This window comes from Glycine soja, chromosome 7, assembly GCF_004193775.1.
Source record: "Glycine soja cultivar W05 chromosome 7, ASM419377v2, whole genome shotgun sequence".
In the NCBI taxonomy this organism is placed as follows: Eukaryota; Viridiplantae; Streptophyta; class Magnoliopsida; order Fabales; family Fabaceae; genus Glycine; species Glycine soja.
In genome coordinates, this window is record NC_041008.1 from 32,657,829 (window position 1) to 32,714,867 (window position 57,039).

General features: G+C 37.5%; 1 protein-coding gene across 1 annotated transcript; it reads right to left on the reverse strand.

Annotated features, from left to right (window-relative positions):
* Nucleotides 1-8,818: 8,818 nt before the first annotated feature.
* Nucleotides 8,819-19,126, reverse strand: LOC114420598 (probable pectinesterase 29). Its single transcript, XM_028386453.1, has 7 exons — nucleotides 18,978-19,126; nucleotides 18,768-18,902; nucleotides 12,804-12,923; nucleotides 12,092-12,251; nucleotides 10,744-10,950; nucleotides 9,837-10,084; nucleotides 8,819-9,147 (listed from the first exon to the last, which is right to left on the reverse strand). Exons 1-7 carry the CDS (start codon nucleotides 19,124-19,126, stop codon nucleotides 8,985-8,987), a joined length of 1,182 nt encoding a protein of 393 aa, XP_028242254.1. The 3' UTR covers nucleotides 8,819-8,984.
* Nucleotides 19,127-57,039: the final 37,913 nt, after the last annotated feature.

Below are 57,039 nucleotides of genomic sequence, written 5' to 3' on the forward strand. Positions count from 1 at the left end.
ATACCTCTTTCTTTATTTTCATATTGATTATTCCTAAAAACAATTATGACAAACCTAAGGTGTCCCACATGAGAACCTAGGTTTGCATTGAAACAAAAAATAAGAACAAACCTACCTAATGAGTCCCTATGTACACAAATCATGAAGATGTTTGGTGCATGAGTGATTTTACAAAAGAGTGTTGCACCACTCAACACATTCATTATACCACCTATCATAGGGATTTAGTGCCTAATAATACATATTTTAGGCACCAACAAAGCACGAGGATTTAAGCTCTTGTGAACCAAACCCTCATCAAACAACTTCTTTACTTGAGGAATAACCTCAAGCTCAAGAGGTATGGCGGTGCTAAGGGATGTTTCCCTTGATAGGAGAAGGTAGAAAGATTGTTTAAAAAGGAGTGCTATTTTAATATCATATTTTGTTGCAAAATGATTTTCCTTGTTAACAATCTTCTTGGAGGAATCCTTTTCCTCCTTTTCCTTCCCCTTGGCCTTTGAACACAAGGCCTTACTATCCTTCTTTTTCTTTTGTTTTTCTAGTTTTTCTTCCTCATCCCTCTTATCTTTCATAGTTAGTTGATCTTTGGCCACCTGTGAAGGTGTTTGAGGATGCAACACAAATTTAGTGCCAAGATGGGTGAGGGTAATTTCATTAGTTAGGCCATTGTAAATGATCTTCCTATCAAATTGCCATGGCCTTCCTAAAAGAATATGTCCTGCCTCCATGGGAACTATATCACAATTAACTTCATCCTTATATGTCCCAATGGAGAAAGGTACCTTCACTTGTTGGTTAACTATCATTTCCCTTTGCTCATTGAGCCATTGAAGTTTATAAGGTTTTGGATAAGGAATGATAGTGAGGTTCAACTTGGAAACTAATCTTGTGCTACAACAATTGCAACACGATCCACTATCCATAATGAGAGAACAAGTTTTATCTAAAATTTTGCATCTTGTATGAAAGATGTTCTCTCTTTGGGATTGAGATAGATCACAAGATTGACCTCCAAGGAGCCTTCTAACCATTAAGAGGTCACCTTCTTCATGGGGGTAGACTTCCTCACTAGACTTTTCACCCCTTACTTCATCTTCACTTCCACTAGAGGAAGGGGAAGAAGTAGTCTCCTCTTGACTACTATAAATGTCTTGACCCCTCATAATCATGGTTTTCTTTGTGGGCCATTGAGAGGCAATGTGACCTCTCCCAAGACATTTGAAGCATTTAATGTTGCTAGTCCTTTTTTGGAAACTAGTCTTAGGGGTGTATTTCTCTAAGGTCTTACCCTTATCTTCCTTGGGTTTTGAAGGTGCAGCCCCTAAAATTCCTTGGGCATGGTCCTTCCTTGAATAAGAGTGAGAGCCATAAGATTTTGAAGAAGGTTTTCTTTTAAGTTGTTGCTCCACTCTTATACAAAGTTGGACTAGCTCATCTAGGTCCCTATATGGAAGGAGTTCAACCTTATCCCTCACTTCCATATTAAGCCCACTAAGGAACCTAGCTATGCTTGTTCTTTCCTCCTCCCTAAGTCCAGCTCTTAAAAGGAGTAGTTCCATTTGTTGTCTATATTCTTCAACACTCATACTCCCTTGTCTAAGCCTTTGGAGCTTGTCCATAAGCTCCCTTTCATAGTAGGAGGGAATGTGCCTCTTCCTAAGGGCACTCTTAAGATCATTCCAATACTCTACTGGAGGATTCCCATGAATCATTTGTTCCCTAACAAGGGAAGTCCACCAATAGAGGGCATACCCTTGAAAGCTAAGGGTAGCCAATGGAACTTTTCTCTTTTCGCTAATATGATGGCAAGCAAAGAGTTGTTCAACCTTCATTTCCTAATCTAAGTAAGCCCCAACATTATCTTTTCCATGGAAATATGGGAGGCTAATGTTAACCTCTTGAGGCTTTCTATCCTTTTCTCTTCTTTGGGAGTGATGTTTAGTATGTGAACTATGACGCCCTCTATAATAGTTGCTAAGTTCTTCACTTAAACTCTTGCAAGAGTCATGACTACTATAGGAGACATGTTTTTCTCTTTTCATTTCTTTCATTATTTTTCTTCTTTCTTCCTCTCTTATTTTCTCTCTTTCATCTTGACTTATTTCTTCCACTCTTTTTTTACATTTTTCTTTTCTCTCTTGTTTTTCTTTCCACAACTTAAGGGATCTCAACTCATCTAATATCTTATACAAGGGGTCCTTAGGAGTAGAACCCTCACCATTAACACTAGATGAAGAATGAAGACTCATGTTGGTTCCTAAGTTATGGTTCTTTCTTGTTGGGGGTTTGAAAAAAAGGTAAAAGAAACTATGGTTGAAACTAGCCAAAATAAACACTAAAAGAGGTGTGAAAGATAAGGTAAAAACTAATTGGTAAAAGGCAATCTATCTAGGCGGTATAAAATTGGAGGGTAAAGGAAATAAGCTATGAAAGTAAGCAAGAAATTAAAGTGCAAGAAATGCAAACTAGGCGGATCCTAAGAGTGTTTGGATTACCTCATTTAAGGTTCCCAACAAAACACTTACTATCCTAAGGGGAAATTGCCTAAAATTATTACACACAAATGGAAGTAGGGTGACCTATTGGAGGCTCCCAACTTACTTCCAATGAAAGGCCTTTTTGTTACAAAATTTGAAAGCAAAACAAATTGCCAATTACAAAATTACAAAGAAAAAAGTCCTCAATTGTGGTGGCTATTCTCTCTTTATTGTTTCACTCAATTTGGAGTGCTTCTTAGTCCAATAGCTCTTAAGGTGGTTGGCCCCTTGCTTCTTGACTCAAATTCTTCAAGATATGGCACCAATCCTTCTTTCCAATTCCCTATATGGCAACTCACAAGCAAGGAAACAAAGAGACAAGCAATAACCAAAGACCAAAAAAAATGAATTGAAAGCTAAACCAATAGAGTTTTAACAAGACAAATTTTCAAGGATTATTCAACAATTAAAACAATGAAAAGTACAAAAAAGCAAGCTAGGACTCAAAGAGAAACCTAGAATGGCTCTAGAGTAGAGTAGAAAAACTAAAAAAAAAAGACTCAAGAAACCTCTAGTTTTGGCACTTGTTTTCACAATAATTTTCAATTGAAATTTCAGAACTAGGATTGGTATAAAATAGGCACCAATTATAGAACAACTTTTGAGCCAAAACAACAAGCACACTTTCCTTTCACTTTTTATTTTCCTGGACACTAAGAGTTATTGGGTTTGGGTTTAATGTTCTGCTTTACAACAATAGTTTCACTTATTATAACATTTTGTGTTTATTACCATTGTATCTCTTTTGGTTTGTCATTGATAAAATGGTTTTTCTAAAATGTTAGCATGTCTAACTTACACTGACATAAGTATAATGATTATAAGTTATATAAGTTATGGTATAATGTCTTCGATTTGGATCAATTATCAACAACCCTCTTATTCTTATCTTTTACTACCTTAGCGTATAATGTTTTAGGTTTTAATGAATTATTGACAATTCTCTTATTCTTAACGCAAACTTCCTTAGTATATAATATATTCTTTCCAAATAAAAAATATGATTCCACATCTAACTTAAAAGACAATTGAAATGAGTTAAAGGCACTACACATATTATTATCAATTAAATTCTTAAAAGTACTACATGGATGATAATAGAGAATGTGCACATGTGCAAATATAAAGGACGCCCCTATGCATAGGTAGAATACTAGTATTTATTTAATGTAAAGGAGTATTTTAGGGAAATTACATTTTTTATCTCATTGGAATTGTTGTCACGTCTCAATTTTTTTTTTGGTCTTTTTTGGTTTTTTGACCTGTCTCTCTCACGAAATAGTTTCTAGCCTCTGAATTTCTCTCTCTGCGTCTCCTGTGAGTCTTTCTGCTTTTGCTACAGGGTTTCATCTCCATTTCCAAACCGGGTTAACTGGTTCAATTTTTTCTGTTTTCGTTCTAAATTTTGAAGTTGCGGCTCGATCTTCAATCAAGGAAGGAGCAAAGAAAGAAAAAAAAAAAGATGCAGCAAGATCAACTCAAGAAGGTTGTTTCTTTGTCCATGATTGCCCCTTTTGTCTACAAAGTCTGTTACGGTGTTGTGAGATGACATGGCACACGGAGGTGTTGAAAAAATTGAAATTTGGAAACTTCCGGCTATGCCTCGACGACGTTGTTCATGCCTCTAGCCGCACGCGTGAGCGCAAGCGAGGTAAGTAGTTATTAACCATCGTTGTTCCGATAAGTGCTGTTTGGTTTAAGGGAAGATTAATTAATTAATTAATTGAAAGGTGGTGGTGATGAATAAGTTTAGATGGAGATGCATTGGCCAAAGGTGCCGACAGTTTTCTATATTGCTATGCTTTCATGTTTGCGGTGATTTTTTTGAGGACTTATAGGTCAAAAGAGAGCAACGTTGGATTTAGTTTATAAGTGTTTTGGTTTGAATTTGAGTTGTTGCAGTTATTTTGAAGAGACAACAATGGTAGTGACTAATTGTATTTTTTCACTTCTTTTGTTTGAATATTTTAGGAATAATTTGATATGGTGAATGGTGAATTTACATGTTTAATTTTAAATCTCATACATGTACTGTTGTGCAAACCAGAAAAGAAGCACCTTGTTGACCAAGGGAAACATATAGATGATATGCAAATGCTATATATCAAGCATCTTGTGTGGCTTACTTGATTAATATGCTGGCAGCTGTTTGGTCTATAGGGGACACCTTAGTTGGTTTATGACCACAGAAACGAAGAAGAAGAAGGAGGATATAGTTCTTGAGTTGTTCGACCATTCATATAATGATATAAAAGATAGTTGTTACAAGAAGTTACAACCACCAAAGCAATACAAACATGTCCATCATCAAGCAAATACAATAACATAGATTAATTTGTATTGCTTTAAAGTGCGATTGGAAATTTACCTTGCATGCTACATAGCATATGCAATAAAGAATTTATCATCTAATTCATCTTTTTGAGTAGAAAAAAAGTAAGTGTGAATGATATAATTAGAAAAAATAAATTGAAAAATATAAAATAAAATAAGTGTGAATGATTTAATTAGAAAAAAAAAAGTTGTAAAAGTGTGAATGATATAATCAGAAAGAAAATTCCAAATTGCAAAATAAAATAATTATAGATTAAGCCTAACTAGACATTGGTAACCTATATTTAAAACTTGGATTTCTTCTGCCTAATTTAATTTCAAGTTGCTCCCGCTTAGAGCGTCATGTATGTATGAGAATTGAGGAGCTACATAAATGCATATAGTACATTCACGCATTTATGTAATAGAATTGAGATATTAAACAACAAATGTACTTTGCCCATCAAAAGAAGTCTTTTCTAACTATTAAATGAAAATTAAGAAAAAAATTAGTATTGTCAAATTTAAAAAAAAATGAATTCATGCATTTATCTTAATATTTAGAAGGACTACATTTGTTTTTTTTTTTCAGAAATCATAAGAACTACTAACAAGTAGCAGGACAATTTATCAGAACATAACTATTTTTTTTTTTTGTTATTCATAAGAACATGACTAAATTATATCTAACTATACGTTGTTTTTGCGTTCTCCCCATTTTAGTCGAAAAAGAGTTTAAAGTTATTTTTGCCAAAGTAAAATACTAAATTTTTCTTACTGTTATGTACTTACATATATATATATATATATATATATATATATATATATATATATATATATATATATATATATATATATAAAGGAATAGTCCAACAAAATTACACTTCTGCTCTCACTTGGTTGATTGACACATATTATTTTTTTTGTTTTTTGTTTTTTGTCTTTTCAGATTTCTTTACTAAAATAATATTCATAGACACTGACCGCAACTCCACGCGTCCTCCTTAAATATAATAATAAATACATTAATTTTAATAGTATAAGAAATTTTATAAAAATTTTATATAAAAGTTAATTCAAATGTTTGATTTATGTAAAAATCTTTTTTATCATTAGTTAATCATATTTTTTTTTCAATATAATTTATAAAATAATTATTATAAAATTTAATAAATTTAATATATATGATAATTTTGTGATTAACTAACAATATATTATGTATACATATTATTCATTTATTAAATTATAGTTGGAGATAGTAAAATTATTAAAGTTTATAAGTCATTTTTATTCATTTTTAAAAAGTATACAAATATATAAAAGAGTATAGTTTGCTAAAACCTTGTAATACCACAGGATGATCTTCTTATCCAAACCCAAACACAAAAATAAAATAATAGCTACAACAATTTTAGTAGTATAAACGTTTTTATAAGAATGTTAATTCAAAAGTTTGATTTCTGTAAAAGTTTTTGTATCATTAATCAATCATAATTTTTTTTCAATATAACTTATAAAATAATTATTATAAAAAATGATAAATTTATCATATATGATAATTTTATGATTAGATAATAATATAATTTGTGCACATGTTATTCGTTCATTAAATTTGGAGAGGGTAAAATTATCAAAATAAAATTTTATATGAAAATTAATTCAAAAGTTTGATTATCGTAAAAGTTTTTGTACCATTTATCAATCATAAATTTTTTTCAATATAACTAATAAAATAATTATTATAAAAAAATTATCATATATGATAATTTTGTAGTTAAATAACAATAAAATTTGTCACATGTTATTCATTTATTAAATTATAGTTATTTTAGTTTCTGTTATTCTTTGTATTAATGATATCATAATTTATTTGAAGTAATTTCTCATCATTAAAAATATTTTTTTTATAATTTAATCTAAATAGTATAAATATAAAAGAGTAGTATATATATATATATATATATATATATATATAATTTATAAAAGAATATAGTTTGATGAGACCTTCTAATACCACGAGCTTATATTTTCTTTTGCTATACATTTAGTAGTAGGGATTAGTTTTTTAGGCTTAAATATATTTTTTAAAATTTGATAATTATTTTTTTATTCCTTCAAAACATAATGTTTTTATCAAATAACAATATAATTTGTTCACATGTTATTCATTTATTAAATTATAGTTGGAGAGAATAAAATTATCAAAGTGAAATTTTATATGAAAGTTAATTCAAAAGTTTGATTTCTGCAAAAGTTTTTGTATCATTAACAATCATAAATTATTTTTAGTATAACTTATAAAATAATTATTATAAAAAATAATAAATTAACTATATATGATAATTTTGTGGTTAAATAACAATATAATTTATGCACATGTTATTCATCTATTAAATTTTAGTTGAAAAGGGCAAAATTATCGATAAATTGTTGGTCTAATTATATGGCTCCAGTCATCCTATATTATTGTCATGTCGCTTACAAAAGGACAAAATAAAAATTTTAAAAACAAGGGAGAACAGTATGAGAGATGCACAGGACAAAGACAAAATATGAAGATGTTTATTTTTTTAAGTAAGAGATAGAATCCAACTCCTTTTATTTATCAAAAAGTAGTTTGAAAAAATAAATACAAATGATTTTTTTTTATACTTTTTCTTACTATTTTTATATTTTTTGATATATTTTACTTTTTAATTTAAGTAGAATTTCAGTACTATAACCAAAAAAAAAAAAAAAAAAAACATATGCACATGTAACCAACTAGTTATATAATAAAGCCTACCACATTATTTAAACCCATAACCCAGGAGCTAAAAGCAACATAAAAAATACACTCAAAACCCCTTTAACCCCAAATTAAAAATAAACCATGTTAAATAACTATACAGAAGATGAATCAAAAGCTAATAAAAAATGCCTTATAAGCATTACCCAAAATCCCAAACTTTGAAGAAGGTTCTAGTGAGAGAAGACCAACTCGTGAACATAGCCAATTTGCAAGGTGAAAAGATAAAGATTTAAAGTTTGAAAGAATTTAAAGGAGATTTTCTACTATCAGTAATGGAATTTAAATAGGCAGGGATTAAAGAAGGAATTATTGATATTTCCATTTTTCATTCCCTATAATTGTGGGTGTTATTAAAGTTCATCATTAATGTAATATGAACATTCATATGAAAAACGAAAAGCCGCCCAATTATTCAGGAGAAGAGTACACCTTGTTCCAATTTCGCATGCATGTATACACATACCTGTTAAGTGCTTAAATTAGTTACTACTTTTATAGCTATTTTTCAATGTCAATTATGCAACCAGTTTAGGCAGGAAAAATCTACTACAAACTTCCTTCCTTTTATATATTAAGATTATTCTAAAAGGCACTAAAATCTCTTAACAAATCTCAGGTTTCAGATTTTTTCATCATATTTTAAGATTTCCAACTTATGACATATGTCAAGGGTTTGATTCAAATTAGCATTTTCGTTTATCATTCTTGTCATAAAAGTTTGTCGGGGTATTTGTTTATATTTATCTCTTCCACATTACATGTGATGTTTTACTTATATATGCTCATATTAAAATCATACACTCAAATTTTTATGCTTTTCATTTACCCTCCTTATTTGGATTATATTGGAGCTTCAACTTGTTGTTATCAGATCCTGTTATCGGGGAAAAAGAACCAGGTATAATAAAAATTAAATTAAAGAAAAAAATCTATAAAGGAAAAGTAGTTTTTTTTTTTTAATAATCAAACCAAATAGTATTTTTAAGAGTTATGGGATCAACCTAGTTGGGAACATAATTCTTATTTTTTATGCGAAGCATGCCTCCTTTGCATAAAAAAAAAAATCATATATAATTGGATATCTAAATTAAAAGGATTTGAAGTCACATAACTTTTGTGATTCAAATACAGATTACGGAATTCATAGATTAAAAGTTATCTAAAGTAATTCAAAAAAAAATAAAAATAGTGTCTATAGCTCCCTTCTGATTGTTATGTAAACCCTGGTTTTGGAAAATTCTGAAATAGGTGGAACATGAAGAGTTCTCATTTCAGCAACATTAAAAGAAACAATCATGTACGTAAACTGATGGTTGCTTATGGTCCCTTCTGAAAGTGATTTAGAGCTGCGTCAGTGTATTTAGCCAACCTTCGGTGTCAATGAAGCTAGTAGTTGCCAACTTGCTAACTGTTGATGAATCCAATTTCTTTAACCAACTTACTCGCTTGGAAGTGTCAGAACCAGGTCCAGAATTGCCATACTCTGCGAATGTTATGTGATCCCTGTAAAAGTTATGGAATTATAGATGAAAACCCAAAAACCCAAAGCAAGCAAAATAAACGAAATAATCAAAAAATGAAACACAAAAAGTTGTATATTCACAATAATTTTTATTTTAAAAGATGGCCATAACAACACACTCAAAAAAATTATATGTATTTATTTTCTTAGTTTTGATAATTTAAATTAAAGCATTTTATTTTTTATATTAGGAAATATCTAAAGCTTTTATTTAGTATTCAATTAATCTATCTTTCATCATGTCAGCCCACTTTGGACTTAAAGTAATACATTCAATTACGACTCTATTTCTAAGTTATAAATTATACCACAGTCCACATAATTCTTAGTTAAGAAATACGAATATTGAATCATTTGTGTCAATAACTTTTAATAAATTATACATTTCAATTCAAACCTAGATTGCTTTTACAATTCAAGTATTTCAAGTAACATTGTTCGAAAAATGGTTTACGGCCTCAATTACGCTTGTAACTTCACAATTTTGTGGCTTTTTCAGTCAAAATTGTGACTTTTAGTGTTTCTGGCCACAATTTAAAACCTTATTTGTTGCTAGGTTAAGTTCTATGGATCTAACTAGCATTACTTTAATTAAATTGATCATGCATGAGTGATTTTTTTTTTTTTTTAATCTATGTGGACAAAATGAGATTTAGAAGAAGGATCTTACTCGTGCCCAGCGAAATCCCATGGCTGCCAACCTAATGGTTGGATAATGTTAGAGATTTTAGTATCATAGAAAAGAACTCTAGCATAACCTCTCCATGGTCTTCCCAAGTAAGTTGTACCATTTCCAACGATATTGCAATGCTTAAAAACAAACCCATTTGCATCGTTTGGATTTGTTCTCCCTTGTGCCGTGATAAAACCAATAATGCCAGGACCAAGATTAGCACCAATAGCGGATATGGTACAGTCCTGCAAAAATAAAGAAATAAATTAGATACTCAAAATTATCTTTTCATTTTTTATATTCAAAACAATTATTGCACACTTTAATATGCACATATTCTTGTGCATTTTGGATTGGGATGCATCCTTTTGTATCCAATATACCTTAATATTATTATTGTACACGTATATGTGCTAATAAAATGGTGAATGTGGTTTTGTAATTATAATCAATATCTCGCAATGTTTAATTCCCTTCATCTTATTTTGTTTGACATTTTTGTAAAAATAAATCCCATTTTAATTAATACCAATGAAGCATTTAATATTTTATTCTTATTATAATTATGGAGTAAAAAAATAAAAAAGAAGTATACATGAAAGATAATGTAAATTTTGTAATTATTATAAAAGACAAGGGATATATTAAGAAATTAAATGATAATTTTATGAAATCTAAAACATTTATTAGATTTATTAATTTTTGTGTAAAAAAGGTAGTTTGACCAAACAAAATGAGATGGAGGGGGTTAAATTGTAAATGATAGAAAGCCATTTATGTATATAATGTAGTTTGGGAGTGTTTACAATTCGATATTGTCATCTTATAAAACTCGATGCCATGCATATACAAATAATAACCATGAACAAGAGAGAAATCAACAGCTTAAGATCATTATTAGTACCTCATATAAAGATTGGCCAGTGCCGAAGATAAAATCCATAGCACCTTGAATTGTACAAGACTTGAAGTAATGTCTTCCTTGTCCATCCCACAAAGTGTCTTGCAAACCAAAGAAGCCAACGTCATAGAAGTACGACCTGTCGCCAAATATCATTGCAGCTACCGCAGCTTCCATTGAGTTAGCATTTCTGTTATTATTGTATGTATTCTGCTCCAGATCATAATTAAAGCTAAATTAGATATTTGTTAAAAAATCAATTCTTTTTTTGTTCGAAGCTATAAAAACCCAGTACAGTGCCCAAACAAATCAAAACACAAAATAGCATATCATTATAAGTGAATTAATACGTAGCAAGACATATAAATGGCCAAAAGAAAAAAAATATCAAGAATGAATTAAATTTTATATATTTTTTAGGAAAAAAAAATCTTCTCTTTCTTACCGCTATCTTTTTCCTGATTCTTAGATCCTAATTCATTTTAATAGCAAGTAAATAATAATTTTTTAACAAAAAATCAGGAAGAAGAAAACAGAAAGAAATGGAAAGAATATCAACCTGATTTCTTATGTATTTTATTTTATAATTCTTATTGTATTGACTATGCCTACGAATGATGTGTTAGGTTTGTGTCTATTCAAGAGTTACTCACAAAGTCACAATAATACACTAGGTATAAATTAAATTGTTATAAGGGAAGATGACTAACTAGTTTGACCACTTATAAAAAAACAAAAAAATAGTTTACCACTCGAAATTTATTGTTTTTTCAGATTAAAAAAAACTGACGACTTTTAATTAGTTGAATTAAAAGTAAATTTATAAATTTATAAATAATAATTCTTTGAAATGTAGGATTTCTTTATATTTTCTAACGAATTGTGAAGATTTCTTATGACAACATTTGAGTATGGGCAAAATTTAAATAATATGTAACAAGTAAAATAAAATTTACCCTCTGTACACAGGCTTATGCACTATCTTATAGATTATTAGCTACAGCTACTAAAAATAGGATTTTACATGTATTCTCAGAAAAATGGAGAATAAAAATTAACAAGGGTTTTTAAAACTTCTTAGACCAAAGAACTTTTCATCATTTACATTTAACCGGATCAATCAAGATTTTCTTTGCAACAAATGGCATAAATTCATATATAGGTAGCAACGAGTTAGCATAAATAAATAGCATAAAACTATTCATTACAGTTCAGTTCATGGAAAAATGAATGGGAGAGTAGAATATGAATGGCCAAAGTATAAAGAAAACCTTTTTTTTTTCAGGAATGAATTGAAATATTAAAAAAAACTTCAAAAGAATGAAATAAATAAAGCAATTTGTATTCTCACCCTAAAGCTAATGGACTTGACGACGACATTGTCGGCCATGGTTGTGAACGTAGGACTCTCTGCACTTGAATCATGGTCATGCCACTCAACAAAAGTGTTCTTTTGTCCCTCTCCTTTTAGTACGATGAAAGGCTTGTCAGAAGTGATCTTCACCTTTTCCCTTTCAACATTATAGAACACATATTAGTATTTGAGGATTCAAATTAATATTGGAATCAAATTGGTAGACATTGCATTACATTTCATAACGTAATTTCAGTCATTGAAGAAATTTTTTTAATATTATATGTACATACATAACAAATCGCACATGTATTGAAATATGATCGGTGACCAAACATGAGCCAAATCCTAAATTACAACTAATTAAACTATTTCATATCCCGTCTAAAAAAAAATTCTTATCCAAGTCAAATTTTAATTATATCTTTGTTCGGGACAGTTTTAAAAATCTGTAATTAACAACAAAAAATAAGTAAATAAGATGTATACTGACATTTTAAAATGTAGTTAATTTGAATATCAAGCAATGTTTCTAAATGTTCTCAATGGTTGAAAATGTAAAATCTTTTAAATTTGGTGGAAATTACATGATCAAAATATGGCATAATGGAGGAAATTTGAATATATGTTGTGTATATGTAATACATATAAATTAAATCCTGAATTAATTTCATTGAACATAATGGAGGAAATTGGTTCTAATTTTTACCTGTAGGTGCCTGCCATCACATAGATATAAACCCAATTCTTGTTGTAGGAAGCGACTGAATCAATGGCAGATTGTATCGTAGAGAAGTGTCCATTCCCCAATCGGTCCACAATAATTGTCCTGGAAGAATAATGGACTGTTTTCTTAGTAGTTTGTTTGTTGTAATCATGGTGGTGGTGGTGATGCCGAACAAAATGATGGCGGTGATTGACATGCGCTAACACTACTCCTAAAGTCGCCAAAAGAAAGAAAAATGTAAAATGATACCAACCAAGAGACATGATGAGATAAAACACAAGATTCTGAGACTTGAGAAATTCAACTTTTGTGTGCAAATGAAGATTTGGATTTAAAGAGACAAATTCTTTATGGAGGTAAGAATAAGCAAGGAAACTGAAAGGTTTTAATTACATTAAAGGGAAGATTTCCACTCAGCCAAAAAAAAATATGTACACATATTAAAAGAAATATTCTTCTTGTATATGATATGGTCGTATAAGGAAGTTTCTTCAATGCTTTGTGATTCTAAAAAATCATACAAATTTTGCTTGCCTCTGTAGTCAGAGGAATCATAGTTTGAAGATCAAGAGAATCATTATTATATATAAAAATATGATTTGATTTCTATGTTCATCAAATTTTTTGTATTGACTTTTGTATTTGTCAATTCTTCTTTCTTAGTGTTATGTAACGGCTTCCTTTTTTGTAAATATTTTTTCCTTTTACGGCTTCTCAATTAGTTAATCTTAATTAATAAAAAAATTAGTTATTCTTAATTAATAAAGTAGAGCCCATATCAATCTAAATTCTGAAGAGAGAAAGTATATTTTACCACATCATCTTCTTCCAAGGAAATGTTTGTTTCAAGGAATTATGTTGCATTCTCGGAAATATAAATATAGAAATATTTATTCTCATGTTTGTTAGAAAATTATCGACAAATATTCTCACATATCTTTCATTATGAGGAAAGTTGCATTCTCAAGTCTACATATTTTTTATTCCCATTTTTACTTTTATTTTTTGTTTGGTATTTTAAATTTTTTAAAATATTTCTAGGAATGTTAAAAATTAACCAAACACATTTGTATATATGCCAAAGAATAATATTCTGGACTACAATATTCTTTGGGATGTGGGAATGTTAACTAATTTTGTGATACAAACCCCCTAAGAGTACTTGGGATTTTTCGTAAAAAAAGAGTACTTGAGATTTTTTTAGGTTATATTAGTTTTTTGTTTTCAAATTTTTTCATAAATTCAATTTGATTTGATTTTTTTGGTTCAATTTGATCCTCTAATTTTTAAAATAGACTAAATTTAGTCCTATCATCTAAATTTAGTTAATTGTATCAAGGAATCAAATGTTATGACCGATTAAAATTATTACTTATTGATTTTAAACCGTTACAAAATGCATATTTTCTAAGATAGTGAGTTTAATTTAAAAGATAGGACCAAATTGAATCGATTTTAAAAGTTAGATGATTGAATTGGATAACAAAAAAAATCAATTTAGGCTATATTCAAAAAATCAAGGACTAGATCAAACCTAAATAATAAATTGGATAACAAAAAAAAATGAATTTAACCTTTTTATATATATAAAAAATTCAATTTAGGCTATATTCAATAAATCATTTCAATTAGTTTCTAATTTTTTAATTAGGTGATAAATTTGTTTTACTGATTGATAAATAGATTTTTTAGTAGCTTTTAATATGTTTTAAAGCACTACTTAAAGTAATATTTTTTAAAAAAATATAACTTCTAACTTTTTATATTAAATTATATTTTATTATTCTTTTGTCCTTAAAATATTTATTAGATTTTATTTTTAATATTTTCTATATAAGATAAGATTTTATTATATTGATAATAATAAATTATAGGTTTATTTTATTTTATTTTTTGTTATTATATTTTACATTTTTTTATATTACTTTTTTTAATCATTGTACTTTTATAGTATTCTGTTTATTATTTCAACTTTATATTTCACAAAATTTAAAATAATAAATGTTAGATTTATCTTATTTTTTAATTATTTTATATTAGATGATTTATTTTAACTATGCTAAGTAATATAATGAAAGTATAATATCATCCACTTAAGTGTATTTTTATTTTATTTTAAACTTTTAAAAATTATTTTAAGATATAATATCTTTTTAGGGCAAAAACCATGAAATATATTAAAGAGAAAAAAAGGAGAAAAAAAAAACAGCAAACATGAGAGAATCAAGCCAGCACCCATGAAAAGAAAAGCATATAAAACAACAAGCATGAGATATATGCCCCATCTACAAGATGCCTCAACTATAGAAAGCAAGAAATGCATTCCCCTCTAGATAAAAATAGGACAAGAAAATCATGGAAGTCCTCTTTCGCTGAGTGGTAGGAAGAACCACTTCAATGTTGTTTGATGTGGTTGCAGAGTTGTGTATGTTTGTTGCCATATTTATTTCATAATTTTCCTATTGTCCCTAAAACTTAGCTAGGATTTTAGGATCCTTTTGAACACCCTTTGTAAAAGACGATTCAGGGACATCCCTCCTCCCTATTTTTTTCCTGCTATTGATTTTGAGACTTTGGAGGGAACTATTTCATCACAAGATGTCTTCTTTTTATTTTTCAGTTTCTTTTTCTAAGACTTGGAGAGGACCTCTGTGAAATTATTGACAAGTTCGATAGGAACATCTTGCATATTATCTAGACAAAAGTTCCCATTTTGCTCCTCTTCAGTTCGGTCAATCCATAAAGAGGAATAAATCTGAATGTCATTGTTGATTTGATCTATCTTCTCTGCTTCCTACTCTGAGGATAAAGCCTCTGATTCCAAAAGCTCTTTGTTGGACATATTCATCATCTTCTTGCGAGCTTGTAGTGTCGGTGATCTCTGCAACATTTCATATAGAAAACACGCGCAAGTCCATATGTTACATCATATGAACCACACTGATTGCATAACAATGGCAACTTTTCATACCCAATAGAGAGAAAAAAAAAAGCGAAACATTCCCGCTCCACCAATATCTCACTAGGAAGGGGACCTGACAAATCCACATCCACCAATATCTTAGCATAATGTTGAGTTTTAATCCAAATATAAATAGGATGTTGTTAGCAGTTAGTTAGACTATTAGAGGATAGTTAATTTTGTTAGTTTTTGTTATTCCAATTGTAACTTTGAGAAAAAAGACACTATGAGAGGTGCATATGTGTAAATGAAAAGTGAGCAAAATATACAAGTTTTCATTGAAACTTATTCTCTTGTTCATATTTGTGAGTGTTTGAAAGAGCTTCTTCTCCAACGCATAATTCCCAAACACTTTATTCCTAGTGGATTCATCCAAAGTAATAGGAGTCCTAACCGCTGCCACTATTTCAAACAGGATTTTCATTCTCCGGTATTCTAGTAGTAAGTGGTAGATGTGAACCCATGTTTGCGCATGTGCTTGCTTAATCCTGTTGGGGTAAAAATCATGGCTCCATTGAGACAGTTGTAATATGCCAGGCTAGAAATTCCAGGTGTTTGCCATTCAAACAAATCTTAAATCTTCAGGAGATGTGAAACTGAAATCAAAATACCCTCTCCCTAATAAAGGAATTAATTACTTTCCATCGACCAATGGGTTGCCAGAGCTTCAAAAGCTTATCTCGGATCACTACTAAAGAATGTGTTATTTAGAACCGTCTTAGAAAGTGCGGCGGTGACATGTTTGTAATAAACAGCAAGACAACGACCAATTGTTGGCATAAAAAATATATATTGTATGTGTGTTGGTGGTGAATAGAATTTGTTTTAACTATGTCTATGTTGAAGAGATTGTAGTGAATCATTTTGATTTTAAGATCAGCATACTTAGGGTGTTTACGATGACCAATTGTTTGCAGAGCAATGCTATTATTGTATGCTAATAATACTCAGTCAGAGATAGAGACAAACTAATTAAGTTACCAGTCCTGCTGTTATATTCCATTCGTCAGTTTAATCTGAAAATTTCCCATACACGTTAATTTTCTTATTTTATGCTCTAACTCTATAGAGGAATAGTTTAAGAGTGAATGGATCCTCTCTTTTGAAATTTTAACATGACCTCGATGGAGCTCTGTCAGATTTGTTAATGTTGATGAAGAGAGAGATACACAAAATCTCCAAATGGCCTAATCATGTCAAAACCTAACAAAACATTCCCAGTGTAATACTATAAACATCTACCATACAAAACTCATTTAAATAAATAGATAATATTAATTACATTGATTCTCGCATTTCATATTTCTTGTTCCTTCTCAAAAACAACTTACGAGTAACATGTTATAATGTACTCTCAACATCAAAGCTCAATCCATCTCTTGAATTATTTCAGATTTCAGAACCATGAAGACACGGTTTCTGTCTTCTCCAGATTTAACCTATAACTCACCCGTTATTGTTGTCAATAACATGGTACAACCTGTTGTCTTCAACAGATGCTCATTTTGATTTTTGTTAAGATTTTAATAGGAGTAAGAATACTAGGTCACTGTTCTCCACCATAACCTCACGCATAATGGCATACTGATATCTGACGCATAACCTCTACTGCACAACCAATCTGACATAGCAAACCAAAGAGGCACTAAAACTTACAAATATATCCTGAGTGTAAAACAATAATATAGCAAATGTCTTCATCCATCTTTAGAAACCCTTATAATCCGACCCTATCCTCAGTCAAGGCCACAACTTTCAAAGCACAAAGTTGTCTGAAAAAGTCTTACTACATGATGTTAAATTGCTCCATATAATTTCTAATAGACACATTCGTTTCAAACAGAAAATTATGAAGAAAGAAACATGGGATACAAAACACAAATCTAAAACCAAGTGTCATAACTGATAAGTTACCTGGTAGAAACTGTATGAATCATTTTCCTTCACATCTCCAATAACACCACTTGAGTGCCTTTGAATATCGTTTTTTTTCCTTATATGAAGAAGATAAATTCATTTCCTGCTCTATTAATTCTTTCTCCACTTCCAACTTTTGATCAAAACAGACTCCGACAGTTCACTTATCCAACGCCATAACTAAAAAGTAATCCAACTGCCCAATAATAGAAATTAAAAAACCCTTCCAACCATCAAAGCATTCAAATATAGTGATTGGCCTGATCCCAAAATGAAATAGCCCAAGGGTTGCAATTCATAAATACACCCAAGAATCAAATTTCTATCTCAGTTCTCTCCTCATTTTGTCTTAGACTTTTAGTTTCTCACAATTTCTGGTTTTTGAAATAATTAATTAGCCTCATTGCTTTTAGCTAGCCTCAAGGATCTCTAATGAACAGACTGAACATTCACAAAGTATCACTGCTCCTCTAACAAAAGACAACATTACCTCTCAACCTACTCCAATACCTATGATTCCTATCAAATATCAAGTATCAACAACTGTTAAAAACTTACGAGTTACTATTGAGGAGACAAGAAAGTAGGTAGAAGGTTCCCTTAGCTATATAACTCCTACTTCCCTTAAACAATCGAGTATTTTCACAATCCAACAGTTAGGCTAGACCGCATTTTCTTTCCTCCTAACATCATCAACCACTTCAATTGTCTATCAAAACAGTGCCCGATATCTGTCTTATTGTAATGATGTGACAACATTTAGTTAAATGTATTCTAGTCAACCTTCTTTTATCGTAGCTTCCGTCAGCCTATTAAAACCATCATAGATTCTTAAAACCTAGACAGTAGACAACAAACATGGGAACTGTGTTGAATATGAAAATGGGAATGGAGAACTTATTGGTTTCTGATTTTGATTCCTACTCCCCTGCCTTGGCCTTCTTTTTTTCCCAAACAGTGACAATCATATTTATTTATTGGCAAAAATGATTCTAGTACCAATTGATCTCTTCAATTTCTATGGTATTATCCTCTTAAATTAGTGCAACTAAGTAGTGCATCTGTACCTTTTCTTAAAAAACTCCATCATGACACCCTTAAGTTCAGAAACTTGAGGTTTCACCTTTGCAAGCTTGGTTATCTCTTCAGGATGATCAACACAATACTGCATATGTTCCCTCAACTTTGGCGTGTGCAAATAGCTTAACACATTAGCTAAACTAACAATTTAAATCCACTAGCTTAAACTTTACAAGCTTAGAACAGAAACTTAGTACCCAAATTCCTTGTTAAGGCTATTTGCAAGAGTTGTGGCAGCCTTTCCACCACCATATTTTGACACAAATTCATCTTTGACACGCTCTAGAAAAGCCTTGGGTAATGATTTTCCAATTGATTCATGTGCAACAACACAATGTAGAAGCATATATGATATGAAGTTTTAATGATGCCAAAGATGAGCGCGATTTAAGTCAAGAATTCAGAAATGCAAGAAGAACGATGTACTTAGGATCTTTGAAAGAATTCCTTAATTAATACTGCATAGGTTTGGCTAAAGGAAATATTTTACAAAAGTTTTTTTTAAGAAAAATTATCTTTTCAAAAATATGATATTTCCTCTCTGGTAATCGATTACCAGAAGATGTAATCGATTACCAGTGGCTAAATTAATTTCTGAAACAATTTGCAAAATTTGAATTTGAATTTTGAATTTTGAATTTCTGAAACAAGGTGTGTAATCGATTACCAGAAGTTTAAAGTGTTTATAACAGCTTTTAGAAATTTGAATTTAAATTTTAAAAGCTTGTAATTGATTACATCATTTGTGTAATCGATTACCAAACACAAAAAATTCAAATTTCAAGTCTGAAGAGTCACAACTCTTCAAAAACTAACTGTGTAATCCATTACCACATTTATGTAATCGATTACCAGTAAGGAATTTTCAAAAATAACTCCCAAGAGTCACAACTGTTCTACAAGTTTTTGAATGGTCATCAAAGACCTATAAATAGGTGACTTGGGATACGAAATTCCTTAGAGTTTTTTTGAACAACATTGTCTTATCCTCTCAAAAGAAAATTGTCTTATCACTCTCAAAATATTCCTTGGCCAAAACACTTGTAAATTCAATAAGGAATCTTGATCGATCTTCAATTGTAATATCTTTCTCTTAAAGAGAAAAAATTCTTCTTCTTATTCAAAGAGATATGTTTAAGAGACTGAGGGTCTCTTAAGTTGTAAGGATAGCTGAACACAAGGGAAGGGTGTCTCTGTGTGGTTCAGAGTTTGTAAAAAGCTTTTTACAAGATAGTGAAAATCTTAAGCGGGTTGCTTGGGGACTGGACGTAGGCAAAGGACGTGGTCAAACCAGTATAAAATCTGAGTTTGCATTCTCTCTTCCCTTAAACTTCTTTTATTTATTGCTATTTATCTTTTGCTTTAAAGAAGTTTATTTTTGAATTGTCTTTTGAGTAATTCATATTAAGGGTGCATTGTTAATTCAAAAAGAGAGTTAAATTTTAATTGGGAATAATTTTTGTATCTTAATTCAACCCCCCTTCTTAAGATAATTGAGGCCACTTGTCCAACACACAATATGCTGCAAAATTGCAAAACTTTGATATTTTAGAATACTGTGAAACTAAAAAAAAAATCAAGGTTTACCTCTACAAAAGCAGTATGAGTTGATAAAATTAGAACTTAAAAGAAAACCAATAAAAACAGAAATGCAGAAACCTAGTCATCAATCTTGGATAGTGGCACTTTGCAACAATCCCAAAAGAGCTATAGCAAGATAACAGATACCTGAATGACCATAATTCTGAAGATTCTAGGTACAAATAAAATATTTTTACAACATATATACATGTTCAAAATTGAAAATTTATGTAAATTTTAATATATTCATAATAATTGACATATAAACACGATCATGTTAAGCTAAATAAAAACAAAATTCAAGAAAAAGAAATTAGCCTAGGGTTTAAGCAAAGTAGTAAATTCATAATATAAAATAGGGAGAGAACAAAACAAATACAAAGGGGTGAGCATCGCCACATTAGAAAAACAGAGGCAAACCAATGGCAGGACATATGTGTGAGAGGAAAAATAGAGGAATGGCTTAAAGTGCTTGGCTAGATTTATGTCCATGAGCATTGGATTGAGGGAATTGAATGAAAATAGAGAAGGATATGAGTGATAAAAGGACAAAATATCAAACTAGGTTTTGAACCCATTACACTACTGATGAAAAAATTAGGGAAATCACAAAATAATCCTCCAAAAATAGGTACAACAACACATAAAATTGGAGGAGGAAAATAGGTTTTAGCCGATGATTCACAATTGCATGGATAAGCTCACTGTGTTATTTTCTTCTTTCTTTCTATTTTTATTTACCACCCAAGTTTTTGCACATCGCTATCAAAGATGATGCTTGAATCTTAAATAATGAGACATAAAGAAACCCGACTATATTTCTTCATTAGCAGTGGATCATGTTAGTATAGGTTTTATTTTTCATTAAAATATTTGAATATCATGACACAGGGTGAATATGAACCTCCATTCTCCAAAGGAAAAATTAACATCAAAGAAGTGACACCTCTTCTTAATTTCCTCAAGAAAACCATGCATTAATGCGTACTCCTATCGACACTAACATTAAGTGAACATAAATCTTCCTTCACAAAAGAAGAAAGGAAGAAGATACAATGGGTTCAATATTCTAAACTCTTCCCCCACAAGAGATTATTTGTGCCTCAAGAGAACAATGGTGTTTATCTATCAACTTTGTCTAATACCCTCTTTTTAATCAAATGACCAAAATGACTGTGCATCTGAGGTTGGATGTTGATTGCCATTATGGGGCCTTGCAATAGATGACTTCCCTAAGCCTTCCATAGTACTTTTTACATGCCATTCATTTCTACAAATTAGCAAATTTCAAGTTATTCAACTACCAGTAAAAAAATAATTTTATATTCAGAAAAAAATATTATAAATTAGGGCAACCTTTAATATAAGTTGCAATCATATAAGCCCCCCACACAGAAAGCACCTATTTCATGTTACTTCAACTGTGATCCCTGTTCAATTAGCCTATTCATGATTTTTCCCCCTGAAGAAACACATGTTGGTGTGCTGGTCATGACACATAGTTTTGTTGTCTATGTAGGTAGCCAATCAACTTCATCCTAGTTTTGTAGTCTATGTAGGTAGCCAATCAACTTCATTCATCACATCACAATATATTTTGTTCCCCCACTTTATTAAAGTATCTACTATATACTGTAATAAGTCACCAGAAACTATTATCAACATGTGTGTGTGCGTGCACGTATGCTTATACTTTTCCTGGTTGTATTTTGTAAATCATGCAAGCTTTGATGATGTCGAGAAGAAATCACATGTTTGTCATCATTAAAAAGGGGGAGAATGTGAATGTATGTATACATGATTTTGATGATGTCAAAAGAAGAATCAAACAAGGCTCATTTGCTTCAAGATTAGTACAAGATTGTTTCAACAAACAAAGCCTTGATTCAAGATTTCTTCAAGATCAAGCCTTGCCTCAAAACGAAAGGTTTCAAGTCATCCAAGGCACATGTAATCGATTACCATTACATGTAATCAATTACCAATACATGTAATCGATTACCAATGGTTTGAAAGTGTGTAATCGATTACACATCATATGTAATCGATTACAAGAGACTCTGAACGTTGGGAATTCAAATTTTAAATAAAGAGTCACAATTGTTCAAGAAAAATAATTGTGTGATCGATTACACTAATGCTGTAATTGATTACTAGAGAGGATTTTCAAGTAATATCACCAACAGTCACATCTTATCATTTGGATTTTGAATGGCCATCAAAGGCCTATATATATGTGTGACTTGGGACGAAATTGGAGAGAGTTTTATTGGTCCAGAATGTCTTATCCTCTCAAAAGAAAATGAGAGAGATTCCAAGATAACTTCATTGCTCTCGCAAAAGAAACTCTTGGGCAAACACCTGCAAATCCATTAAGAGTTCATCCATGGACATCAATTGTAATATCCTTCTCTTCAAGAGAGAATTCTTCTTTCTTTCTTCTCATTCAAAGAGATTGTTTAAGGGATCGAGGGTCTCTTAAGTTGTAAGTAATGTTGAACACAAGGGAAGGGTTGTCCCTGTGTGGTTTAGACTTTGTAAACGGATTTTTATAAAGGGAGTGGAAAATCTCAAGTGGGTTGTTTGAGTACTGGACGTAGGCATGAAATTTGCCAAAACCAGTATAAAACTGTGTTTGCATTATCTTTTCCCTTATCTTATTTATTTTGTTGCAATCAATTGTGTCTTGCATGTTTAAAGAACATTATTAAATTGATTGCTGCTTCTTCTGCATTTTGAGTCTATCTCTTTTAGAAGGGGGTTAAAAGTTTGTTAGTGGAAAATTAATTCACCCCTTTGTAAGTTATTAAGGCCACATGTCTAACATATTTGAGTATTGATTGATAACAAACTTGTCCTTCTTTCTGTAAGGAGACATTAAACCAGTCTGTTTAGAAATGCCCTAGGACAATATGCACTGCTTTAAATTAGTGAGACTTCAGACTCCTAAAATTATATTTTGAACCACTAAGTTCAGAATTTCAGCCTCTTACTAACCTATACTTCAGAGCCTCAATCATGTGCACTTGAATGATAAGGTTGTGAATGCAGAGGAACGAGAGAACTTCTGTTGTTATCATTTGAAATTGGCCCAAGGTTCCTACCCATGTACTGCCTTTGATACCGTTTTGGAATGGAGAATCCAAAATGTTTTCAATAACACTAATAAAAATAATTAAGAATATCCTACAGTTGCATGCAGTTATAAAAGTTATTAAGAAATACATAGGTACCTTTTGGCATGTGGACAAAACAGAATACAATGTTAAACTACAACTAATATATAACTTCCAACATTAACTTATACAAGGTTGATGCTTTTTGGCATTATTCTAGACGTTGACTACCTCACATTTCACTAATTGTTTTAACATCAAATTGATCAAATGTTGTATGTATTTAAAGAAAAAAAACTTCAATATGTCATTGTGCAAACTGCAAAGACAATAATTGACATGTTTAGCCCCTCTCTTCAAAAAACTAAATAGGAATTGGTAATGGCATTCAATAGGCTTAGCGAAGTCAGTTGAATTGTTCTCAGTTATTGTCCACAATTGACAGATCAAGTTAAGTATCCATAATAATGAACTTGGAACATCATTCAATTTCAACAAAAGATGAACCAAACTCCTTTTTATGTTTTACTTAGGCAACCAAATGGTTGGGACATCTAAAATTGAAAAGAAGAGGAATTTGTTACATAATTACAATCAACAAAAAAAACAATGGGTGCCATCATCGTAACCTGCGCCATCACTATCATCAATAGTGTCACCAACACCAGTAGAAACCCATGCATTGCTACATCAATACACAATCTTAGATAAGAATATACACATTTCAATGTATTCAAAATTACTGCTTAAGTTTCTCACCTACATATCGCCTCTTATTGGTTGTAGGTACTACTATTTTAGTGGCATAGTGATGGAAGCTTGCTTGACAAATGAGTTAGACAAAGAAACAAGAAAATAAAATTCAGCACAACATAAGGAATCTTATGTGACAAGTTTCATGACTAGACATGACTTTTATGACAAAACTACAATGAGTGAACATATCACTCTAGATTTTTGAGGTTTTCTTCTACTTTGATGTTTTTGTAAGAATTTTATGGTTTAGGTTTCGGCCACAAAAATATCAAGACAAAACTCAAAGGAACCTAAACTCAACACAATTCATGGTTCAAGAACAAGAACAAGAACAAGAAATTTGAACCATAGAAAATCAAATCTAGCTTCTATAGCAAGTTTAATTGATGGAAATTCTAAAGAATCATGTTAACAACATTCAACAAAAGACATATGAGAAAATACATGGAGAAAAAAAATGAAGAAACAACAATGGAGAAGGTAAAGCTGAAAATTAATGGAGGTTTAAGGAGCACCTACTTGAAGCTCTTGTGCTCTGATACCACTTGATGGAAGCTTGCTTGAGAAGCTTCTATGGAGACTGGATCTTTGAGCTTCAATGATGTCCTTTAATGGTGATTTTCAGCCATGGAGTTGCAGCGGAAGTAAAGGAGAAGAGGCACTATCCACTAGGGAATAAGCCATGGAAGAAGAAGCTTCACCACCAAGAGAGTGTCTTAGATAAGAAGCTTAGAGAGGAAGCTTCAATGGAGGAAGAAAATGAGAGAGAGAGAGAGAGAGAAAGTGGCATGGGATTGAAGGAAAGATAGGGAGAGAAGTTGAACTTTGAAATGTGTCTCACAAGACTTTCATTCATCAAAGTTACCACAAGTGTTACACATGCTTCTATTTATAGCCTAGGTAGCTTCCTTAAGAACCTAGTGTTACACCCCTCCAATAGCTAAGCTCACCCCATGACAAAATACATGAAGGAAGAAAGCTTCCTTGAGAAGCTTCCTTGGGAAGCAAGTGTTACACCCCTCCAATAGCTAAGCTCACCCCCAAGGGAACACACACCCCTTCAATAGCTAAGCTCACACTCCCCCTAAAAAAAATACATGAAAAAAAAGTCTTTACTACAAACACTACTCAAAATGCCCTGTAATACAAGGCTAAAACCCTATACTTCTAGGGTACCCTTAACTTATAGGGTAAGGTGCCCTTAATTTGTACAAACCCAAAATGGCCAAAATACAAGGCCCAAAAGAAGGAAAAACTATTCTAATATGTACAAAAATAAGTGGGCTCATACTTAGCCCATGCGCCCAAAATCTACCCTAAGACTCATGAGAATCCTAGGTCCTTCTCCTACATCTCTGGCCCAATCTTCTTGGAGTCTTCTATCCAATGCCCTTGGGGGATAGGATCGCATCACATAGGAAGTTAAGAAGCGTTTATCTTCTTGTTGCTTAAGTGAAGATAAATTCATACAATTTGAAGCTACCATCACCACACTCATAGTTATTGTTACAAGCATCTTTCAAGGTATGTATGTTGTTGTCCCACTTAATTGAACATTATATTTTTGTTAATATATCAATATTGTTTATTATTGAAATTATATGCATTATAAGTGAACCTTAGTTTCCTATTTGAGATTCAATATAGTGATTAATACGGACAGTTTGGATTAATCGTTGTATTGAATCTTGAATTGTCCGTTTGGACAATTTGGGAACACTCATTTTTTTACTTCATTCACAGTCATAGGTAAAGTATGTTGTGTTATATTTGATGAAATTTTGGTTTTGTGCATATTTATTTGTTCTTTGGGTGCATACTTGATCGTGTCCATTTGATGTGATCACTTTCATTTCATGTAATTGGAGACCAATGCGAAATGCTGCCGAAATTTCATCAAATATATCATAACGTACTTAACTTGTACGCATGAATGAATATAAAAAGGGAGTTCCTGAATGGGATATGGTCTTACCTTAATATGGAAAAAGTGATATTTTCATTCATACGGGATAACATAGCCGGTATCACACACTACAAAACATGGATCGAAGTTGGATTAAAGCATCGCACATAAGTGACGACTATCAGAAGGGCTTTAAAGTTTCTTGTATTTTGTGCAAGAAAATGGACCAGCATTAGGTGGAAAATATTTCTGTCCTTTTGTTAAATGTGTGAATGGGAGACATCAGTCATTGAATGAAATTAGAGCACATCTTATATGTGACGGCTTCAATCCGACTTACACAAATTGGATACAACATGGTGAATTGCCACACATGTCAACAGCCCCTGACACTGAGACGAATGATGTACAAACAATAGATCGTATGGAAAACATGATACAAAATCTTGGGCAAGAGGGTTTTCGGTAAGTTCATGCAACTTATTATGACAAATTACAAATAGATTCAAAGATGCCATTGTATTTGGGATGCACAATGTTCACTCAGTTATCAGCGGTGTTAGGTTTGGTCAACTTGAAGGCCAGATTTGGGTGGAGAGACAAAAACTTCACTGAGTTGCTTGTGTTGTTGAAAACTATGCTTCCTAAGGATAACATGTTACCAAAGAGTCACTATGAGGCAAAGAAAATATTATGTCCCGTGGGTAGAGTACCAGAAAATTCATGCATGCCCTAATGGTTGTATTCTATACAGAAATTAGTTTGCGGAAATGCATAATTGCCCAACATGTGGGGTATCATGCTACCAACTGAACAATGGCCAATGTAGTTATGATGTAGGCACAAACAACAGTCTTCCAGCAAAGGTTTGTTGGTATCTTCCAATAATACCAAGGTTTAAGATATTGTTTGCTAATGCAGACGATGCAAAATACCTTCGATGGCATGCAGATTGCAGAATAATTGATGGGTTGCTCCGACATCCAGTTGATTCTCCATAATGGAAGAAAATTGATCACTTGTATCTGAAATTTGGAGAGCATCCAAGAAACCTAAGGCTTGGTCTTGCTTCAAATGGAATGAATCCTTTTGGAAACTTGAGCACCAGCTATAGTTCATGGCCTGTTTTGCTAATGATTTACAGCCTTCCTCCTTGGTCATGCACGAAGCAAAAATACATTATGTTGTCTATGAAGATAGCGGGTCCAAGACAATTAGAAAATGATATTGATGTCTATCTGACTCCCTTGATTGAAGACTTGAGAAAATTATGGGTTGACGGGGTTGATGTGTATGATCAGAGTGTTCAACAAACTTTCAGGTTATGTGCAATGATATTTTGTACAATTAATGACTTTTCGGCTTATGGGAATTTGAGTGGATATAGTGTGAAAGGACACCATGCATGTCCTATTTGTGAGAAAAACACGAGTTACATCCAACTTAAACATGGAAAGAAAACAATATATACAAGGCACCGAAGATATTTTAAATCTTATCACCCGTATCGGCAATTGAAGAAAGCATTTAATAGACAGAATGAGATTGAAAGTGCCCCTAAACCCTTAGCTAGACACGAAATTTATGATTGGGTGAAAGACATCGTAACTATCTTTAATAAGACACAAAAAAAGGATGCATCTGGGAATAACATTTGGAAGAAAAGGTCAATATTCTTTCATCTTCCTTACTGGTGCGATCTACATGTACGGCATTGTCTAGACGTTATGGATGTCGAGAAAAATGTATGTGATAGTTTGATTGACACCCTTCTTAACATTAAGGGCAAGACAAAGGATGGTTTCAAATGTCATCAAGATTTGGTTGACATGAGCATGCGAGACCAGCTACATCCAGTTTCATAAGGTGATCGAACGTATTTGCCCTCAGCATGTCACACAATGTCAATGACAGAGAAGAAATTTTTTTGTCATTGTCTAAAAAATTTGAAAGTCCCACAAGGATACTCTTCAAATATTAAGAGCCTCGTGTCAGTTAAGGATTTGAAATTGATTGGCCTAAAATCTCATGATTGTCACGTGTTAATACAACAACTGTTGCCAGTGGCCATTTGTGGTATCTTGCCTGGAAAAGTTAGGTTTGCCATAACTCGCTTGTGTTTTTTCTTTAATGCTATCTGTAGCAAGGTTACTAACCCTCAATAGTTGGATAATTTGAAGAATGAGGCTTCCATCATCCTTTGTGAATTGGAGATCTATTTTTTGCCGTCATTTTTTGACATCATGATTCACTTAATAGTTCATCTAGTGCGGGAGATTCGGTTTTGTAGGCCTGTCTTTTTACGTTGGATGTATCCGGTTGAGCGGTACATAAAGGTGTCGAAAGAATATACAAAGAATCAATATCGACCAGAAGCAAGCATTGTTGAAAGATACGTTGCTAAAGAAGCTATTAAATTTTTTTTAGAGTATATAAATACCGCTACACCAGTCGGGGTTCCTCAAAGTCGTCATGACTCCACGATTAAAGGTAGAGGTACACAAGGATTCAATGTTGTAACCATGGGTCTCCATCAACTATCACAAGCTCATCTATACATATTAAAAAACACAACAGGGGTCATCCCGTACATAGATGCTCACAAAAGACATGTCATAGATACTCATCCAAAAATGAACAAGATGAGGTTGTTGCAAGGGCACAATAGAACTTTCATCAATTGGTTTAGAGAAACAATCTTCGCATATGACAGTTCTTTGAAGACATTAAGATTGTTAGTTGTTGGTCCAAATCTAAATGTTCCAACTTGGAAGGGATATGATATCAATCACTATTATTTCTACACAAAGTCACATGATGCCAATAGTAGTGTGCAGAATAGTGGGATTAGTGTTGACGGTCATTCAGATCACTTTTGTAGTGCTTTTGATAACAATCTGATTCAAGCGTCCATGCCCTACTATGGAGTCATTACAAATATTTGGGAGCTTGATTACAGTGAATTTAGAGTGCATGTTTTCAAGTGTTTGTGGGTTAATGGAAATGCCGGAGTACGTCAAGACAAAATAGGATTTACTTTGGTAAACCTTCAAAAGGTTGGTTATAATGATGATCCATTCATCATGGCAGTGCAAGCTAGACAGGTGTTTTATGTCCAAGATCCATGCGACTCAAGATGGTCAGTGGTTCTACAAGGGAGAACAACTTGTATCGATGACCATATTGATGGTTCAACACTTGATGTCAGCGAGATGCCAGCTTTCTCTCAACAAATGCCTTTCATAAATGAGGAAGATTAGGAGGATGATGTACATGCAAATCATGATGATCATGATGAAGGTTTATGGGAGAATATTCTTACGTAACTGCATATGAACAAAGTAATGCATATAACATATCTCATAATTGTAATACATTTATGGATTTGGGTATTTTCAAGTTAATGCTTATATGTTGTTTATATAACTGATTATGTCTTAACTCAATTTGTTTGACTTGTGCAGACTCATGGCAACACCCCCAAGGTCCCTTCCACATTCAGATATTCCTTTGGATGCTATGTCTAGGAGGACTAGACAATCCACCCGACTAAGAAGGTTGACTGTCCAAATTTTGGATCAGCCACGACCAATGATTAATGTCAATCCTACCACTGGGAGAGGATCAGGCCCTCGATAAAGAAAAGTTCCATAGTTATTTGGGGGCTGTAGCGCGAGAAAAGAATCCTATTCTCCACTCCAATTAGAATGATGTACCAGAATCTTTAAAGAACCTAGTATGGGATGACATTTTGGTAAGTTCATATTTAAGTTGACATTTGTATTCGATTTTGTTTAATTAATTTCAAAATATGATTATTCAATAATTGTTACATAACAATTTCGATTTGGAGGGAAAATTTGACATCCTTGAAGGTGATAATGCTGAAAAGAAGGTGATGTCAACATTTACTACTAGATGGAGGCAATTTAAGTCCTCCCCGACAAAAAAATATGTTTATGTTGACAATGACAATCAACAAAAAGATGATCCTTCTGTTAAGTATGGTATTGATGTAGCAACTTGGGCCGAATTTGCAAAAAGCCGCCAAACCCCTAGCTGGCAGCTTTATTTAAGTAGTTTTGTATTTAAAAATGTGTCATACCCTAATTTCGTCCGGTGATTATTATTTGATGATATATAACCTTTGATTGGCCGCTTCGAGATACTTGGTACCCTTTGTTGCACAAAATGTGAAGTCCCGAGACATGCCGAAAATCAAAAGGAAGCAGGCTTACACGATCCGTGAAAATTCCGTAATGTGACGGAAATCGAAAGAAGGTGTTTTTCGCAATTCGTGAGTTTTCATAACTTCTTCGAAAGCTAAAAAAGAGTAAATACATAATCCGTAAGGATTCGTAACCTTGCGGAAGGAAAATAAGTATCGTTACGAAATTCGTAAAGTTTCGTAACGTTACGGAAAAAGAATTACCAAAAAAGGTAAAGGGGGGTGCATTTAGTAAAAAGGGGGGTACAAATAGCAATCAGGCCCACTTGGGCCTTCCAGATTCTTCCTCCAGAAGGCTGTTGCTTCTGGAGGAAGCAACCTTGCTCGCCTGGGCGAGCTGGGTGGCAAGCTCCTCCCCTATTTTGCTATAAATAGGGGGAGGAGTGAAGAGAGAAGGGGTTCAGCCTTCTTGGCACTTCGTATTCTCTTAAATTTGCTGAGGAAAATTGTTTCCGTGAAGAAAATCCAAGCCGAGGCGCTTCCGTAACGTTTCCGTAACGTTTCCGTGAGTAATTACGCGAAGATTCTCGACCGTTCTTCAACATTCATCGTTCGTTCTTCGTTTTCTTCAATCTTCAACGGGTAAGTACCTCAAACCGAGCTTTTCAATTCATTCTATGTACCCGTGGTGGTCCACATTTTGTTTCATGTATTTTTATTCTCGTTTTCATTCGCTTTCTATACCCCCTTTTGACGTGCTTCATTCATTTATTAAGTCATTTCTCGCCTAATCTAAAAATAAAATAAATTTCCACCGATCATTTGAATTGTATCATCCGTTAATTTCGGTTAAAATGAATTCCGACCGTTCGGTCGTGCCGTAACCACGTTGGAAATCAAAAAAGAGGTAAAATAATAATATAATAATAAAAAATATCTTTTAGTAAAATGAAGCGGAAAAATCAATCGGACGTTTTCTCTTTGGGATTTCTCATTCTTAATTGAATTGACTAATAACTAAAGCGAAACTAAGGCTAAAATCAATTCGCCAAGTCAAGCTCGTCCACCAAAAAATCACTAAAAAGGGGATTTGAAAGTTTTATCTCATCCTTTTCTTACCAAGTTAAATGGATCATTTTTAAAGGCCTAACACCTTTAAGTGATCACCTTTCAAGTAAAAGAATCGCTTGATTCACCTTTAAAAAAAGAACTACGTAGGTCTGATTTCCTCTTTGATGGAGGGTACGTAGGAGCAAGAGCACCGCTTTTGTCGACCTCAAAAAATAAAAAGAAATAAAGTTAAGGTAACACAATTTCCACAATTCTAAAAAATAGGTTGTTGTCCTTTGAGACAAACGTGAGAGGTGCTAATACCTTCCTCAAGCGTAAATACAACTCCCGAACTTAGAATTTTCATTTTGACCGGTTTCCTTCGGTTTTTCCGAGGTTTTCCACAAATAAACGTTGGTGGCGACTCCTTGCATCTTTCCTCCTTTGGAAAGTGCACCCGTGAGCCTCGCCTTCGCTCGCCCGCGAAAGGGCACGTTGCGACAGTTGGCGACTCCATTGGGGACTTTTTTTTGTGAGTTAGGCCTATTTTAAGGAATTGTGGAATTGTGAAACTTTTTGTGTGCATTTGTTGAACTGTGTAAAATGTAAATAACTGTTGTCTATTTCACATTCTTTACACTGCACTCTAAGCACCCACGGGTTTGAGTAAAAAAGGGGGGCCCTACACCCGGGTTCATGGGAATTTAAGGAGTGGAGGTGAATCTATCATCATGCTAGGTCTTCGACTTGCTTGATAATAGTGAAACCTCGTCTAGAGCTTTCTCTCTTTATAATGTGTTGTCGCTGGTATTCCATACCGCCACAATATTATTATCTTGAGTGATGATACCTCTAGAAAACAACCGTGTGAGTTATGAATCGTTGGGGGTAGTGATTAGAGACCCCTAGATATTGTCCTATAGGTTCCCAATTAGGGGCATGGAGCAAACACGCTCTGTGCCATTTGTTCTCATGCTTTTTTCTGCGAATAGAACGTTTTGCTAGTGATATTTTGTTTCTCTAGAGTAATACATCACTTTTTAATACACACGTTGAGGCGCCATAATGCCTAAAACGTAGTATTAAAAAGATGGATCTTTTTGGTCTCATATATGTAAATTACCCCTTGGTTGTGTTTTCTTTCCGTTTCATGCATGCGTATCTGCATCATACCGTCACACATGCGTTGTATGTGGGTCTCGTCTTTTGTCGTGGGAAGTCGGAAGATCCATATCGTCTTCTTAACTGCACACATGGGGAGCTGCGCCCCCAAAGGTGCAAGTAAGGAGAGATGATTTTCCGGGCTCTCGTGTCTGTAAATGCATTCATATCATGCATCGCATAAGCATCTCTTCATGGCATCATAATGAACATATTGTTCCTACATTTGTTCGTTATCATATTCCAGCATCACATTTAGCATGAGTCATTGCATCATCATGCATATGCGTTCAACAAAATTTTTTGATCTACAAATTGCATACTAATTGTTTTCATGTTTGCTCATGCGTGACCCTTGCGTTTTCCCCTGCAAGACAAAAACAAAAAAGAAAGCACAAAAATTCACGTTGCATTATTAGTTGCATATATTCGGTACCATGAGCCAACCATGTTGGGATCATAAACCCATTTCACTTAAAAACAAAATGATTGAACATGGTACCTAATGCATGGTTAACTAAGAAAGGATGTTTCTTTGGGCATCTCGATCTCATAATTACATTTTTCATGCATAGCATGCATATTCCCAAGTCTTTCATGCCTATGAAATGTTGATGAAGTATTGGCGATCAAAATTGCCATTCCCTGGGTTATGGGGTTGAACCAAGCTCGTGCTTTTACGAAAAGGTTCATCGAGTCAAGTTGAAGCATGGAAGTAACCATCTTGCAAAAATTGGGGCAAAAGATGGATCATGTTACATCATTGCTTCGTCTACTGCCAAACACGTTTAGGATTGTTGATATCCTTGTTACTTCCAGCTTCACCTTGATAAAGATGTCATGGACCATGTTGAAAATCTAAATTGATTCAACCCCATGTCCTGTGTAAAAATTTGCAATACTTCAACTATGCATCATTTGCATACATCCATGCTTTTCATTGGTTGCATTGCTTATTACATTCTTTCCTTGAAAAATAAAATAAAAAAAGGGAGAACTTAATCATTGTTATAAAAAAGAAAAAGAACCTGCTTTACGACGCCCTTACCGAACCTGTGCTAGAGCTAGAGTAATGGGTGAAGTAGAGGAGATACAAGAGAAGATGAAGGCCGACATGGAGGCCATGAAAGAGCGAATGGCCACGATGATGACCATGATGAGCATGAAGAAGATAATGGAAGCCAATGCAGTTGCAATTGCCGCTACCAGTGTTATTGCTAAGGTGAACCTGATGTCCCCATCCGGCATCAACCAAATGAATCATCCAACCTTAGATATGGTAGGCAAAGATTTGGGAAGTAGGGGCGGCCCCTATTATGCGCAAAACAAGCATGCCTTCCCACCATATGGCTTGCCTCCCAACTATACGCCACCCAATGTGGCGTACACTCCCAATAAGAATGTCAATAACTCCACTCCTATACCCATTGAGAGCCAACAACCCCAAACTGATCATGCACATGTCTCTCAACCCATGGGTGAGACACATGAAATGCCCCACCACAATCTAGCCGACTTCGAGCCTTGCCTCGGATATGCCACGGAAGGGCAAGCAGTTGGTGGTATACCCCTACAAACCCTTTGGAAGGCCCTCAGTATCACCCCCAGCTACACCTCTTGCATTCCACAACAAGTAAAAACCCTCGTGCTATGGCAGAAATGGAAAAGTTGGATCATTTAGAGGAAAGGCTCAGGGCCATTGAAGGAGGTGAAGATTATGCCTTTGCTAACCTAAAAGAGTTGTTCCTAGAACCCAATATCATCACCCCTCCCAAGTTCAAGGTGCTTAACTTTGACAAGTACAAGGGGACTACTTGCGCCAAGAACCATCTAAAGATGTATTATCGGAAGATGGGGGCATGCGCAAAAGATGAGGAACTGCTGATACGTTCCTTCCAAGAAAATCTTACTGGGGTAGCTGTTACCTGGTACACTAACCTGGAACCTTCTCGAGTCAACTCTTGGAAGGACCTAATGGTTGCCTTCATTAGGCAGTATCAGTACAATTTTGATATGGTTCCGGATAGGATGCAACAATAGAACATGTGCAAAAAGGGGCACAGATCTTTCAAAGAATACGCCCAAAGGTGGAGAGACCTGGCAGCTCAAGTGGCACCTCAATGACGGAGAAAAAATGATAATGATAGTAGACACATTACCAGTATTCTACTATGAAAGATGGTGGACTACACACCTTCAAGCTTTGATGATATGGTCTTCACCGACGAAAGGATCAAAGTGAGTCTAAAAAGAGGCAAATCTGATCATCATACTTTGATAAATGCCAAAAAAACTAGGGCAAATGAAGAGGGTGAGAATGAGGGACAAGCCCATGCTGTGACTGCCATTCCTATACAGCCAAGTTTCCCACCAACCCAACAATGTCATTACTCAGCCAATAACAAACCTTCTCCTTACCCACTGCCCAGTTATCCACAAAGGCAATCCCTAAATCAACCACAAAGTCTGTCTACCGCACTTCCAATGACGAACACCACCTTTAGCACAAACCAAAAACACCAACCAAGAAATGAATTTTGCAGCGAGAAAGCCTGTAGAATTCACCCCAATTCCAGTGTCCTATGCTGACTTGCTCCCATATCTACTTGATAATTCAATGGTAGCCATAACTCCAACCAAGGTTCATCAACCTCCATTTCTCCGAGAATACGACTCGAACGCAATGTGTGCTTGTCATGGAGAAGCCCCGTGGCATTCCTTTGAGCATTGTAGGGGCCTGAAGCGTAAGGTGCAAGGTCTAATTGATGCGGGCTGGCTGAAATTTGAGGAGAATCACGTGTAAATCCTGACATTGACAAGAGATGCCACACATGGGGCAATTTTGAAAGCTATTGTTAGATGTCTCTAATGACTCATCAGGATTTTCAAGTTTGTACCATTATTGTAAACCACAGTTACAATGTTAAATGAAATGGATGAAGTTGATATCTTTGTCCCTCATCCTCTCACAAACGCATCTTTGCTTATTCAACTTTCACCGGAATGTGGGTGCAAGCCATTGGTCTGTTTGCTCAAGCGACCTGTGCCCCTTAGTTTGGACTTCCAAGACCGTTCAATTAGAGATTACTCATCTTGCACGTTGTTGGGGGCGCCGTAAAACAACGAGTAAAGTTCAAAACAAATAAATTTCAAAATAAAAATAAAAAAGTGTTCAAAAAGAAAAAAAGCATTTGATTGACTGTGTTTTCAAGACGTTCATGTGACCTCATTTTATCATCCTAGAAAGTTTGTCTTTTTAGAGAGAAGTGAGTTATCAAGAATAGGATGTTGGACAAATGGCCTCAGTTACCTTAAGAAAAAAAGGGGTTGAATTAAGATACAAAGACTATTCCCCAATTAAACTTTCACTCTCTTCGGATTAATAATGCACCCTTAACATGAATACTCAAAAGACAATTCAAAATAAACTTCTTTAAAGCAAAAGATAGATAGCAATAAATAAAAGAAGTTTAAGGGAAGAGGGGAATGCAAACTTGATTTATACTGGTTCGGCCACTTCCCGTGCCTACGTCCAGTCCTCAAGCAACCCACTTGAGATTTTCCACTCTCTTTGTAAAACTCCTTTTACAAAGTCTGAACCACACAGGGACAACTCTTCCCTTGTGTTCAAGAATCCTCTACAACAAGAGACCCACGGTCTCTTAATCCCTTTTCAGAAATAAGAAGAAGAGAAAAAGAGATCTCTCTTAAAAGATATAGATTGTACAATGAAGATCAATCAAAATTCCTTATTGAATATGCAAGTGGTTGACCAAGGAATCTTTTTGAGAGGATAAAACATTTCAGTTCAGAAAAACTCTTAATCTTTTGAGAGGATAAAATTTTTGGGCAATGAAAACTCCCTTTAAGTTCGTGTTTCCAAGTCACCTTTGATGGCCATTCATAAACCATTTGAATAGATGTGACTCTTGGGAATTATATGCTGAAAATCCCCTCTGGTAATCGATTACAAGACTTGTGTAATCGATTACAGGCTTTAAAATTTGAATTAAAACGTTCAATAAACTGTGGGTAATCAATTACCATCCATGCGTAATCAATTACACATTATAAATTTTGAATTCAAATTTCTAGTGACTATGATAAACATTTTCAGCCACTGGTAATCGATTACCAGAGAGAAAATCTCAATTTGAAATGATAGAATTCTTTGGTCAAACCTTTTGTTTGTTTTCAATTTGGAAACTTCTTCCTAATGATTCTAGAGATCAACTTGATCATATATCTTGATTTTCTTGGATTCTTGTCTTGAATAAAACTTAGAAGCACTTGATCCTTTAGCATCATCAAGACATCAAAACATCTTGCTTCTACATAGGAGTCATTTGACTTAATCCATCAACTGAAAAATCCTTCAACTATTTCTCGTCCTTGGAAAATTCTTTTTGCAAGAATCAATTGCTTCTTTCATTCTTCCTCACTACGAGGTTGTGAAGACAAGACAACAATTGGTACCTCAAATCCTTACACTGGGGTAATGAAAGGTACCATGCAAAAACCTCAAGCGAGCCTAGGGGTAGATTAGAAGTTCTCACCCGATAGGTTCGCGGTCAATATTACCAAATTTCACAACAAAGGTTGCATGCGTCTGCATCCCTAAAAATCATGTTAACTGCATAGATTTCCTACATCTCGTGTCCAATCTTTTTGGATGACCTGCCCTCTCGATGAGTCGATCTCTTGCTTTCTCATAAAGGTGGACCCTTGGGTACTAGTACCTATCACCTTTAGAGGACTATATGTCCTCGCCTGTAGAGGGCTGCACGCCCTCGCCTTTAGAGGGCTACGCGTCCTCATTTTCAGTGTGCTCCATATCCACACCTTAAGAGAATATAAGGTCCTTTGCCCTTAGATGCTTAACCGAGACTTGCGCTCCCGGTTAAGGGGCCAGTAGTTTCCTTTTATCAGTTCCTGGGCCACCCCCTGATATTAGAGGGCGACCAACTGTGCGAGCACATCCAGAGAGGGAGACTATCACGCATCTACTATGCATACCGGGGCAAGATTTCACCCGTGCCGCTGCAAAAAGATGAGTGCGGATCATGCGCACCAACATGACCAATCTTACATGGATATGGATGACGTTGCTATTTAGCAACATTCTGCCCAGCGACCACGATGCCAATCTCCGCCTGCAGATGTATCGGTTGGTCTGTGCCGTCATGACATAGGTAAGTATGCACATGGCTCAATTGATTTCTGATGTCATCTATTGTTTGCAGGGATCACGCCCACAAAGACACCCAGTGGACCCGGAGAAGTCCAACAGGGCCATGGGGTTTCCAGCTCTGGTTACGGGCCTCTGTAGTCCTACATGGTGCCCTTTCCCCCCGACAAGGTCACGCCATCATGACATAGGTAAGTATGCACATGGCTCAATTGATTTCTGATGTCATCTATTGTTTGCAGGGATCGCGCCCACAAGATGCCCAGTGGACCCGAAGAAGTCCAACAAGGCCCTGGGGTTTCCCGCTCTGGTCACGGGCCTCTATAGTCCTACAGGGTGCCCGTTCCCCTCGGCAAGGTCACGTCATCATGACATAGGTAAGTATGCACATCGCTCAACTGATTTATGATTTCATCTATTGTTTGCAGGGATCGCGCCTGCAAGACACCCAGTGGACCCGAAGAAGTCCAACAGGGTCTTGGAGTTGTCAAGCTCTAATTACGAGTCTCTGTCAGTTCTACAGAGTGCCTGTCACCTCCAGCAAGGTCATCAGGCCCCCTAGTAATCGAGTTTTCATCAAGAAGTACTGCGTCCCCAGGCAGACGCAGGGCGAAACACCACAACAGCCTGGGGATGGCCGGCAGCGGGCAACAGACGCACCGCCATCACCTCTAGAGTTCATCTCAGCTCATCCACAAAAAGGTTAGAGCGTTGCTTACGACCCATGGCCAACCAATAGGCGACCAAGTCTAAAGCCAAAGGTAAGCAAAGTACTAGGTCCGTGACGGACAAGCCATCACGCGTCCAGCTCAAGACGTTAAAGAAGCGCTACTAGGAGGCAACCTAGTACCTTTTAAATCTCTACTTGTTATCTGGTCACCTTTGTTTCTCAAGTCATAGCAGGACACACCTAGTTGCTCATGATCCTAGGAATTTAAATGAAACAAGCACAAGCTCGGAAGGTAGTCATACCTCACAAAATATATATATATAGATATATATATATATATATGTGTGTGTGTGTGTGTGTGTGTGTGTGTATGTTTAGGTAGAAAGATACCTTGGATATGCATGCATGTAGCAAAAAATTTCACAAAATATATATATGTATGTTTAGGTAGCAAGATACCTTGGATATGCATGTATATAGCAAAAATATCTCACAAAACATATATATATATATATATGTTTAGGTAGCAAGATACCTGGGACACGCATGTATATGGCAAAATACTTTACAAAAATATACATATGTTTAGGTAGCAAAATACCTCATGGAAAAAAAGAGAGCAAAAAGAGAGCGAGCAAGAAAAGGATAAGAAGAAAATAAAAATAAAAATAAAAATAATAATAAAAAGTTGTCTAGCTAAAAAACAACATGCTTGTGAAAAGAGATAATTTCCAACTTTTCTTTGAAAGATTTTACTGATCTTAACCAGTTTTTGAAAAAAAATGTGTACACATTTGAAGGGTAAATGCTGTGAAAAGTTTTTCGAACACCCAAGATAGACTCGGATGAATGCACAAATTGATAGAAGAACATATTTTGGAAACACTGGGTTGACTTAAAATAAGGAAAATGAATCTTGAGCCCTAGTGTCACATGACCATAAAAACTTGATCCTTGAGCGTCCACGTAGATGCGTGCATGACCAGTTTTGCATAAAATTTCCTAATCATCTTTGTTGCATGTGTATCATGGAAATAATGTGGGACGTCCCCTTTATCCCCGAACCGCTGGCCAAACCCTGACATATATCGTGACCAGCCGTTCTACAAGCCTTGAGCCAAAATCCCAACTTATCATAAACCTTGACCCAGGGTGAGAATGTCAATCCTTGCCCTCGGAAGAAAACACAAAGAGAAGGAAAATTCCCAATCCAAGAAAGGGAGAAGACACAAAAAAGAAAAAAGAAAATTCCCAATCAAAGAGTGGGAGAAAGCAAAAAAAGAGAAAAGAAAAATTCTCGATCAAGGATCGGAAGAAAACAGAAGAAACATGCAGAAAGGTCTTTAGACTAGACAATATCTGAACAATACAGAATTGTCACCAAATAAACTAAAAAAAAAACAAGAGAAAGGAAACCACAACCTAAAGTGGTCCTCTCCCTTTGATTGCCAACCAAAATCCTGTGCGCTAGCGACTTTCTCGCCCCGCACTAAACAAAAACAGAAAAAGGAGAAGGCAAAAACACTCAAAGCCAAGTTCCCCACCTAAAAACCATTCCCGAAAAAAGTCCTATTGATCCATGATCACACGTGTAATCTTTGATTTGATAGGAAATGATTTGCAAAATCAAGTCATGACATATCTATGGTTCGGAATTAGGATAAAACACTTACCTGTGTGAGATTGATACACTTTGAGTGATTTTCTCCTATCTTTGTTGGACCCAGTGTTTCCTCTAAATGGTCGTTTAGAAACGAAGTGCTAACATCCAAAATCTCATTTATGGTTATGAGGAAATTTCATCAGCATACTCTCCTTCCCCGATAGACACATTGTTTTTCATCCAAAAAGCATATGTTGCTCTGATCAGTTGGAAGTTTTGTCTCTTTACTAAAGCATGTTCGCATTTTGGTAAAGAAAACACCGAGACTATTTTTAGTCTCACAGTTATCAAGAACTACGTAGGTCTGAGTTCCTCATCACAAATTGAGGATACGTAGGAGCAAAAGTCCTGCTTTTGTTGACCACCCCACTTTTTGTTACCGTGACCCAAGAGTCCGGTGGCATGCGGAGCCACATGACCGTGGGATCCCCAGATTCATGTTCTTTTTATGTTTCATCCTTTATCATTTACATGTTATTTTATTTCTATGACTTGAGGGACTAATGTTTGTTTTGTTGTTGCGATTGTCATTTGTTTTGTGCATATATTTTGTTTGGACTATTGCGTTAGTGCTTACTTCGTTGTTGTCAATAGTGTTTGTTGAAATTTCGGAACCGTGTAGAGTTTTTCATTTAGGAACGTTGTCCTAAAAATAAAATGAACCAAAAATCATGATGAAAAGAAAGAAGTGTTGTGAATAAAATGCCTGCGTATATAAAGAAAAAGGAAAATGTGCATAGAAGGGTTTTTATAAAAAAAAAATACGTGTAGAGAAATTCTTGTGTGTGTGAACAACGAGTGTATATAAAGAAACTTTTGTATGAACCATAGGTGTGCGTTGGAGAAAAACGAAAAAGATCTTTGAATGTAAATAGGGTTTGACCGTGTGACGTAAAGAGAGAGAGTTCCAATGCGTATACAGAAAAAGTTTGTCATGTATAAGAGTGTAGATATACAAAGAAAGATTTCTTCATAGAGGACCATAGGTGTATAATTTTGTTAATATATAAAAATGAAACAAAAAGGAAAAAGAAAGAAAGACCGCGAAGGTCGACATGTTATAGTTAAGAAGTATAAATCATTCGTAAAGAGCAAACATATCTTCTGGAAACAAGGGACTGATGCTAAGAGTTTATTTTCCGGAATAAACCGAGATAAGAATGGATGAATTCATTAAACTAATGAAAGAACATAACTTGGAAACGTTGGGTCTGTTTGTGTAAATTCCCAACCGTAGTATCACAATGCCATAAACGGGATGCTTGAGTGCCCACCTGGCTGTAGCCATGACTAATTTTGCACGTTGTTTTCAAATCATCATTGTCACGCGTGCCTTATGGAATAATATGGAAGTTCGGCCCGAAATCGACACCTTGACACCAAAATTTGTTTCGCCCCAGATATCAAGATTGGGTTCCCACAATAAAAGACCTCATTGAAACACAACCTTAGACCTTTTTGAACCTTGGCCTATAAAAAAGAATCCTCATTCCTTCCCCGAAGCAAAGGACAGCGGAATCTCCTCAAGGGAGAGCGAATAGAATGCTAAAACCCGATTTCCCAAACAAAGGGATGGGGAAGGAGAAGTGAAAAGAAAGAAAAGGAATAAATGGAAAGAAAGAAAAAGAAAAAGATGAAAATAAAGAAAAGAACAATAAAAAAGAAAAGGAAGGATTCCCGATCGAAGGTCGAAGGGAAGTGAAAATGGAAAAGAGTGGAGGCAAACAGAATAATTTGGGTCAATGAAAGAAAGGGAATGGAAAATCTTCAGACCAGATAAATTCTCGGCAAGGTAAGTGACTGCCGGCAAAGGAAAACCCATTTTTGGTGTCTCTTCCTTTCAGATTGCCATTCTCGACTGGCAATATCCCACCCCACATGAACAAAGAGGAAAAGACTGAAACACCCAGCTTCCTCTCCAAAAAACACTACCCTCGAGAAAATCCTATTGGTCCGTGATCGTACGTTTGATCTTTGATTCGATAGGAAGTCGTGTGCAAAATAGAGTCATGGTGCAGTTATGGTTTGGGAATAGGATAAAACACTTGCCTGTGTGAGTTTTATACACTATGAGTGATTTATTTTCAGCTTAGCCCGATGTTTCCCCTGCATGTTCATTCAAAAGCTTAAAGTTGACATCCTGCCCTTCATTCTTGGTTACAAGGAAGATTACCCTTGGCACAAGTATATTGTATCTCTAAGATATGGTGCTCTCGCGAATGATTTATTTTTCTTTGCAAAAAGCATGTTTGCCTTTCAGGTGGAAAAACCCGGTGGACCGTTCGGTCCTGCCAACCACTTTTATTCAGAGACCCATGAATGTCATTGCCTAGCGCTGTTCATGTGTCCTTCACCTTCGAGTCTGGAGCCCCGCGAATGTCATTGCCTAGCGCTGTTCGCCTATTCTCCATTCTCCACTTTTTTCGGAGCCCCATGAATGTCATTGCCTAGCGCTGTTCATGTGTCCTCCACCTTCGAGTCTGGAGCCCAGCGAATGTCATTGCCTAGCGCTGTTCGCCAATTCTCCATTCTCCCCTTTTTTCGAAGCCCCATGAATGTCATTGCCTAGCGCTGTTCATGTGTCCTCCACCTTCGAGTCTGGAGCCCCGCAAATGTCATTGCCTAGCGCTGTTCGCCAATTCTCCATTCTCCACTTTTTTTTCGGAGCCCCATGTGATGCAATCCTACCCCGCAAAGGCATTGGATAGAAAACTCCAAGTAGATTGGGCCAAAGATGCAAGAGAAGGCCCTAGGGTTCTTATGAGCCTTAGGGTAGATTTCAGGCCCATGGGCTAAGTATGAGCCCACTTATCTTTGTAAATATTAGATTAAGGTTTCATTATTTTTGGGCCTTGTATTTAGGGCTCCATAATGTAGGTAGGGTACCCTAGAAATATAGGATTTTTCAGCCCTTGTATTTTAGGGCACGTAGACTAGTTTTTGTATTAGGGGTAGTTTTGTAATTTCACATGCACTAAGTGGATATTTGATGTGTGTGGTTGGAAATAAATTTAATTGAATTGGTAGAAGCCCAATCCAATTAAATTTTAGAGGGGGAGGTGAGCGTTTGCTTACTACACCCCATTGCCACATCATATAGTCACACTTTGTGCATGTCCTTCATGCTTTTCATGCCTCATGACACCTAAGCACACTTAGTGGAGAATCTTGGAATTGATCTTGGATTAGTGGGCTGAACCATAACTAAAATTCACTAATCATAATTAGTGAAATTTTGGCTCCAAAGTTTGGCTCCACAAATTCAATTTCAAATTCAAGTGAAATTTGAATTTCCCTCCAATTTTGTGTGACACTTAGGCTATAAATAGAGGTCATGTGTGTGCATTTTTTTCAACTTTGATGATTTGAATATTAAAATTCAGATTTCAAAGCTCATTTAGAGCACAAAATTTCGTACTCTTCTCTCCCTCTCCCTTCATTCATCTCCTTCTTCACTGTTTTTCGGAGCCCCATGAATGTCATTGCCTAGCGCTGTTCATGTGTCCTCCACCTTTGAGTCTGCAGCCCCGCGAATGTCATTGCCTAGCGCTGTTCACCAATTCTCCATTCTTCAGTTTTATTGGGAGACCCATGAATGTCATTGCCTAGCGTTGTTCATGTGTCCTTCACCTTCAGGTCTGGAGCCCCGCGAATGTCATTGCCTAGCGTTGTTCGCCAATTCCCCATTCTCCACTTTTTTTCGGAGCCCCATGAATGTCATTGTCTAGCGTTGTTCATGCATCATCCACCAACGAGTCTGGAGCCCCGTGAATGTCATTGCCTAGTGCTGTTCGCCAATTCTCCATTCTCCACTGTTTTTCGGAGCCCCATGAATGTCATTGCCTAGCACTGTTCATGTGTCCTCCACCTTCGAGTCTGCAGCCCCGCGAATGCCATTGCCTAGCGCTGTTCGCCAATTCTCCATTCTTCAGTTTTATTCAGAGACCCATGAATGTCATTGCCTAGCGCTGTTCATGTGTCCTTCACCTTCAGGTCTGGAGCCCCGCGAATGTCATTGCCTAGCGCTGTTCGCCAATTCCCCATTCTCCACTTTTTTTCGAAGCCCCACGAATGTCATTGCCAAGCGCTGTTCATCCATCCTCAACCAACGAGTCTGGAGCCCCACGAATGTCATTGCCTAGCGCTGTTCGCCAATTCTCCATTCTCCACTATTTTTCGGAGCCCCATGAATGTCATTGCCTAGCACTGTTCATGTGTACTCTACCTTTGAGTCTGCAGCCCCGCGAATGTCATTACCTAGCGCTGTTCGCCAATTCTCCATTCTTAAGTTTTATTCGGAGACCCATGAATGTCATTGCCTAGCACTGTTCATGTGTCCTTCACCTTCGAGTCTGGAGCCCCGCGAATGTCATTGCCAAACGCTGTTCGCCAATTCTCCATTCTCCACTTTTTTTCGGAGCCCCATGAATGTCATTGCCTAGCGCTGTTCATGCATCCTCCACCAACGAGTCTGGAGCCCAGCGAATGTCATTGCTTAGCGCTGTTCGCCAATTCTCCATTCTCCACTATTTTTCGGAGCCCCATGAATGTCATTGCCTAGCGCTGCTCATGTGTCATCCACCTTCGAGTCTGAAGCCCCGCGAATGTCATTGCCTAGCGCTGTTCGCCAATTCTCCATTCTCCACTTTTTTTCGGAGCCCCATGAATGTCATTGTGTAGCGCTGTTCATGAATCATCCACCAACGAGTCTGGAGCCCCGTGAATGTCATTTCCTAGTGCTGTTCGCCAATTCTCCATTCTCCACTTTTTTTTGGAGCCCCATAAATGTCATTGCCTAGCGATGTTCATGTGTCCTCCACCTTCGAGTCTGGAGCCCAGCGAATGTCATTGCCTATCGCTGTTCGCCAATTCTCCATTCTACCCTTTTGTCGGAGCCCCATGAATGTCATTGCCTAGCGTTGTTCATGTGCTCTCCACCTTCGAGTCTGGAGCCCCGCAAATGTCATTGCCTAGCGCTGTTCGCCAATTCTCAATTCTCCACTTTTTTTCGGAGCCCCATGAATGTCATTGCCTAAAGTTGTTCATGCATCCTCCACCAACGAGTCTGGTGCCCCGCGAATGTCATTGCCTAGCGCTGTTCGCCAATCTTCCATTCTCCACTATTTTTCGGAGCCCCATGAATGTCATTGCCTAGCGCTGTTCATGTGTCCTCCACCTTCGAGTCTGCAACCCCGCGAATGTCATTGCCTAGCGCTGTTTGCCAATTCTCCATTCTCCACTTTTTTTCGAAGCCCCATGAATGTCATTGCCTAGCGCTGTTCATGCATCCTCCACAAACGAGTCTGGAGCCCCACGAATGTCATTGCCTAGCGCTGTTCGCCAATTCTCCATTCTTCAGTTTTATTCGGAGACCCATGAATGTCATTGCCTAGAGCTGTTCATGTGTGCTTCACCTTCAAGTCTGGAGCCCCGCGAATGTCATTGCCTAGCGCTGTTCGCCAATTCTCCATTCTCCACTTTTTTTCGGAGCCCCATGAATGTCATTGCCTAGCGCTGTTCATGCATCCTCCACCAATGAGTCTGGAGCCCCGCGAATGTCACTGCCTAGCGCTGTTCGCCAATTGTCCATTTTCCATTGTTTTTTGGAGCCCCATGAATGTCATTGCCTAGCGCTGTTCATGTGTCATCCACCTTCGAGTCTGGAGCCTTGCGAATGTCATTGCCTAGCGCTGTTCGCCAATTGTCTATTCTCCATTGTTTTTTGGAGCCCCATGAATGTCATTGCCTAGCGGTTTTCATGTGTCATCCACCTTCGAGTCTGGAGCCTTGCGAATGTCATTGCCTAGCGCTGTTCGCCAATTCTCCATTCTCCACTTTTTTTCGGAGCCCCATGAATGTCATTGTCTAGCGCTGTTCATGCATCATCCACCAACGAGTCTGGAGCCCCGTGAATGTCATTGCCTAGTGCTGTTCGCCAATTCTCCATTCTCCACTGTTTTTCGGAGCCCCATGAATGTCATTGCCTAGCACTGTTCATGTGTCCTCCACCTTCGAGTCTGCAGCCCCGCGAATGTCATTGCCTAGCGCTGTTCGCCAATTCTCCATTCTTCAGTTTTATTCAGAGACCCATGAATGCCATTGCCTAGCGCTGTTCATGTGTCCTTCACCTTCAGGTCTGGAGCCCCGCGAATGTCATTGCCTAGCGCTGTTCGCCAATTCTCCATTCTCCACTTTTTTTCGGAGCCCCACGAATGTCATTGCCAAGCGCTGTTCATCCATCCTCAACCAACGAGTCTGGAGCCCCACGAATGTCATTGAGTAGCGCTGTTCGCCAATTCTCCATTCTCCACTGTTTTTCGGAGCCCCATGAATGTCATTGCCTAGCGCTGTTCATGTGTCCTCCACCTTCGAGTCTGCAGCTCCGCGAATGTCATTACCTAGCGCTGTTCGCCAATTCTCCATTCTTAAGTTTTATTCGGAGACCCATGAATGTCATTGCCTAGCGCTGTTCATGTGTCCTTCACCTTCGAGTCTGGAGCCCCACGAATGTCATTGCCTAGCGCTATTCGCCAATTCTCCATTCTCCACTTCTTTTCGGAGCCCCATGAATGTCATTGCCTAGCGCTGTTCATGTGTCCTCCACCTTCGAGTCTGGAGCCCCGCGAATGTCATTGCCTAGCGCTGTTCTCCAATTCTCTATTCTCCACTTTTTTTCGAAGCCCCATGAATGTCATTGCCTAGCGCTGTTCATGCATCCTCCACCAATGAGTCTGGAGCCCCGCGAATGTCATTCCCTAGCGCTGTTCGCCAATTCTCCATTCTCCACTTTTTTCGGAGCCCCATGAATGTCATTGCCTAGCGCTGTTCATGCATCCTCCACCAACGAGTCTGGAGCGCCGCGAATGTCATTGCCTAGCGTTGTTCGCCAATTCTCCATTCTCCACTTTTTTCGGAGCCCCATGAATGTCATTGCCTAGCGCTGTTCATGTGTCCTCCACCTTCGAGTCTGGAGCCCCGCGAATGTCATTGCCTAGCGCTGTTCGCCATTTCTCCATTCTCCAGTTTTTTTCAGAGCCCCATGAATGTCATTGCCTAGTGCTGTTCACGCATCCTCCACCAATGAGTCTGGAGCCCCGCGAATGTTATTGCCTAGCGCTGTTCGCCAATTGTCCATTCTCCATTGTTTTTCGGAGCCCCATGAATGTCATTCCCTAGCGCTGTTCATGTGTCATCCACCTTCGAGTCTGGAGCCTTGTGAATGTCATTGCCTAGCGCTGTTCGCCAATTGTCCATTTTCCATTGTTTTTCGGAGCCCCATGAATGTCATTGCCTAGCGGTTTTCATGTGTCATCCACCTTCGAGTCTGGAGCCTTGCGAATGTCATTGCCTAGCGCTGTTCGCCAATTCTCCATTCTCCACTTTTTTTCGGAGCCCCATGAATGTCATTGTCTAGCGTTGTTCATGCATCCTCCACCAATGAGTCTGGAGCCTCGCGAATGTCATTGCCTAGTGCTGTTCGCCAATTCTCCATTCTCCACATTTTTTCGGAGCCCCATGAATGTCATTGCCTAGCGCTGTTCGCCAATTCTCCATTCTCCACTTTTTTCGGAGCCCCATGAATGTCATTGCCTAGCGCTGTTCACGCATCCTCCACCAATGAGTCTGGAGCCCCGCGAATGTTATTGCCTAGTGCTGTTCGCCAATTGTCCATTCTCCATTGTTTTTCGGAGCCCCATGAATGTCATTGCCTAGCGCTGTTCATGTGTCCTCCACCTTCGTGTCTGGAGCCCCGCGAATGTCATTGCCTAGCGCTGTTCTTCAATTCTCCATTCTCCACTTTTTTTCGGAGCCCCATGAATATCATTGCCTAGCGCTGTTCATGCATCCTCCACCAACGAGTCTGGAGCCTCGCGAATGTCATTGCCTAGCGCTGTTCGCCAATTCTCCATTCTCCACTTTTTTCGGAGCCCCATGAATGTCATTGCCTAGCGCTTTTCATGCATCCTCCACCAATGAGTCTGGAGCCTCGCGAATGTCATTGCCTAGTGCTGTTCGCCAATTCTCCATTCTCCACTTTTTTTCGGAGCCCCATGAATGTCATTGCCTAGCGCTGTTCGCCAATTCTCCATTCTCCACTTTTTTCGGAGCCCCATGAATGTCATTGCCTAGCGCTGTTCACGCATCCTCCACCAATGAGTCTGGAGCCCCGCGAATGTTATTGCCTAGCGCTGTTCGCCAATTGTCCATTCTCCATTGTTTTTCGGAGCCCCATGAATGTCATTGCCTAGCGCTGTTCATGTGTCCTCCACCTTCGTGTCTGGAGCCCCGCGAATGTCATTGCCTAGCGCTGTTCTTCAATTCTCCATTCTCCACTTTTTTTCGGAGCCCCATGAATATCATTGCCTAGCGCTGTTCATGCATCCTCCACCAACGAGTCTGGAGCCTCGCGAATGTCATTGCCTAGCGCTGTTCGCCAATTCTCCATTCTCCACTTTTTTCGGAGCCCCATGAATGTCATTGCCTAGCGCTTTTCATGCATCCTCCACCAATGAGTCTGGAGCCTCGCGAATGTCATTGCCTAGTGCTGTTCGCCAATTCTCCATTCTCCACTTTTTTTCGGAGCCCCATGAATGTCATTGCCTAGCGCTGTTCATGTGTCCTCCACCTTCGAGTCTGGAGCCCCGCGAATGTCATTGCCTAGCGCTGTTCGCTATTTCTCCATTCTCTACTTTTTTTCGGAGCCCCATGAATGTGATTGCCTAGCGCTGTTCATGTGTCCTCCACCTGCGAGTCTGGAGCCGCGCGAATGTCATTGCCTAGCGCTGTTCGCCAATTCTCCTTTCTCCACTTTTTTTCGGAGCCCCATGAATGTCATTGCCTAGCGCTGTTCATGTGTCCTCCCCCTTCGAGTCTGGAGCCCTACAAAGTTTTTGCGTAGCGCTGTTCGCCAATTCTCCATTCTCTCGTTTTTATTCGGAAACCCATGAATTCATTGCCTAGCGCTGTTCATGTGTCCTCCGTTATCAAGCACGGAGCTTCTGGTGACTGGGAAATATGTTTTTCTGTTATTTTATGGATTGGTTCCTTAGCCAAACATGTGTATATGTGTATATGTATATTATATTCGTTGTTCTTGTTGTTGTTTGTATTTTGTTTTGTGTTGTGCAAAAGAAAAAAAAAGAAGAAGGAGTAGAGACGAGAGTCGTCATCACGGAAAGGGCAGGACGGACGAAATCAGTGTCTTATCTTTGCTTTCCTCTTATCTCCGATGAGAGGTAAGTAAAGAGGGGCAACTGTCATACCCTAATTTCGTCTGGGGATTAATATTTGATGATATACAACCTTTGATTGGCCGCTTCGAGATACTTGGCACCCTTTGTTGCACAATATGTGAAGTCCCGAGACGTGCCGAAAATCAAAAGGAAGCAGGCTTACGCGATCCGTGAAAATTTCGTAATGTGACGGAAATCGAAAGGAGGTGTTTTTCGCAATCCGTGAGTTTTCGTAACTTCTTCGAAAGCTAAAAAAGAGTAAATACATAATCCGTAAGGATTCGTAACCTTGCGGAAGGAAAATAAGTATCGTTACGAAATTCGTAAAGTTTCGTAACGTTACGAAAAAAGAATTACCAAAAAAGGTAAAGGGTGGTGCATTTAGTAAAAAGGGGGGTACAAATAGCAATCAGGCCCACTTGGGCCTTCCAGATTCTTCCTCCAGAAGGCTGTTGCTTCTGGAGGAAGCAACCTTGCTCGCCTGGGCGAGTTGGGTGGCAAGATCCTCCCCTATTTTGCTATAAATAGGGGGAGGAGTGAAGAGAGAAGGGGTTCAGCCTTCTTGGCACTTCGTATTCTCTTAAATTTGCTGAGGAAAATTGTTTCCGTGAAGAAAATCCAAGTCGAGGCACTTCCGTAACGTTTCCGTGAGTAATTATGCGAAGATTCTCGACCGTTCTTCAACATTCATCGTTCGTTCTTCGTTTTCTTCAGTCTTCAACGGGTAAGTACCTCAAACCTAGCTTTTCAATTCATTTTATGTACCCATGGTGGTCCACATTTTGTTTCATGTATTTTTATTCTCGTTTTCATTCGCTTTCTATACCCCCTTTTGACGTGCTTCAGTCATTTATTTAAGTCATTTCTCGCCTAATCTAAAAATAAAATAAATTTCCACCGATCATTTGAATTGTATCATCCGTTAATTTCGGTTAAAATGAATTCCGACCGTTCAGTCGTGCCGTAACCACGTTGGAAATCAAAAAAGAGGTAAAATAATAATATAATAATAAAAAATATCTTTTAGTAAAATGAAGCGGAAAAATCAATTGGACGTTTTCTCTTTGGGATTTCTCATTCTTAATTGAATTGACTAATAACTAAAGCAAAATTAAGGCTAAAATCAATTCGCCAAGTCAAGCTCGTCCACCAAAAAATCCCTAAAAAGGGGATTTGAAAGTTTTATCTCAGCTTTTTCTTACCAAGTTAAATGGATCATTTTTAAAGGCCCAACACCTTTAAGTGATCACCTTTCAAGTAAAAGAATCGCTTGATTCACCTTTAAAGAAAGAACTACGTAGGTCTGATTTCCTCTTTGATGGAGGGTACGTAGGAGCAAGAGCACCGCTTTTGTCGACCTCAAAAAATAAAAAGAAATAAAGTTAAAGTACCTTACGGTTATCCGCACCCTTTTGTATCATCCAGAGGCGGCGGGCCCGATGACAAGCAGAGACCAAGTTTGGTCATTCTGCACCCTTGTATCATCCAGAGGCGGCGGGCCCGATGATACGCGGAGATACCTTACGGTTATCCGCACCCTTTTGTCATCCAGAGGCGGCGGGCCCGATGACAAGCAGAGACCAAGTTTGGTCATTCTGCACCCTTGTATCATCCAGAGGCGGCGGGCCCGATGATACGCGGAAATACCCGAGTGGTTATCCGTATAAACATTCTTTTGCTATCTGTAAGACAGAACGCTTGATAGCATGCAGAGACTGACATAGTCTTCTGCACCTTTTGTTCCTCCGGGAACAACAAGTCATTTACATGCGGAAATTTCATGGTCGCCCGCGACTCTCGTCAACCGAGAGGAGCCAAATTAGTGTCATACACTAATTTTCGGGGACCTTTGCTTGATGACATGCGACCATTCTTTGGTCCTTGTGAGGTGCTGGGCACCCATCATTAGGCAATTTGTGAAATTCTAGGAGCGACAAGTCATGGTCTCCCGCGACTCTCGTCAACCAAGAGGAGCGAAATTAGTGTCATACACTGATTTTCGGGGACCTTTGCTTGATGACATGCGACCATTCTTTGGTCCTTGTGAGGTGCTTGGCACCCATCATTAGGCAATTTGTGAAATTTTGGGAACAACAAGTCATTTGCATGTGGAGATTTTATGGTCACCTGCGACTCTCGTCAAATCGAGAGGAACGAAATTAGTGTCTTATCTTTACTTTCCTTTTATCTCCAATAAAAGACAAGTAAAGAGGGGCAACTGTCATACCCTAATTTCGTCCGGGGACCTTTGCTCGATGACGTGCGACCATTCTTTGGTCCTCGTGAGGTGCTTGGCACCCATCATTAGGCAATTTGTGAAATTCCAGGACATGCCGAAAAACCAAAAAAATATTGATGCACAATCCGTAAGTTTCCGTGACACACCGGAAATCAAATGGAAGCATCGTTGCATAATTAAGTGAGGTTCCGTAACATTCCGTAAGTCGAAAAGGGGATGATTATGTAATCCGCAAGGTTCCGTAACATTACGGAAAGAAAACAAGTATCGTTACGAAATTCGTAAGTTTCCGTAACTTTACGAAAAAAGAATTACCAAAAAACAGCAGAGGGGGGTGTACTTAGTAAAAATGGGGGTGCAAATAGCACCCAGGCCCACTTGGGCCCTCTGGAATATTCCTCCAGAAGGCGGTTGCTTCTGGAGGAAGCAACCCTGCTCGCCTGGGCGAGCTGGGCGGCAACCACCTCCCCTATTTTGCTATAAATAGGGGAGGAAGTGAAGAAGAAAAGGGTTCAGCCCCTTTGGCACTTCTCTCTCTTTCGAATTTGCTTGGAAAAATTGTTTCCGTGAAGAAAATCTAAGCCGAGGCGCTTCCGAAACGTTTCCGTAACGTTTTCCGTGAGGAATTTCGCAAAGATTTCAACCGTTCTTCGACGTTCTTCATTCGTTCTTCATCGTTCTTCGATCTTCAACGGGTAAGTACCTCGAACCAAGCTTTTCGATTCATTCTATGTGCCCGTAGTGGTCCACATTGTGTTTCGTGCATTTTTATTCTCGTTTTGTTTACTTTTTATACCCCCTGTTGACGTGCTTAAGCCATTTTACTTAAGTCATTTCTCGCTTAACTTAAAAATAAAATAAATTTCCACCGAACGTTTGAATTGTATTATCCATTAACTTCGGTTAAAATAAATTCCGACCGTTCGGTCGTGCCGTAACCACGTTGGAAATCAAAAAGAGGTAAAAAAATAATATAATAATCAAAAAGACATCTTTTAGTAAAATAAAGCGGAAAATCAATCGGACGTTTTCTCTTTGGGATTTCTCATTCTTAATCGAATTGATTAATAACTAAAGTGAAACTAAAAGCTAAAATCAATTCGCCTAGTCAAGCTCGTCCATAAAAATAGGCTTTTGAAGTTTGTCATTTCTTTTTTTTTTTCACTAAGTAAAATGGATCATTTTTAAGGTCCAACGCCTTAAAATGATCACCTCTTAAAGTAAAAAAGAATCACTTGATAAAAAAGAACTACGTAGGTCTGATTTTCTCATCCCAAATTGAGGAATACGTAGGAGCAAAGGGAAACACCCTTGTCGACCACAAAAAGAGAAAATATAAAATGGGTATGAAGGATATAGAGACATAAAAAGGGAACATAAAAAAATCAAAGTCATGTTTGCACATTCGATTAAAGGCTGCCGTCCCTTGGGGCGGACGTGTGGGGTGCTAATACCTTCCCCGCGCGTAAATACAACTCCCGAACCTTTCACTAAAAAGTTCGTAGATCGCGTCTTTTCCGGTTTTTCCGACGTTTTCCTCAAATAAACGTTGGTGGCGACTCCGCGCGTATTCCTTTCGTGGAACACGCATCCCGCGAGTCACGCGTCGCCCTCCCGCCGAAGGGTAGGTTGCGACAGTTGGCGACTCCACTGGGGACTGTTTTTAGAGAGTTAGGCCATTTAATTTTGTGCGTTTTAAATGTATGCATGAAGTAAATATTTATTCATTTGATGCACACAAACACCAACACTATTTGCACACACTGTGAGTGAAAAAGGGCCCTATACCCGGGTTCATGGGAGCATAAGGAGTGGAGGTGAATCTGTAATCATGCTAGGTCTCCGACTTGCTTGATTACAGTGAACCCTCATCTAGAGCTTTTCTCTTTGAAAACCTATTGTTGCTAGTAGTCCCTACTGCTACAATATGTTCGTCAAAGGGGATGATACCTCTAGAAACCATCAAGAGAGATATAACTACCTTGGGGATTATTGCTAAAAGCCTAGTTAGTTCTCTCCCTTATAGGTCCCTTCAATAGGGGCACGAAGCAAACACGCTGCGTGCCATTTTTCACACTGCCATGCATGAATATCATATACCCTTTTGCTTATGTTCGGTAAATATTGTCATACTGTGCACATTCCCGCATTGTGTCTTTTGCATAGGCATTGCATATGGGTTCTGTCTTGATCCCTACTGTAAACAAACCAACGGAGGGTCCGTGTCGCCTTCTTAAAAACGTGCGTTGGGGCATTTCGCTACCCCTAGATGTCGTATCTAAGAAGGTGACAAATTCCCCGGACCCCCGTATTCGTAAATTGCATCTGTGTCATATGCATCTCTTCATGCATTCATCCATCCCACCCATGAGATACCGGAGTTTTGATTTGCACCAGCTTTTGTCTCACTTTAGTAAGCATGGGAACAAATCAAACCGGCAAGAGGTTCTACCAAGTCAAGGTCAAAAGCCCAGATACCACCAACATCAAGGAATTAGGGCGGTTGATGGAACCCCTCCAAATGCAAGCCTTCCGCAAGACTTACGGAAAGATCTTAGAGTTGACCATAGCAGAGGTGTCCATAGAAGCCATTGCATCACTCACCCAATACTACGACCAGCCTTTGAGATGCTTCACATTCGGAGACTTCCAATTAGTACCAACCATTGAAGAATTTGAAGAAATTCTAGGATGTCCTCTCGGGGGAAGAAAACCATATCTTTCCTCCGGATGTCTCCCCTCTTTGAGCAGAATCGCAACTGTGGTCAAGGATTCAGCAAGAGGTTTGGACCGCATAAAACAGACTCGGAACGGCATAGCGGGCCTACCACAGAAGTACCTAGAAGACAAGGCGAGGGGTATGGCCAATCAAGGAGACTGGGTTCCGTTTATGGATGTGTTAGCTTTGCTAATTTTTGGGGTCGTCCTCTTTCCAAACGTGGATGGTTTGGTAGACCTAGCAGCAATCGACGCTTTCCTTGCCTACCACCATAGCAAGGAAAGTCCGGTGGTAGCTGTCTTGGCAGATCTATTTGACACATTTGACCGAAGGTGCGAGAAGAGTAGCGCACGGATCATCTGTTGCTTACCCGCCCTCTGTGTTTGGTTGGTTTCACACTTGTTCCAACAAGACACAAGACATCCATGTCCGCTCCTGAGCCATCGCTCGTGTACTAAAAAGAGGAGAATGGATTGGGACCAGCTCATGGCCGGGATAGGAGGTAGAACAATCAGTTGGTTCCCCCGATGGAAGGAAGGAAAAGAAGGAGTCCTTTTCTCATGTGGAAGATACCCAAACATTCCGCTGGTAGGAACGAGGGGTTGTATTAATTACAATCCCACGCTCGCTATAAGACAACTAGGGTACCCCATGAGGGGAGCACCGACGGAAGAAAGCATGTCTCCTTTCCTTGTGAGGGATCTCGGCGCACAAAATTCCAAGACTATACAAAGAATCCATAAGGCATGGGAAACCCCGTTAAGGAAAGATCAAGAGCTTAGAGGCATTCGTAATGGCATCATTGGTGGGTACCACGAATGGCTGAAAGTTCGCATACGAGGTTTAGATTGGCTCGCCAAGTTAAAAGTCGTCAGCGAAGAGAATTTTGAAGCACCGGAAGAGGACGAAGAAGTCCAAGCTCTCAAAAGCGAGTTAGGAAAGGCAAAACTCGCCAAGGAGAAGTTCAAGTTGGCTGCTACACACGTTCGGAAGGAGTGTGCCGGGTTACGGGAAGAGAATGCAATTACCGCAAGAGCCCTTGAACAAGAGACCAAGAGGGCTCGCAAGGAAGAGTATGGCCGGAACAAATTTCGCGGAGCTCTATGGGGTAGCAATAATGAACTCAAGTTGCGAAGGGAAGAAAGGGACCAGTCGCGAGCACATAGCATGGTTCTGAAAGAGGAGTTGATTGCTTGTTCAAGGTCCAAAAGAAGCTTGTCTCAGCGTTTATGCGAGACAGAGACCAACATGTTAGCTATCATCGCCAAGTACCAAGAAGAGTTAGGTCTAGCCACGGCCCACGAGCATAGAATCGCGGATGAGTATGCCCAAGTATACGCGGAAAAAGAGGCTAGAGGAAGGGTGATCGACTCTTTACACCAAGAGGCAACCATGTGGATGGATCGGTTTGCTCTTACCTTGAACGGGAGTCAAGAACTTCCCCGATTGTTAGCCAAGGCCAAGGCGATGGCAGACACCTACTCCGCCCCCGAAGAGATTCATGGGCTTCTCGGCTATTGCCAGCATATGATAGACTTAATGGCCCACATAATTAGAAATCGTTAGGAAACTTGTATGGTCTCTCAGACCTTGACTAGATATGACTTCCTTTTTGAAATAAAATGAGTTGGTCCCATGTTTCTACTCCAAAAAGCTTGTGCAAATCAAATCACTCCTACATCTCATCTCTAGCATGCATTTTCTTTCTTTACCCACTCCTCACGTTTGGTTTTTTAGGAAAAAACACCATAACTAAACGCGCCGCAAGGGATCCCTATCGCACCAGATCCAAATCTAGAACGATGGGTGATCAAGAGGAGACGCAGGAACAGATGAAAGCCGACATGTCGGCTCTGAAAGAACAAATGGCCTCCATGATGGAGGCCATGTTAGGTATGAAGCAGCTCATGGAGAAGAACGCGGCCACTGCCGCCGCTGTCAGTTCGGCTGCCGAAGCAGACCCGACTCTCTTGGCAACTACGCACCATCCTCCCTCAAACATAGTAGGACGGGGAAGGGACACACTGGGGCACGATGGCAGCCCTCACCTGGGATACAACCGAGCGGCTTACCCTTATGGATTGCCGCCCAACTATTCACCACCCATCTTGCAAGAAGATGCGGGCCACATTGCTTCTCCCGTCCATGAAAAAGAGCCTCCTCAGCAGCCCGACGAAGTCCATAAAGACCCTCAAGATTATGCTCGGAGGGATGTCGAGTTTTATCCCCCGATCCCCGAAGGGCCGGCACCAGGCACGTTGCCTCAACCCAACATCGCAGCATCGCCAATAGTTTTGTCTATGGAAGGGCCGCCCCCGGCAACTGAAGAAAGGAGGAAGCTCGATCTCCTTGAGGAAAGATTGAGGGCTGTGGAAGGATTTGGGGACTATCCGTTTGCAGACATGACGGATCTTTGCTTAGTACCCGATGTTGTGATTCCCCCGAAGTTCAAAGTGCCGGACTTCGACAAGTATAAAGGGGCGACTTGTCCCAAAAACCATCTCAAAATGTACTGCCGTAAGATGGGCGCCCATTCTAAAGATGAAAAGCTGTTGATACACTTCTTTCAGGATAGCTTGGCCGGAGCTGCGGTAGTGTGGTACACTAATTTGGAAGCTTCCCGTATCCGTACTTGGAAGGATCTGATTACCGCCTTCCTAAGACAGTATCAGTACAATTCTGATATGGCTCCTGACCGTACTCAACTGCAGAATATGTTCAAGAAAGAGGGTGAAACCTTTAAAGAATATGCGCAGCGATGGAGGGATTTGGCGGCACAAGTAGCTCCTCCCATGGTTGAGAGAGAGAT

Excerpts from the sequence above, each read along its gene's own strand:
- LOC114420598 (XM_028386453.1), bottom strand. The coding sequence starts at position 19,126 with ATGCTTCTACATTGTGTTGTTGCACATGAATCAATTGGAAAATCATTA. Across the intron at positions 18,903-18,977 it reads AGCCTTAACAAGGAATTTGG|CTATTTGCACACGCCAAAGT; the intron begins GTACTAAGTTTC and ends TAATGTGTTAAG. Across the intron at positions 12,252-12,803 it reads GTGATGGCAGGCACCTACAG|GGAAAAGGTGAAGATCACTT; the intron begins GTAAAAATTAGA and ends TAATGTTGAAAG.